Source organism: Pseudorca crassidens, chromosome 11 (genome assembly GCF_039906515.1).
Source record: "Pseudorca crassidens isolate mPseCra1 chromosome 11, mPseCra1.hap1, whole genome shotgun sequence".
Classification (NCBI taxonomy): Eukaryota; Metazoa; Chordata; class Mammalia; order Artiodactyla; family Delphinidae; genus Pseudorca; species Pseudorca crassidens.
Window position 1 is genome coordinate 47,865,031 of NC_090306.1, and position 57,680 is coordinate 47,922,710.

At 50.7% G+C, this 57,680-nt stretch overlaps 4 protein-coding genes across 18 annotated transcripts; 2 read left to right on the forward strand and 2 right to left on the reverse strand.

Moving 5' to 3' along the window:
• Nucleotides 1–2,573: 2,573 nt before the first annotated feature.
• RNF41 (ring finger protein 41) lies at nt 2,574–28,664 on the reverse strand. 3 transcript variants are annotated; one of them, XM_067696977.1, is made up of 8 exons: nt 28,384–28,664; nt 25,765–25,948; nt 12,622–12,669; nt 11,078–11,190; nt 7,069–7,340; nt 6,235–6,370; nt 5,709–5,812; nt 2,574–4,907 (listed from the first exon to the last, which is right to left on the reverse strand). In XM_067696977.1, exons 4-8 carry the CDS (start codon nt 11,165–11,167, stop codon nt 4,556–4,558), a joined length of 954 nt encoding a protein of 317 aa, XP_067553078.1. In that variant the 5' UTR covers nt 11,168–11,190; nt 12,622–12,669; nt 25,765–25,948; nt 28,384–28,664; the 3' UTR covers nt 2,574–4,555. The 3 variants fall into 3 exon arrangements, with proteins under 3 accessions (XP_067553078.1, XP_067553079.1, XP_067553077.1); XM_067696978.1 differs by lacking the exon at nt 12,622–12,669 and having other exon boundaries at nt 28,414–28,664; XM_067696976.1 differs by lacking the exon at nt 12,622–12,669.
• On the forward strand, nt 28,616–35,019 carry NABP2 (nucleic acid binding protein 2). Of its 10 annotated transcripts, none has more exons than XM_067696988.1 (7): nt 28,616–28,657; nt 30,695–30,796; nt 31,202–31,340; nt 31,448–31,519; nt 31,696–31,777; nt 31,872–31,935; nt 34,085–34,616. In XM_067696988.1, the coding sequence occupies exons 2-7, from the start codon at nt 30,718–30,720 to the stop codon at nt 34,282–34,284; spliced, it is 636 nt and encodes a 211-aa protein (XP_067553089.1). In that variant the 5' UTR covers nt 28,616–28,657; nt 30,695–30,717; the 3' UTR covers nt 34,285–34,616. The 10 variants fall into 10 exon arrangements, with proteins under 10 accessions (XP_067553089.1, XP_067553088.1, XP_067553081.1 ...); XM_067696987.1 differs by lacking the exon at nt 28,616–28,657 and adding an exon at nt 28,775–28,938; XM_067696981.1 differs by lacking the exons at nt 28,616–28,657; nt 34,085–34,616 and adding exons at nt 29,046–29,286; nt 34,815–35,019 and having other exon boundaries at nt 30,695–30,805; nt 31,212–31,340.
• SLC39A5 (solute carrier family 39 member 5) lies at nt 34,816–40,402 on the forward strand. 2 transcript variants are annotated; one of them, XM_067696972.1, is made up of 11 exons: nt 34,816–34,875; nt 35,940–36,294; nt 36,500–36,683; nt 37,711–37,873; nt 38,032–38,201; nt 38,430–38,570; nt 38,950–39,046; nt 39,134–39,304; nt 39,507–39,587; nt 39,725–39,915; nt 40,142–40,402. In XM_067696972.1, the coding sequence occupies exons 2-11, from the start codon at nt 36,011–36,013 to the stop codon at nt 40,283–40,285; spliced, it is 1,626 nt and encodes a 541-aa protein (XP_067553073.1). In that variant the 5' UTR covers nt 34,816–34,875; nt 35,940–36,010; the 3' UTR covers nt 40,286–40,402. The 2 variants fall into 2 exon arrangements, with proteins under 2 accessions (XP_067553073.1, XP_067553074.1); XM_067696973.1 differs by lacking the exon at nt 34,816–34,875 and adding an exon at nt 35,498–35,638.
• ANKRD52 (ankyrin repeat domain 52) lies at nt 40,363–57,476 on the reverse strand. Of its 3 annotated transcripts, XM_067696963.1 has the most exons (29): nt 57,328–57,476; nt 56,936–57,019; nt 56,396–56,474; nt 56,126–56,196; nt 54,892–55,092; nt 54,278–54,365; nt 54,021–54,163; nt 53,505–53,717; nt 53,163–53,241; nt 52,737–52,851; nt 52,528–52,610; nt 52,301–52,418; nt 52,011–52,079; nt 51,684–51,824; nt 51,524–51,604; nt 50,054–50,165; nt 49,774–49,845; nt 49,322–49,523; nt 48,977–49,064; nt 48,783–48,900; nt 48,013–48,232; nt 47,725–47,812; nt 47,534–47,617; nt 47,279–47,424; nt 46,980–47,062; nt 46,707–46,789; nt 46,422–46,513; nt 45,816–45,970; nt 40,363–40,520 (listed from the first exon to the last, which is right to left on the reverse strand). In XM_067696963.1, the coding sequence occupies exons 1-29, from the start codon at nt 57,352–57,354 to the stop codon at nt 40,410–40,412; spliced, it is 3,246 nt and encodes a 1,081-aa protein (XP_067553064.1). In that variant the 5' UTR covers nt 57,355–57,476; the 3' UTR covers nt 40,363–40,409. The 3 variants fall into 3 exon arrangements, 2 of the variants coding, with proteins under 2 accessions (XP_067553064.1, XP_067553065.1); XM_067696964.1 differs by lacking the exon at nt 49,774–49,845; XR_010932453.1 differs by lacking the exons at nt 40,363–40,520; nt 45,816–45,970 and having other exon boundaries at nt 47,352–47,424.
• Nucleotides 57,477–57,680: the final 204 nt, after the last annotated feature.

Consider the following 57,680-nt stretch of genomic DNA (forward strand, 5'->3'; position numbering starts at 1 on the left):
CCAATTTATTTTTCTCCTAGGACTCATGCTACCAAACATAACATGTTTTTCTTATTATCTTGTTTCTTGTCTGTCTCCTCAACCAGAGTTTTACAGCCAGGAGGGCAGGGGCTTTGGTTGTTTTGTCACAGCTGTATGTATCTCCAGCACACAGGACAGTGCCTGGAGCTCCATAAGTATGGGTTGAATAAACTGATGAGTAAGTAAAAAAAAAAAAAAAAAAAAAAAAAACTCTGGTGGATTCTATGTTTTTGTTTTGTTTTATTCTTTTTTTGGCCCACATTAAAAAAAATATATATTGAGCCAACATTTAAAAGTTGTGACATTTAGCATAAACATTAGGATGTCCAAAAGTTCTTGAAAAAATAATAGGGGCAATGTTGGGCCCCTGTTCTTGTATAGCAGTGACCAATCAGAGCTGCACTGCCTGCTGCCCATTCGCTCAGGGCACATATTTGTCGCCTAGCCAGTTTCAAAAATCTCTCTCAACAAATACAAGCGTACAGTGAAGAGATTAGGCTAATGGTGGGACAACTGGACCTATGTCCTGATGTTACACAACATAAAGAACATCTCTCCTGTGATGTCTTTTATCCCCAGAACTGGTTAATTTGAATCTCTCTGACTCTAGGGGATTCCCTGGTGGTCCAGTGTTTCGGACTCTGCGCTTTCACTGCTGAGGGCCCAGATTCAATCCCTGGTCCGGGAACTAAGATCCCACAAGCCACGCAGTGTGGCCAAAAAAAAAAAAATAATAATCATAATCTCTCTGACTCTAGATCTAATCCTGTTTAGGAAAAATAGGGGTTAGAGGAATAAGTTAAAGGACGCTGTGAAGAAGCAATCAGTCAAATCCGAGACCACTCTAAACAACTGGCCCAATTCTCTTCAACAAATAAGTGTTACCAAAAAAAGGTTGTTCCAGGAATCCAGACTGAGAGAGTTAAAACACATAACCTTCTGTAATGGCATGGTTCCTGGATTGGATCCAGGGTTGGACAAAAATCAGCTCTAAAAGTACTTTTCTTAGACCAACTGGGGAAGGGTGAACATAGATTTGTATTAGATTAAGGATACGTTGTTAACTTTAAGCATTTGTTATTTTGGCAACGTAGAAAGATGTTCTGAATTTTCAAATGTATATACGAAAGTAAAAAAACAACAAACCCTCTCTACTTCCCTGCCCACTGTCCTGACCTTAAAAGTCTAGAACAGGTTGGCACATTTTGTGTAAAGGACCAAATAGCACATTTTAGGCTTTGTGGTCCGTAGTTCTATGGCAACTACTCAGCTCTACTGCTGTAATCTAAAAGCAGCCATAGACAATACACATAACACAAATGGGCATGGCTGTGTTCCAGTAAAACTCTTCCCACAAAATCAGGCAGCAGCATGCAACCTGTAGTTTGCCAACCTCTGATCTAAAACAAATACACCTCTTGGAGAAGTCTTTCCTGGAACCTATCAGAATCAGTGGCTTTATCTTCCCTCTGCTCACATATTGCTTGTGGTAAGATCCACTTCCCACATTTATGATGTCTTCTTATACACTCATCTCAATTAGGGAGTAAGTTCTTTGAAGGTAGGTGCCATTTGGCTACATGAACCACCCCCCCCCCCAGCCCCACCCTAGTGAGTTCTTGGCGAATAGATATTCAATGAATACTGTTTCCAAAAAACCAAATCTACCTTAAAAGGAAGATTTGGCATCATTCATGACATTCAAAAGAATGAGCAGCAGGTTCTAAAAGTAATTTTGAAGCTTAAAAAAAAAAAAAAGCACTACCGGTCTCATTAGAGTACATATATTGCCACTTGTGCTCTATACTGTGATACGTTCATCAGTATCTTCTAATCAGACCTCGTATGTATGAAAGTGTAGTAAATTCAGTGGGCACAGGAATGTCCTTATGCTTTTCTTTTTGGCGCCACTAAAGTATCTAGAGTGCTATTAGATTTGTGTTAGGTGCACGATAAATGCTCAACAAATTTATAATATGGTACACTGTGGTAAAAGAGTTTTTTTCTCATGATAGGGAGGTGGCAGCAAATGCCTACAAAAGGGTTTATCAAGATTTGACAACCACAGCAGGTGCAGTCATTCCAGGTTCCTTTCCTCCTGTGTACTTTCTTGGTTAGGAGACACTGGGGGTGGAGGCTTCCCTGCCTTCAATGGAATCCCAGATTCCAAAGCAAAGGTGTTTGTGGGACAAGGGGGAAAGGTACTTGCATATCGTCTATAGAAAATGTCCGCAAATCCCAGAACACATAGGGAAGACATGGATTTGGAGCAAAGGTAAACCCTGAAAAGAGCACAATTCAGATGACAGATGAGAGTGCTTCAGCTGTGCAGAACAGGAGTCAGGAGAGAAGGATGTAGGAGGGTACACAAGGCAAAGAAGATATGAGGTGCACACTCCTCCCAGATAGAACTCCTCCTAAAACAGAGGTTAGTTCTAAGACAAGAGTAGGTTACAAAGCAAGGAAGAAGTCAGGGGAATTAAGGTGAGAGAAAGGCCAAAGCAGAGGAGAACCTTCATGAGGGGAGTGATGTGAATTAAGAATTGAGAGAGTTGAGTAAAAGATTTATTATTAGTGCAGTCAACACCATGGAACAGCACATATATAACACAACTAGCAACCTGCAGAGACACTAGTGCAAAGGGTAGGGAAGCCTTAACTGAGCTTCCTGGCTCCATCTTAGGGTGACAACAGGAGGGTATGGGCCTGGGTAAGGCAGGCAGGGGCAGAGGGGAGTGGAAGAAATGTAGTAACCAGACTAAGTATAGCAGCGTTTTCAAATTCCTGAGCACAATGTCCTGGAGCTGGAACATATGACTGTTCCTCACCCCCTTCAAGCTGTATTCCCTCCTCCCCACAGTTCCAGTGGAGCCATGACCCAGCTACCCAGACCTACCACAAGCTGGCCTGGAAAAAGCTCCAAAAAGAGAAGCTTTATGGCCTCTCTCTCCAGCCCCACTTCCACCTGCATATCACGATAATCATACCCACTATTCCTCCCCTTCTCTTACTCTGCTAGTCACCCCAGGGATTAAGGAATGCCCTGGGCATCCCGAAATGCAGCTGAAGTCCTAAGGGGATACGGGTGAGACAGCACAGCCTGTACTCAGACATAATTTCTATCCCATCTTGCCTGATGAAGCTTAGAACCCAGCTATATATATATCTCCAAGGAAACCGGGTTTTGGGGGGAGTGGCGGGCAGGATTTCTTCAAAATTAATACTCGAAGTCCAGAGTTTTACAGTGAGACCCTAGATGGGCTAGGAGCAAAGTTCTCCAGAGGGCACAGCCATTGATGCGGGACTGTCACATCCATCACTGGAATAGAGGAAGCTCCTCATCTCAGATGGGCTATGGAGGACTGGGGCAGACTTCAGTTCAGCCAAGGGCTCCCTTAGCCTTTCCTATATTAAAGCCAAAGGTTGTGCTGAAAAGGAAAAACATAAGACAGACCCCATCCCCGTCCCACCCTACCCAAAGATCCCCACAATAGGAACAGCAAAAGAAAAGTTTTAAGTTTTGTAAATTTTTTTTTCTTTTTCCTTTCTTAAAAAAAAAAAAGTAAATAAATTAAATTGCCAACAATGTGGCTGGGCTGGAAAAGTGGGGTAGCCATAATCAGGCCATTCTTAAAAAAGAAAAACTGTGAGGGAGGGAGTGAAATATAAACAAACAATGGCCAAAGAAAATTATCAAAATAACTAGTTACAATCACAGGGCTGAGAGAGAGGAGTCTATGGAACTATTATGGCCTGTGCCAGAGGCAGTGCCTACCCAATTTCAGCAAAAGCCAGAGAGCTGCTTCCTGCTGAGCATATTCACCCCAATGGACTAACCCCTCACCCCAACACTGTCATTCCCTAATCGTGAGAAAGTGTAGGAAAGAAGAGCTCATCTGGAAATTTTCGGCATCCCCACCTGCACACCTGCAGACCCGGCGGGAGCCCACACCTTTAAGGTGGGCTGAACAGGGTATTGCTTGGCACAGAGGTCCAGTCTTCCCCTAAGGGCCACCAGCGATGGCCTACTGGCCTCATTATTTCTAGGGTTTTGTTCCATCCTTACCATTTCTTTAGGATGTCTGCTCCCCAGAGCTGCCCCCTAAATGCTGTTTAGAGAGTCAAAGGCCTGCCTGCTCTGGATTCCCTGGTTTTGGAGGAGGGGAACAGTTAGAGATGCCTCACTCCATCCTGATCCTCTAGAGAAAATGAGTATCTTTGTGCTTTCTGAAAACATCTGGAACCAGGACCCTAGGCAGGAAAACAGAAATAGAGGTGGGGACTTTCCCAACCAGATGGAAAATATACAGACATTTTAGGGGAAGAAATTAGGCAAATGGAGGGAATCTGGGTTTCCCACCTGAAAGCCTGAGCAGAGTGCCCTGGGGCCCTCTTCAGTGGCAGAAGAGCAGGGAGATGTGTGGCTCTAGCGTTAGCCACGGAATTAAGGAAAGTGGGGAGGACTCAGGGCCCCGCTGCTGGAGTGACAGGATTTTCTGATTTTCATCTCTTCCAGATAGCCCGTCGAGATCTCCTATATCTCTTCCACGCCATGCGCAAATATCATGACAAGCCCTGGCTCCTGCACCATGTCATCACCCATGTGCTGGTTCTCACAGGCCATCACGACAACAGCCTGCTTGCCAGGGATGCGCTTGGCCACGTAGTTCTCATAGTAACGCCGGTTCATCTGTCTTGTCTCTAGTGTGGCCAGACCCTGGGGCCAGCTACGCTCATGGGCATTTTCGATCAGCTCGTTGACAATAGACGCAGGACAGCCACTCTCCACCAGGGAGCGCTTGATTACAGCCTGGAGTACAGCATCTGGGGTGGAGATCATCCCTCCCCAGCGGGTCACTCGTGCCGGCTGCAGGGAGTTCACCCACCTGTGTGGAGGGAGTTGGAGGTGGTCAGTCCAGCTCGTCCCCTTTCTCTGCATTGGCTTTTCTCCTAATAGGAACGACTGCCTGCTCTGCACTCAACCTAACTCGATTCCTCCTTCTTTCCTTCCATCATTAGTTCAGAAACTCCAGATCTTTCCCTAGTTGGTCCCATCCGAGTGTCACCACATGTTACTCACCAGATTAAACTCCACGAGAGTAGGGTTCCTGTTATTTTTCTTAAAAATCCCAATACTTAGCACATGGTGCCTGGCATGTAGTAAGTGCTCAACAAATGTGTACTGAATGAAGCAATTATTCCTCTATACTGTGTCCCTCGCAGCACTATTTGCACTATACAGACTGACTCACAGTTTAGTCTATGAACTATGCAGAACTCCAGAACTGAAAGGGATCTTAGACTTCGCTTGTTTACTTCACTTGTTTTCGCTGTATTTTAGATCACTTTCCTGGATTTGTACTCTCTTCTTCTCTGAACTGTAAGCTCCCTGAAGTCAGGGACAATATCTTCTCTTTTTGGTCTTCCTAGCACTCCCACAGCCTTTAATACAGGGCTTTGTACATGTGGGTACCCATCTAACTCTTAGGTAAGCTTTCCCTTCCAACCACCCAAAAGAATATGAGATCCTCTGCTAGGGTTGAAGGTTATCGCCTCCTCCTCTGGCCCTGTTCTTCATCCCAACACCTGAGAAGCAGTGGCCCCAGCCCAGGCCTCTTCTTACCCTCCCCCCAGGGCTCAGTGCCAGGACGTGGGATGAATGACTCCACGTCCTGAGTGACACTCACTCTAGGATCTCGTTGTACTCAATCGTCTCCTCCAGGCTCTGAAGGTTGGGGTTGACACTGCGAATTGCACGCATGTACGCCTTGAGAAGCTGGATGTCTCGTTTCTGTGGGCGGGGGGGGGAGGAGAACAAGGGATAATGGCTAAGACAGACAGTAGATGAGAGACAAAAGTTTGTCTGAGAATGAGGGAAATGGAGAGATCTGAGGAACAACCAGAGTGGAAGCTTCATGAAGACAGGGATACGACTGTATCATTCCCAGCTGTATCCCCAGTGCTTAGCATAGTGCCTTCAAGGGAAGGCATTTGATAAATGTTAAGTAAATGAATGCCACTGATGGGATGAAGGGAAGCAAGAAGAGCTCCAGCCTGATTCACTGCTATGCACAGGCAGAGTATCCACTGACCAGGCTCTCAAGCGCACGCACAGATCTGCCGCTCACGTCCACGCCTGCCACCCACAGGCCACGGGCGCGAGGTTATCTGCATGTGAAAGACGTGTGCTGCCCTGTGTTCTCTGCGCCCTACCTGCTCTGCCAGCTGGTGTTTGTGTTCTGCTGAGGTCTTTTCCAGCTCTGCAATTCGTGTCTGCTGCTGCTGTACCACTGAGCGCAGGTGCTTAATGCAGTTGTGGTTTGGCAGCTCATCTTTGGGCATCTCCAGGCTGCCACCCAGGGTGGGAAAAGAACAGGATAGGAGCATTAATGGGACATGTGAGCAAAGGCAGATAACTGCTGAGAGGGCTTTTTCCTACCTGAAATGACTAACATTCATTCATTTCCAACATTCAGGCGCCCTCTTGCTTATTGCCTTCATTTCCTTCTCCCCAGCTCTCCCTCGTCCCTTTGCTGTCTACTTCCTCTGGGCCTCTTTCCCTGTCTAAGACAGTGTTTCATCTCCCACGTGGCTCTCCTCTCCTCCTACAGATTCTGCCTGTGCACTCATTCCTTCTGAGAATCCCTAGATTCACAGCCCTAGCTATCAGTATTTAATCAAATATTTCACACCCCAAAGAAAGAAAAAATAGGACAACAAGGAATATGAGAAGCCTGGATATTAGAGCAGTCAATCTGACAAAGAGAAAAGTAGTACTGGATGAAAGGGAGGAATAAAGTATATCAGTCTTTAGTGGTATCACAGAGATTGCTGAATTGCTGTCTCCCTTCTTTCATTAAAGCAAGAGCAAAAAGATCGTAGCTCGGAAAGCAGCACGGGTGAGATCTTGGAGCAGGGAGCCAGGGGGGCCAGGAACACTCCTTGCCTGCAGGGGACCTCTTCAGCTAGCGAGCAGGGGATCCAGAGACAGGGGTATAAACGGGAAGGCCCTTATCTGTGTGGGCGGAAGAAGGGCAGGAATCTTACCCACAGCCCTGTTCACAGGTCACAGGCCGTTTTGGGTTGTGCTCACAGTCACTGAGGTGAGACATGAGGTTGTCAAGCCGGACAATAGCACTGCAGCCAAACACAGCGTTGTCGCAGGCGATCTGCAGCTTTGACAACATGTTCCGCATGATCCGAGGTACTGGGCGCAGGTGGGCGACCGTCACAACACTCCGGTCCACCGGACACGTCTGCTGCTGAGAGAACCACTGGGTGATGCAGGCGTTGCAGAAAGCATGCTCGCAGTGAGGCGCCTAGACGGGAGAGCAGCGCAAAAGGGGCACAAGAGAATTAGCAGGAGCTAAGAGCCTGGGTACGATTAACTCCGCAAAGCCAATCAAGCCTCTGCGCAGCTTCTAGGACCAGAGGTCCCTGGGGTCACAGCAAAATATAGATCTACTATGGGCAAGGCATTGTGGCGGACAGGCTTCAGATATGTTTCCTGTGCCCAATAGTCCAAATGGATTGTGACATAAGACAAACAAGTAAAAAGTTATATAACAGTAAGAGATATAAATAATATTCCAGGACAATGAGAGAGAGGACATAAGGTAGTCAATTTTTTTTTTTTTTTTTTTTTTTTTTTTTGCGGTACGCGGGCCTCTCACTGCCGTGGCCTCTCGCGTTGCGGAGCACAGGCTCCGGACACGCAGGCTCAGCAGCCATGGCTCACGGGCCCAGCCACTCCGCGACATGTGGGATCTTCCCAGACCGGGGCACGAACCCGTGTCCCCTGCATTGGCAGGCGGACTCTCAACCAGTGCGCCACCAGGGAGGCCCAGTAGTCAACATTAATTGCCAACTGGATTACATACTCAATAATTGCCAAAGAAATCCAGAGGAGGGTGAGATCTTTCCAGTCTAGGTCAATCAGGGCAGGTATTTATGGACAGGACAGAATCTGATATGGGTCTTGAGGGATAAGTAGAGAGGAGGCAGGGGCAGAGATTTACTGGCAAAAGTTCAAAAAAAATTTTTTTTTGGCCACACCAAGTGGCTTGCGGGATATCAGTTTCCCGACCAGGGATTGAACGTGAGCCACAGCAGTGAAAGTGCTGATTCCTTAACCACTAGACCACCAGGGAACTCCCCCAAGTTCTTATTTTATGAGGCCCAACCTGAGGCGTTGCCCTGAGTCCCAATGACCAGGGCTACCCTCCAAAACAGGACTAGATTTTTGTAGAATCACATTCTTTTCAGTTTCACAAAGATCATATTTCAGCCTACTTCCTCGATAATGCAAAGAGAGAGGACTCTCTGGCCTCTGTGGAGATACAATCTGGCCTCCAGCATGGGACAAACACAGTAGGCACTCACTAGATGTTGATGCATGGATGAATGACTCGAGCACTTATTATGTCCCAAACATTTTGCTACATGCTTAAGATAAAAAAAAACAGACAGTTTCTGCCTTCAAGATGCTCACAGACACCAAAGACTGTAACACAGAAAGGCTTCATAAGGAAAGAAGTCATTCTCAATATCATTAATCCAACTGTCAGTACATTTTTATTTTTCACTTAAAGACATATTTGATTCTTTTCAAAATCTTACAGGCCCTCTCTCCAAAAAAAAAATCCTGTTTGTCTACTTTTCCCCGTCTGTACTGCCGATAATCCAGTTCAAACGATCATCTCTCATCTATATTATTATGTCTTCTAACTGGTTTTCCTACTTCTACCTTGCCTCTTTATAATCCATCCTACATTCAGCAGCTGTGATTGTTTAAAAAGGCAAACTAGATCATGCTTAAAATTTTACAATGGTTTCCGATTACACTTAAAATAAATCCAAACTCCTGCTCAGGACTTATAAAATTGTTTGATCTGGCCCTGTGCCTCTGGCCTCTCCTCACCTCACATCATGCTCCCAGCACTGACTTCAGCCATTCTGGCTTTCTCTCTGTTCCCTGTCCACACCCTGCTCATTCCTGTCTCTTGCTTTTGCTGCTCCCCTTTGCCAGAATGGCCCCTTATCATTCAGATCTCAGCTCAACTGAACCTCTTTGGTGACCTTCCTATCTAAACCTGCCACCTCTGCAGAAGTATATAGAATGCAGTACCTTTTGTGTAAGAAAGGTAGGCAAATATACATATACATTCATACTTGCTTGTATCTGCCCACACACACACTGGAAGGATACCAAATAAACTAGTAAAAATGGTTATCTATGGGGGGATTAGGTGGACTGGGACAAAGATGGATGCAAGACTGTTCACCATATCTCTTTTTTTTTTTTCACCATATATCTTTTTATACTGTTTTGACTTCTGAACCATATGAATTTATTATCTATTCAAAAAATAAATAAATATGATGTAGGGAAATCAGCATCCCTAGCAGAGGCTTTCTACCCTTGGAAATGTGTCTGGAACCTGGCCTGCTCCTCAGAAGGTAAAGCCTGAGTCCGGGCGGGAGGGGGGAGGTTCTGCCTTAGTCACCAACTGCCACTGACTTCTCCACATGTGACTCACCTCAAATGATAGTGCTAGAAAACAGACAAGGCCCTGCCAGGGTGGGGAGGGAACTGACATACCCCATGACCTCTTGACACCACCAGGAGAGCTTGCTCCACACCCAGCCAATCTGCTTCTAATGGTCCAGGGCTAGCTGCCACTGGAATGCAGTCTGATTTTCATTCAGCTCAGGCATCTGTTCTCCTTTGGGTAGTTGAAAACTGGAGAGTAAGAATAAACTCCAAGAATCAAGGGGAGCCCCAGGGAGTGGTATTAGCAGTGAGTGGGGGAAGGGTCATGCGACCTCACTAACTGGTGTCCTGGTTTGGAAAATGGGATTATCTCCAGCTAGCCAGGAGCGGCAGAGGATTAATTGGTATTTACAGAGTATAGGCAATAAGGACCGTGCAGAATGGTGTCCCATGAATACAACGGTTAAGAATTCATCTCACTCATTATACTTGCCTGGTAATCATGAGCTTCTCCTCATACCTGCCCCAGGAAGATACAATTATCTCTGGTCTGGCAAAGCCGGTAGAGAAATGACCTAGTGAAGGTGGCAGCTTTCATATCAAAATGCAGAGTACATGGCTGCATCAAAAATTTTTTTTTTTTCAGTAAATCCCAGGAAGAAACTAGGTCAGTTCACACAGTTCCCCACCTGCGATTTGTTAAACAGTACGCAGGCCCGCAGGAAGACCGGCTGATTACCTGAAACACTGTATCATGAAAATGGAGAGAGAACTTATTAGAAGAGTCCAGGAGTTCAGTCATGGGTAGGAAGATGGAACCTAGTCAGAGCCCCTGAAGAGAAAAAGAAGCTACCAAACTACTGTCAAGAGGACAGAAACAGTTGACCATTTTACAGCACACAAGTCTCACAGTGACCTCTGAAGAAAATCTGAACCACTGTACTTCTATGGTGTCCACCTCTCGACAGACTCTGGAAGGCCCTATTCCTCTCGTAGCGGCCACTGCTCCTTTGCACCAAACCTCTATTCTGTGTGTGTCAGGAGTGCGGGGAGTGGGGGAAGGGGGACCTGAACACAGTGGCCCCATTTCCTATGAATATATATTTTTTAAATTTCCAAATGTTCCAATTATGTTTTTCTTTTCATATATATAAATTCATTTATTTATCTATTTTTGGCTGCGTTGGGTCTTCGTTGCTGTGCACAGGCTTTCTCTAGTTGCAGAGAGCAGGGGCTACTCTTGGTTGTGTGCATGGGCTTCTCATTGCGGTGGCTTCTCTTGTTGTGGAGCACAGGCTCTAGGCACGTGGGCTTCAGTAGTTGCAGCATGTGGGCTCAGTAGTTGTGGCTTGCGGGCTGTAGAACGCAGGCTCAGTAGTTGTGGCGCACAGGCTTAGATGCTCTGCAGCATGTGGGATCTTGCCAGACCAGGGATCAAACCCGTGTCCCCTGCATTGGCAGGCGGATTCTTAACCACTGCACCACCAGGGAAGTCCCTGAATATTTTGTACTAGCTCCACTGCCATCTACTGCCCCACCAAACCTGCCATCAGACCGACTCACCTGGACTGGCTCCTCCAAGACTCCACTGCAAATAGGACAGATAAGGTCTTCGTCAACGTCCCCCTGGAAACGGGTTACATCATACCCCATGTCTCATCACTGAAACCCAGGTCCTGGAATGAACAACAGAGGAAAAAAGAGGCCAGTTCAGAAGATTACAGGTATGTGCCAACTTGATCTCATTGCCAAGATTCGTTCATTTGTCGGATAAATATTTGCTGAGAGCTTACTATGTGACAGTCATTTGGGTGGGGGGGGAGCTGACTCAAGAAATTTAATTCTAATGAGAAAACATTTTATATAAATATACACTTAAAATATGAAGTGATAGGCTTCCCTGGTGGCGCAGTGGTTGAGAGTCTGCCTGCCGATGCAGGTGACGCGGGTTCGTGCCCCGGTCCGGGAGGATCCCACATGCCGCGGAGGGGCTGGGCCTGTGGACCATGGCCGCTGGGCCTGTGCGTCCGGAGCCTGTGCTCCGCAACGGGAGAGGCCACGGCAGTGAGAGGCCCGCGTACCGGAAAAAAAAAAAAAAAAAAAAAGAAGTGATAAATGCTTTTAGGGTGAGCACAGGGCACTATGAGGCCAAGAGATGTGGATACCTGACCCAGGCCGAAAGGAGAGGGAGGCTGAGAAGTTTTCCAGGACACCAGTGGGACGAGCAAGAAGTTAGCTAGGTTGTGTGTGGGGGGCGGGGGGAGCCAGGGCAGGGTGGGGCATTAGGGTTTTAGGCACATGAAAGAGCATATTAAGAGCCCAGAAGGGAACTTCCCTGGTGGTCCAGTGCTTAGGAATCCGCCTTTCAATGCAGGGAACGCAGGTTCGATCCCTGGTCCGGGAACTAAGATCCCATGTGCCCTGGGGCAACTAACCCCGTGCCGCAACTACTGAGCCCACGTGCCACAACTAGAGAGCCCACATGCTCTGAAGCCCACGCGCCACAACTAGAGAGAAGCCTGCATGCCGCAAGGAGGGGCCTGCGTGCCACAACTAAAGAGTCCATGTGCTGCAACTAAGACTCGACGTAGCCAAAAATAAATAAATTAATTAAAATAAATATTTTTAAAAAAAAGGTAAGAGGGGATATGATGAGTTCAGGCAACTGTAAGTGGTTCAGAAAAAGTTCGATCTGAGGGGTGCAAGAGAGGGAGTGTCAAAATACAAGGCTGGAAAGGCAAGTAAGGGCCAGGCCATGAGAAGTCTTATGTAAGGAGTTTGGACTTTACCCTGAAGGCTATGGGGAGCCACTGAAACACTTAAAAGGAATGATGTGATAAAAGTTCTTTTTTAGAATCACTCTGTAAACAGGGGTGAGATTAGAGACAGGAAGAACATCTAGGCAGGAGAGAAGTAGTGAGAGTCTGAATTTAGGTGGTGGTGATGGGAGGGAAGTTCAGGAGAACAAAGACTCAAAGAGCAGCGAGGCTGCCATGCCCCTTCTTTGGGCTCCTAAGGGTCAAACCCAAACAAGACATCACTGAACAGTAAGTGAAATTCCCCTGTGGACATCCAGCCAGTGGGCTAATTGGAGCAAGGATGGGTACCTGATATAAGGGCAGACAATCTGCAGACCAGCCATCAGCTGTGATGTCCTGAAAAAAATGAGCTGAGTCAATCATGTAGTTCTCAGGAATTCAGAATCAGGCTGTTCAATTTAAAAGGGTGGGGAGTGAGGGATTTCCCTGGTGGTCCAGTGCCACGGCCCAGGTTTGATCCTTGGTCAGGGAACCAAGATCCCACAAGCTTCGTGGCATGCCAAAAATTAAAAATAAATAAATAAAATTTAAAAATAAATAAATAAATAAAAGGGTGGGGAATGGGATGGATGCAGAGAGGCCTTGATAGGTCAAGTGCAAGCTAAAGTACAGCACTGGACTGAGTCAAGACTGACTGGATTTAGATGCCCGGTTCTACTACTCATTAGCTGTGTGACCTTGGGCAGGCTTACGTATACTTCCTAAGCCTGCATGGCTTTTTTCTTTTTTTTTGCAGTACGTGGGCCTCTCACTGTTGTGGCCTCTCCTGTTGTGGAGCACAGGCTCCAGACGTGCAGGCTCAGCGGCCATGGCTCACGGGCCCAGCCGCTCCGCAGCATGTGGGATCCTCCTGGACCGGGGCACGAACCCGTGTCCCCTGCATTGGCAGGCGGACTCTCAACCACTGCGCCACCAGGGAAGCCCTGCACGGCTTTTTAAACAGATAACATTGGTATAAGTAACAACAGAAGTGACTCTCACAGAGTTGCCCTCAAAGAAACAATACATATACAACATTTAGCACAATGCCTGCTGGCACATACTAGGCACTCAATACACAAGAGTAACCATTATTTAGGTATACATTTTTTTTTTTTTTTTTTTGTCCAAGCCACACGGCATCTTTGTTCCCCAGCCAGGAATCCAACCCGTGCCACCTGCAGTGGAAGTGCGGAGTCCTAACCACTGGACTGCCAGGGAATTCCCTATTTATGTACATATCTAATTTCTACTACTTGATTAAAAATTCCTTAAGAGTAGGAACTCAAGTGCTACATCCAATTTAGCACCAAGCACAGTTCTTTACAAAACAGTAAAATGTTTGGTGTGATTAAATGTTGCTTTAACTGGAAGTTTCCCAGCAGAGTACAGTGGACATGTATTTTGCCTACCTAACATCCCATTTTCTGTAAACAGCATCACAATTTTCCTTCAGGAATCAGAACCTGTTTCCTAGTGGACATGTGACCCAACCTAGGACAGTGAGAGAGATGCCTGGGACTTCTACTGGAACTCTCATGGTGTTTGCATAGCGGTAGGATGTACAATTCAGAGTGGTCAGTGGCCATCTCTGCCATTAATGAGGACAGCCTACTTACAGAATGACGCCATAATTGGGAATTCCCTGGTGGTCCAGTGGTTAGGGCTCTGCACTTCCACTGCAGGGGGCATGGGTTCAATCTCTGGTCGGGGAACTAAAATCCCACATGTCACACAGCATGGCCAAAAAAAAAAAAAATGATGCCATAATGAAGAAAGCAGAGCTGAGAAATCAAATTCAGGTGAAATCATTTGAGGGCCTGGATTCAGCCATGCCTGACGCCACAATCATTTTCTGAACATAAGTTACATGAGTCAGTAAATTCCCTATTATGTTTAGGCTGGTTTGAGCTGGGTTTTTATCTCTTTAAACTGACAAAAATCCTGATTAATGTAGGCTAATGGAGACAAGAAATCACAAGGCTCACTTTGGAACCACTTATTTTTCTTTACCCATTTTGTATAGGAACAACGATACCCAATGACACTGCTACAATTACACTGACCTCTATCACCACCACTTCTCTGTATTCTTGTTCCTCCATCTCTAGGGCCTAAGTTCAGGGCCTTGGGCTTACTAACAATCCCCCTGAAACTGTCACTCTAAACCACCTTGGTCTGGCTATCTTCCTCTAAAATAGGGATATCCATCTATTTGTCTCTCCTCAGACCTTTGACCTTCTGTTCCTATGCCAACATTCCCTTGAATAATCCATCAACAGTAATGGATTAGAGTGAGTACATGAAGGGTAATATTAAAGACATCATAAAGTGAAATGTGAAACCCAGAACTAAGGCCCCTTGTGATTCTCCTTGTTGCAACTCACTGAACTGAACAATGAGGACAGTGGTAAGACAGCCAAGAGCAGTCCAGTGTCACTGTCCTGTGGACCTCCACTATTGAGAGCTGTAGTGCAGACCATGGCGTTGTTCACTTTAGGAATTCTACTCCCTTTCTCTTTCATCCACATGGCTCCAGGAGAAGCTGCCTCACTAGTACTGTGAGACTTTAACCTAGGCAGCAGCTGACTGGGACAAGGGTGAGCATGCAACCCAAGCAGGGCCAATGGATCCTATCTTTGAGAATTTGAGCTTGATACCAAGAAAGATGAGTTGGTCTTTCTTTGCCTGTCATGTGGACTGAGGAAGACAAATCTACAGAAGGAAAGAAAAGACTGAAACAGACACAGTGAGAAAGGCCTGGATGAGAGCTGGAAAGTCCTGAGGCTTCAGAGTGACTGGTTTGTTCCCAAGACCCAGTTGCCTTCCTATCTTTGGCTTCTGCAAGACACCTCTTTTTTTTGTTTGTTTTTTCTCGGTACGCGGGCCTCTCATTGTTGTGGCCTCTCCCATTGCGGAGCAGGCTCCGGACGCGCACGCTCAGTGGCCATGGCTCACGGGGCCAGCCGCACCGCGGCATGTGGGATCTTCGCGGACTGGGGCACGAACCTGTGTCCCCTGCATTGGCAGGCGGACTCTCATCCACTGCGCCACCAGGGAAGCCCTGTGTATCCTCTTTTTGCTTAAGCTTTGAGTTGGGCTTCTGTACCTTTTAAAATTTTATTTATTTATTTATTTGGCTGCACCGGGTCTTAGTTGTGGCAAGCGGGATCTTCGTTGCCGTGTGCAGTATCTTTAGTTGCGGCATGCAGGATCTTTTAGTTGCAGCGTGTGGACTCTTAGTTGCGGCATGCGGGATCTAGTTCCTTGACCGGGGATCGAACCCAGGCCCCCTGTATTGGGAGCACGGAGCCTTAACCACTGGACCAGGGGGGAAGTCCCTGCACTTCTGTATCTTACAGCCAAAAGAATCCTGGCTCAAACAACAACAAAGAGACAGCATACAGCATTAGAAGTTTGGAGAGGGATAGTTTAAATTAGGACTAATGAAGGCGCTAGGACACTAGGATTAGAATTAATCTGAAAGCTATGGGAGCACCTGAAGGATTTTTGTTGACATAAATTTACAGGGTTTAATTTTTTATCTTGACAATTTCAGACTTACAAAGATCCCATATATCCTTCATACAGACTCCCTAAATGTTAACATTTAACCACATTTATTTTATCATTGCTATATATATACACTGATAGATGGATAAAAATTTTCTGAACTGCTTAAGAGTAAACTGTAGACTTGATGCTTTTAACCCTAAATAACTTTACTGTGTACTGTATTTCCTAAAAAGAATATTATTTTATATATTGATAGTAAGATTATGAAAATCAGGAAATTAACATTGATGTAATACTATATTTACAAACCTTTTTTCCAATTTTTCCAACTGTCCCAATAATCTCCTTTAGCAAAAGAACATTCAAGATTATGCTGAATTATGTTATGCACTGAATTGTCAAGCTTCTTTAATCGTTTAACTGAAAAAGTTACTAAATCTTTTTTGTCTTTCATAAATTTGACATTTTTAAGAATACACACCAGGTATATGAGAATGTCTCTCAATTTGGATTTGTCTGATGTTTCCTCATGATTAAATTCAGGTTTCATTTTGGACAAAAATAGCAAGGAAGTGGCATCGTGTTCTCAATGCATCATATCAGGAGCACATAATGTTGATTTGTACTGTTCCTGGTGATACTAACTCTGACCCTTTGGTTAAGTGCTGTCTGTCAGGTTTCTCTACTCTAAGAGTTATTATTTTTTCCTTTGTAATTAGTATAAATGTTGTAGGGGAGATTCTTTAAGTGTGTGTACACCTGAAGGATTTTTAAGAAATTGACATGATCAGCTTTCTGTTTTAGGCTGGCAGATTCTGGTAACTGTACAGAAAATATAGGGGGTAGGGAAGATTAGAGAAAGTGAGACCTTTGTAGGAGTTTATTTAAAATTCAGATTAAGAAAAAGTATAAAGGCTCAAACCAAGACATTTCAGAGAAGGAATCAGGAATCAAGCAGTCCAGTGGTTGGGACTCTGCGCTTCTACTGCGGGGGGGCCCGGGTTCGATCCCTGGTTGGGGAACTAGGATCCCACAAGCTGGGTAGCGTGGCCAAAAAAAAATAACATAAACAAATAAAAATTTAAAAAGAAGGAATCTGAATCTATATTAGTTCAGGAAGTAATAAAAAGATGACTCTTTTGTTTCTGCCTTGGCTAAGTAGTGGTGAATTCTTATTTACCAATATAAGAATTAAAAAAAAAAAAAGATCTGGATGGGGTAAAAAAACAATGATCCTAGTTTTAGACATGTACAGTTTGAGATTCCAAGTAGAAATCATGAAGGTAGTAGCTGATGGGTTTTCAGAGGCCACACAGGGAAAGTATACAGAATGAAAACAGAAAATAAGGGTTGGTCTGAAGACTATAGAACCCTGGGGAGCACTGACTCTTTGCTTATTTTTTTAGTTTTTCTTTTTTCACAAGTATATATGACTATATTTTCATTTTAAAAAAATACAGCCTCTCGGGACTTCCCTGGTGGCGCAGTGGTTAAGAATCCGCCTGCCAATGCAGGGAACACGCGTTCGAGCCCTGGTCTAGGAAGATACCACATGCTGCGGAGCAACTAAGCCCGTGCGCCACAACTACTAAGCCTGGGCTCTAGAGCCCGCGAGTCACAACTGCTGAAGCCCGCACACCTAGAGCCCGTGCTCTGCAACAAGAGAAGCCACCGCAATGAGAAGCCCGCACACCACAACCAAGAGTAGCCCCCGCTCACCACAACTAGAGAAAGCCCACGAGCAGCAACGAAAACCCAAGGCAGCCAAAAATAAATAAATAAATCTATATTTAAAAAAAAAAAAGAATATAGCCTCTCTTCCCACCTTCCTCTCCCCATCCATTGACTGGTGAACATTCATTCTTTCAACTGCCCTTCTTTGCTATACAGATTCTTCTTTCGGCTGTGCTGCACTACATGGGGGATCTTAGTTCCCCAGGGATCGAACCCACGCCCCCTGCAGTGGAAGCACGGAGTCTTAACCACTGGACCTCCAGGGAAGTTGCACAGATTCACGTATGAGTAAGACAGATAAGGTTCTTTCTCTCATGTAGTTTATATTCTAGTGGTAAGAATTTCCAATCCACCAGTCTAAGCCTTGATTACAACGTATTCTGCCATTATCCTCTCATGACTGAAGTTTGCCTGACTGCCAAGTGTTCCCCTGAAACAAATCACGTTGCAGTTAACACCCCTTGTAACAAGATTTTTTGGAGCACAAGAACAAATCTCTCTCCTAGGACAGATTCCACTGAGAGGTGGAACTGCGGCACTGAATGGTGTGCCTGCTATTTGCTTTCCTAGACACTTCCATAGGATACTCTGGAAAGGCCTTTTCAATTTACACCACCAACAACAGTGCATGAAAATACTTTATCAGTGACATTTTAAAAGGGGGACAAAAAGGAGCCTGCAAAAGAAGACTGAGAAAGATTGGCCAGAGATAAGAGAAAATCCTGGAGAGAAGATGGTCACAAAAGTTAAGGGAGTTGGGGGTGTAGGGAGCGGGGAGGGAAAGGGGAATGCTTGTTTCATGAGTAGAGTTTCAGCTTTGCAAGATGAAAAAGTTCCAGAGATCTGTTTCACAACAATGTGAATATACTTAACGTTACTGAACTATATACTCTCAAAAATGGTTAAGGTGGTAAATTTTATGTTATGTGTTTCCCCCCCCCACACACACACAAAAGCTAAGGAAGTAGAATGCTTAGAGGGAAAAGAAGTGTCAAAAACTGCAAACACAAGTCAAATTAAAAAAAGCAAAAACTGCCAGGATGTGGGACTGTGGACACCACAGCAGAAGGCGGTTCCATGGAGTTGGGTGGCACTGTGGCGAGCAGTTTCAGTGAGGCACTGGGAGTGGAAGACAGACTGCAGTGGCTCACAGTGAACAGGTGAGACAGAGAGATGGGGACTGAAGACAACCCTGTCGAAAGCTTGATTTCCAAGGAAGGAAAAGAGAGAGAACCAGCTAGAGGAGCACTGGAGGCTGAGGAAGTGGGTTGTGTAGGGGTGTTTTTCCTTATGATGAGAAAGGCTTGAGGATGTTTATGAACTGAGAGGAAAGCACTAGTGAAGAAGGAAAAGTAAAGATGGGAGAGAATCTGGTCACTGGGGAAAAGGTAGGAAGGAGTTCTGGAATTATGTTAAACAGGAAGAGGGACACACTTAAAGCAGGAAAAAAGAAAAGATGGTACCAAAAGAGGCCCAGATAGTTTTTCAAAAATCACACCCGTAAACTTTTAAAATTCAGATAATCACTTATTCATTTAAGTGAACAGTGAAGGTATAGTTATGCTTAATTATGGTGATGTAAGCCCATCTGATGGAATAGCATATCTATTTTTATTTATTTATTTATTTATTTATTTTTGCGGTACGCGGGCCTCTCACTGCTGCGGCCTCTCCCGTTGCGGAGCACAGGCTCCGGACGCGCAGGCTCAGCGGCCATGGCTCACGCGCCCAGCCGCTCCGCGGCATGTGGGATCCTCCTGGACCGGGGCACGAACCCGTCTCCCCTGCATCGGCAGGCGGACTCTCAACCACTGCGCCACCAGGGAAGCCCAGCATATCTATTTTTAAATGATGCTTATGAGGAATATACAGTAACATGATACAATAATAGATGAAAAAAGTAGTACACAAATTTGAATACAGATCTGTTTAAAAACGTATATATTGGGCTTCCCTGGTGGCGCAGTGGTTGAGAGTCCGCCTGCCGATGCAGGGGAGACGGGTTCGTGCCCCGGTCCGGGAAGATCCCACATGCCGCGGAGCGGCTGGGCGCGTGAGCCATGGCCGCTGAGCCTGCGCGTCCGGAGCCTGTGCTCCGCAGCGGGAGAGGCCGCAGCAGTGAGAGGCCCATGTACCGCAAAAACAAAACAAAACAAAAACGTATATATTTATAAATAATCCATGTACAAAGAGACCAGAAAGAATTATCAAAATAACAATTGTTTTATTTAGGTGTAGGACTAAGAATAATGTTTTTCTTCTATTTTTAACTATCAAACATTTTATTGAGCATACATTTTTTTGTCATAATTCAGCTTTAAACAGTCTTCCACAAATATGGAAAAAAATTTTTTTCAATTTAGAAATTACTTAAGAGTAAAAAGTATAGGAATGTTTTTACTTTTGAAGTTCAGGAATAAAAGGTGACAGAATTTGATCTCACCCAGAAGTTTTCCCTATTGACTTAATTCAGACAGTCTTATTTTTGCATTGAGAGTTAGAATGGACCATAAGAGACCATCTAGTTTAACATCCCAGGGCTGGAATCCTCTCCACAGTACCCAACAGTCACTCACCCTGTGCTTTGACAGTCCAGGGAAAGGCCAAGATAGGGTGCAGCAGGAGCACAGATGAGAAATATCTAGCCTAAACTCAAATCTCCCATAGCATTCTAGAATGCCTATGTCCCTCTAAAACAGGGTACCCGGAGCTTCACCTGTGGACTGACCAATATGAACACAATGGGACTATTAGCACCTTTCCTCTCTACTTCAATTAATGCAAACTGACACTGGTTAGTGCTGTTCTGGATGATAGCTACCGCCATTCTCATAGTCAAGACAAACACACAGAGTTGGGATGAAAGGAAGGCACAAGAGAAAGAGTCAAGAATAGGTGCTACCTGAGACAGCCTCTACATGATAGCAAAAATATCACCAAATATCCATAATTCACCTGTTGAACTGCTAACTTTATAATATCTACCTCAAAAAAACAAATTGTAATCTGGTTTCTCTACAATAGCTATTAAATCAATCAGAGGAAAAAAATTATTGCTGCCTTAAAATGAACCAGGTATGAAGTCTTCCAAGATACACTAAGAGAAAAAAACTACAGTATATAATAGTACATGTAAATGTGCCACCATGATGTGCCACATAAATGTGCCAAAAATAATATGTATGTGACTATGCTTTCATATGCATGGAACTCTCCACAAGGATACATAAGAAACTGCCAACAGTGGTTGCTGCTGAGGAAGGGTCATTAAGGGACAGGAACAGGGGGAAAATTTTAATTTCCTCAGTTATCCCTTTGTACCTTTGAAAAAGATTTTCTCTGTGTGTTCACTCAATATTCAAATAAAGAAATAAATTTATAATTATCCTAAATTGTGAAAGTATCAATATTAAGATTAAATCAAAAAATATGTCCAAAATACTCAAGGTCACATATACTATGTATGTCATTTATGTCATATAACATATACAACATATACATATAACATGTAATATACTATAGCAAGGTCTGGAAAAAATGTACTCTTGCAAGAAAAAGTTAATCAAGGTGAATCATAACAAAAAACCAATGTCCTAAAAAAGCATATATATACACATATATATATATATATATATATATATATATATATATATATCGGGCCCTGCCGCTCCGTGGCATGTGGGATCTTTCCGGACTGGGGCACGAACCCGTGTCCCCTGCATCGGCAGGCGGACTCTCAACCATTGCACCACCAGGGAAGCCCCTAAAAAAAGTATATTTTTTTACCTTTTACCTAGCAATCCTAATTCCAGTAACTTAGCCTAGGGAAATAATTACACAAGTGTACAAAACAATATACTAAGTTGTTTATCTAAACATTGTTTATAATAGCAAAAAAAAAATCAGAAATGACACAAATATCCAGTATAATTCCTTACATCCATAAAATGGGATGCAATGTAGCATTAATATAACTTAGATATATTTGTTTTTATTAATATTTATTTATTTAGATTTTTTCAATTTATTCATTACTTATATATAAGTAAAATAACACATACATATTATATATACTATAGTGCCATGTTTGTTAAAAAATTTTATGTGTGTACACACTTATATTGGAGAGCATCTAGAAGGATATATATTAGAGAAGCTGTCTCTAAGTGTAGAATTTTAGTACTTTTATTTTATTTATTTTTTGCGGTACGCGGGCTTCTCACTGTTGTGGCCTCTCCCGTTGCGGAGCACAGGCTCTGGACGCGCAGGTTCAGCGGCCAAGGCTCACGGGCCTAGCCGCTCCGTGGCATGTGGGATCTTCCCGGACCAGGGCACAAACCCACATCCCCTGCATCGGCAGGCGGACTCTCAACCACTGCGCCACCAGGGAAGCCCTATCAGTACTTTTAATTTCACTCACAGTTTGTTTTTTGTTCTTTTTAATTTTATTTATTTATCTTTGACTGCGTTGGGTCTTCATTGCTGTGCGCAGGCTTTCTCTAGGTGTGGCGAGCGGGGGCTATTCTTTGTTGCAGAGCACCGGCACGGGCTCTAGGCACTCAGGCTTCAGTAGCTGTGGCGCACGGGCTTAGCTGCTCTGCTGCATGTGGGATCTTCCCGCACCGGGGCTTGAACCCGTGTCCACTGCACTGGCAGGCAGGTTTTTAACCACTTTGCCACCAGAGAAATCCCTCACAGTTTTGCTCTTAGTTTTTCCTCCTCTTTTATTTTTTTTTAAACAGTGATCATGTTTTACTTATATAATTAAATAATAATTAAATCAATATTTATTATTTCTATATGCTAGCCACAATCCTAAGCATTTCTCGTGTATTAACTCAACTAATTATTAAAATAACTCTATGAGTTACTCTGTGTGAGGTCGGCATTACCATGATCCACATTTTACAGATGAAAAACAGATGCAGAAAGGTTAGAAAGCTTCTTCAAAATCATATAGCTAACAGGTGGTGGAGACAGATTCCAACCCAGGCAGACTGGCCCCAGAGCTCAAGCCTTTAACTGCAGTGCTAAACTGCCTCTCAAACTGAAAAATGCAAGTTGCAAAAATAGTATGGTCCCATTTTGTACAGTATGGTCCCATTTTTATAAAAACTGTTTTTTTAAAGTGGTATATGTAGCGTATACATTTTAAAAATCTAGATGCTGAGATTATACTTTTGATCTATGTTATATATTTCTGCAAGATTTAATTATTTTTAAAAATCAGCAAGGGGCAAAAATTAAAACAGTACCCTTTTCTCCCTTGTTGCTATGGGGCAATGCAGAAAGCAGGCTGAGAGCCTGTATTGTATAGCTTCACTGTGCTTTCATTTTAAAACAGTGTTAACAATGTTATCTTAAGGGGGAATACAAATTCTGAAAAGTTATCATAATGGGGTCTCAGGGGATCCTACATCACCAAAAGAAACAGCAGAGAACTTCCCCAAAGAAACAGCCTCAGTTGGTGCAGAGATGGCCAGAGGGTGTGGGAAGCCACCAGCCAGGCTTAGGAGTTGCAAAGTTCCTACTATAAAGTCAAGGTTTACAAAACTCTGCAAAGATGCTGGGCATTGTTCTTTCTAAATAGAAACCTCCACTTTATCTGCTTGGAGATGCTCCTGTTTTATCTACCCTCCTATAACTATATCCTTTCAGAGGTGTGGCCTCGAGAATTAAGGGGAAATTTAGATTTCGATTCTGATTAGGGCATTTCCTATTTGTCATCTATGGGAAACAAATGTTGAAGTGGTTATACACAATCTTGGAATCTAGCTCCTTGCCTCGTCTTGCCCTGCCCCTAAGTAGACAGTCAAGCTGACAGGCTAGGCTCCTTGACTATTCCTTCTACCCTCGGGGACTCTCAACACTGCTGTAGGGCTGTCACTGGGGTGGGTTATCATTTCAAGGGGGATGCAGTACAAGAACTCAACCACTCACTGCCCTAGGGACAGAAGCCTTAATAAAACCGAAACCACGGGGACCTCAAGAGTCACAGCCAGTGACCACATCCACTGGAAGCACAGTTTCCTAGATCTCCTCCTTGAGTTACGGAATAGGAAAAGGCCTTGGAAGGTTTTACTCAAGTTGGGGAGCTGAACTAAAGTAGCACTGAGGTGTCCCTTTAGACTTATAGGAGTTCTGCCAAATTCCCTGATTTGAACATCCTGAACCCAAACCCAAAACTGCATTCCCAACAGGCCAGAACCAAACCAGGTAATTATGTTGCTATACTTCCTCACTGTTACACTGGGATGTCTCTCTATATTCCTGGTCAGCATTATTATAAAAATGTGAGAACTTTATTAGACCCCTTCCTATACCCTTTTAACTTACTGTTGCAGTTGTTTTCACTGTTCTACCCCTAGAGAGAGCTAGGAATTCAAAACAGATTGTTTCTGGGCTTCCCTGGTGGTACAGTGGTTAAGAATACACCTGCCAATGCAGGGGACACAGGTTCCAGCCCTAGTCCGGGAAGATCCCACATGCCACAGAGCAACTAAGCCCGTGAGCCACAACTACTAAGCCTGCGCTCTAAAGCCCACAAGCCACAACTATTGAGCCCACATGGCACAACTACTGAAGCCCGTGTGCCTAGAGCCCGCGCTCCGCAACAAGAGAAGCCACTGCAATGAGAAGCCCGTGCACTGCAAAGAAGAGTAGCCCCCACTCGCTGCAGCTAGAGAAAGCCCACGTGCAGCAACAAAGACCCAATGCAGCGAAAAATAAATAAATTTAAAAAAACAGATTGTTTCTAACAGAGCCTGAACATTTATCCTCCCTTATTCAGGGTTTCTTGAACCCACGTACAGGTGTACAAACCATGCACATTCACACACACACACACACACATACATAGGCGCACACACACGAAACGTTACAGCAACCACTCCAACCCATTTAGAGTAACTGGGCATGCTGTCACCAATTCGTGGCAAAAGCATACAGGTAAAAGCCAAGTATATGTGCTGTAGTCTCCTTCTAATTCTCTCTCCTCCATGCCCTAAATACAGCAAAGGTGCAGAGGGCTGAGGATTCAGCCCAATTACTACAAATCACCAGACACATAGGAAAAGGGCCCCATAACCTGCCCCAGTGTAATGAAACAGGTGACTCCTAGGAATTTCACCCTAGTGAAGAAAGTAGGTGGTGGAGGGTGTCTCACAGGTGTCCCTAAAACATTTCATCTTATCTCTCTGTCTCCCAATAAAGAAATAGATCTGGAAAAAAAGAAAACTGAGTTGAGAATCTAGAAACCTGAGTCCTAGTTCTAGCTATATTACCGACCAATGTGTAGCCTTGGGCAAGTTACTTAACCTCTCTGGGCCTCAGTTCCCTTTACTCCACATGAAATGAAACATCTGAAACTACATAAATTCTACATAAGTACAAGAATAGGCTAAATTAGGGGATAATTATATGATAAAAGGTGCCCTGGCTTTATGAGAGCAAAGTCTGGCCTTGCTCTCTTTTGGCAACTCTCTTCACTTTCTAAGTGAAAAAAGTGGTCTTTTTCATTTAAGCAGTAGAATCCTTATAGTGAAGTTACTCCCCCTCTTAGAGAACTGAGCTCTTAGGAACTCAGGTTCCTCATTGCCTCTAAAGTCCCATTTAATTCCAGAATGCTGTGATCCAGACTAGATTTAGCACAGGAGATTTTTAAAGTTAGGCTTCTTCAGCACGTTTTAATTGGTTCAATTTAAAAAAGAATCCAGAGGGCACACAATTCTTCCAGAACTCCCAACTAACAACTCTAACACCTAAAGTGAGGCTTACCAGGCCTCAAAGACCAGCAAGGACCTCCCACTGGATCACCAGCACCAAGCACTATTTGTGTGGTTACCCCAAACCTCATCTTCATCCTATATACACAGCCCCCTTGCCAGTATAGACATGTAAAAGAAACGGAAAACACAATCCTTGTCCTCAAACTAAGTGCAGGCTTCAGCCCAATGGCTGAGTACACAGGATATAAAACACATAAAAAGAGTAAAATTTACTAAGCAATTTACCAACAAATAAAAGTTAATAGTTCACGTAAGACATAAGTATGCAAAGAAGAACAGATTGATGTGGGTTAATCACAGAAAGTTTTATGCAAAAAAGAGTTTTGAGAATCAGGTTTTCAAGAGCAGAAGGAACCCGGATTGGCAGAGAAGAGGGTTCTAGCCAGGAATGGGATTCTGAATCAAGGCTCTTTACCTTCCAAGTGTTGGGGGCAGGTTCCCTGTTCACAAGGCTCCAACCCCCTGATGCTTCCACTCAGTGCCACTCAGGAGACGTTCCCAGTAACCCATCTTGTTGGCTATTCTCCGACTGAGTCTTCCTTCCTAGGGACAAGCTCCATTGCCAAGGGGATGGATGTGATGTCACAATCAGGAGCACTCTATTAATAGGAACAAGGAAGAAAAAGGTGAGTCAGGAGAACTACCTGCACTTGGCAGTGAAACTAGACAGACTGGGATCTGGTGGTTGGTTGAGGAGGACGAGACAACTCCACTAAGAACTATAGGTTTCAAGGCTAGGCATCCAGGCTACCCTCTAAGGAGTGAGATCATCAGCTAAGGAATCACACGCACAGACCAGGTGATTCAAACATAGCTGAGAGGGGGAGAGAAAGGGACAAGAAGAAAGGTAGGGAAGAGGAGCTGTTTGAGATAGAAAAAGGTTCTTTTATTCAGTGCATACAACTAAAAGTAATGTCAATGAGTCTAAATCTGTGGCTATACAATGCAGAGAGCAATGAAAGCTTACATGCACAGTATGATGCTTTAATGTTTCCAGAGTGCTTTCACATAAATTATTTCATATAAAAAGAATTCTGTCCTACTCTCCACTTGAAAAATACTGTTTCATAAGAAGATGCTCAAGAATGTTGGTACAGGTGCAATTCTACTTCCAAGTCCAGAAATATTCCTGAGGGGATCAGGCTTTAAAAGAAAAAAATGAAGAGGCAGTGAATCAGGAAATTATTCTAGGATAGGAAACTGGAAAGACTACAGGTAGCAGTATGATTAAGCTGACCAGACTCTCATTACTAAAAGGATGAAACTAAGTAGAAGGAGACAAGGCTTCAGACGCAGAATAGAAACTATTCAAATTCCTTTCCTTACCTTCACATCTATCAATGTTAACGGCTATCTTAGAAAGGATCACGATTTTTAGTCATAAAACAGAGACCATTTCATCCTGAGTCTGGTATACGTGCTCATTAGTTTACTATGTTCATCAGCCATAACACATTAGTGTGGTATTTTAAAACTAATCAGAGGATAAAAGTGCACGGCCAGATCCACTTTCTCTTCCCTGTAGTTGGAGGTGGGGGGAAGTTGATCTGTCTCTCCCATCCATAATACAGAGGAGGGTATAATGCTTCTTCCATTTGACCACAGCAACAGCCTGGCACAAGCACCTGCACGTCAAGAAATGCTTCCAGGAGCCAGTGCTGTTGGCTATGTTCAGTCTTCCAGTGACAAGTTTCAGACTCAGAAAGCAAACAGTTATCTAGCCTGGGAAAACCAATCGTCCTTCACTGCTCCCTTGACCAGAACAAAACAGGATTTTTCAACTGAGAGGAGGACCAGGAGTCAGGAGACTTGGGTTCTGGTCCCAGCTCTACCCACTGTATGGCTTTTAACAAGCCATGTATCCCTTCTGTAATTTTCAATTTCTTCACCTGTCAAGTAGGGAAAATGATAACTGCCTTATCGACCTTACATATTGTCCAGGAAAAGCAAATGACATAATAAATGTGAAAGCATACTGAATACCGCTATTCATAGGTAAGGTATTTGTAGTAACAGACTGCAAAATAAATTTAGAGTACTGAGGGCCCATGAGGAAATGCTTGAAAGAAGCCTGTTCTTTCTTTCCCATTACTGGGAACCAGACACAGCCACAAAGCCAGCTGGACACACAGGGCAGTAACATTATTGCATCACTCAGATTCCCTACCATTCCTATCTGGGGATAACTATCAGCCTGCAACATTATCAGCTTCTTGCTCTATTGTCAGACTAAAACCACCTGTACAGGAAGGGATTAGACTATCACTACCACAGCCCAGTCCCCAAGAACAGTGATTCAGTGGTCTCTAACAGCCACATTTGCTACTAGGTAGAATGAAGTCAGTTTCTGAATGGAGATGTCTGTCAGTCCCTCAGGCAAAACACCCTCACCCCTCTCAGCTTTCTGCTCCTTCTCCGGCCCCCTCCTTCCCAATCCTCAATTTCCTCTGCGTTCTGGTTTGGAGAAGGCTTTCCGGTGTGTGAAGTGTGTGAAGAGGGACTGGCAATCCAGGGCAGGGATGTAAGGAATGTGAGATTCCTTCATGGAGGGGTGGGAGGGAGAGGGGGGAAGGAATGGAGGAGGAAGACAAGGCTGTCAAAGACAAGGCATGGGAGAGGAGCCAAGCTATGGCGCTTCGAGGGCGGGGGTTCAGGTTCCGACGCCCCTGCCCACACTGACCCCCAGTATGTTCCCTGCCTCCCCTTCCGGCCCGTCAATCATTGCCCATTTAAACACCACGTGGTTCCCCCAATTCGCCCCCCTCCCTGTCCTCCAGCCAGCCCAGGCCCCCTCCCGCACTTCCTAAGGCTCCCCCACTCCAATGGACCTCCCCAACAACCCACCCATCAGCGCCCCTTTATCACCTCTAGACTCCTCCCTATTACTGCTCCCTTCCTCCATTTTTCATCTTTACTCCCATCCCTCCTCCTGACCTCCAATAGCTCGAACCCCCGTCCCAACCCCGCTGGGACCTTGCCCCCTCCCCTCCCACACCCTCTTTTAGGTGGGAGCTCGCGCAGGCGCCGTACGCACCGCCCTGGAAGCGGTCTGGACTCTCCGTACCCAGGCCTGGCTGGAGCTGAGGCCGCAGCGGCCAAGGGACAGCCAGGGTGCCGGGTCCCAGCTTTTCCTGGGAGGGGAAGGGGAAGGGGAAGAAGACGAGAGATGGTTCCGACCACTCTTCGCGGTGTGGGACAGATCCCTTGCCCCGCCCACCGCTGCTACGCAACCTAGCGGAAGCTCGTCACCAAACTCCGCCTCTTTGTTTAACTCAGCCCCGAACTAGAAGCCACAAGCGGCCAACGAGGTGAGTGGAAGGCTAGCCAGGCCTCCGCTCTAGAACGGAAGTCTTTATGGTCCCAGCGAGAACTAGATAGCCATTTGGGAGGGAGAGCTCTATGTTCTTCCCAGCGTGAGCGTCAGCGGCAGAGCTGGAGGCCGACTCTCCCGGAGCGCGAGACTTCGCTTTGGAGGGGTGCACGTGTTCGTGCCCTAAAGCTGATGCGGCTTGCTGCGAGATCGTCTCTAGGAGGCTGGCCTGCAGTGACCTGCCGTCTCCTCGGTCCCTCTCCCGTTTCCAGAGCTGTGGTCAGCATCCCGGAGCCTCCCGATCTTATGACTCATGGTCATGGGAGTGGATATGTAGTCAACAAGGCGACCACGGGGTGGGGAATGGGGGAGTGTCTGACCGGACAACTTTGATCTAGGGTTGCCCGCCTCTCTCCCAGTCGCACTCCTGACGTCTTTACGTCGGCCATCCAAACACTTGTACAGTTCCCTGAAACACCTAACGGGAGAGGAGGGAGATAAAATGTCCCTCTTCCCGGGTTGTGGTTTGATTTCCTTAGGGTACAGCACCATGGCTGGGGGTGTGGGCGGGAGAGAACTTGAGCTCCGAGGAAAGTCAAGGTGGACCCTAAAGCCCTCTAGGAGAAGGTAAGGGATTGATTAAGCAAACCAAGGCATTACAATTACATGGCCTCTTAGGCTAATCTGATAGTAAGCAGTATTTGATATGGATATTCGCCAAGCAAATGGTAATGCACATGTACGTATATTGTTTATATATAATTGGTCTATAGACAACATTACAGAGCTAGCTGCCTTTTGTTGACTATGTAACAAGTCTCAAAGGGAACTAAAGTTTCGGGCCTCTTTTCAGTCTCTGAGGGGACCCTGAGATCTAGTGAGATAAGTGCATTAGGAACAGGTGCCTTTCAAACTGTGAGAGTCTAATGCAAATGTTGCTTTCGGTGCCCCAGATTCCATTACTTCCAAAGGGGGAGGGGGTGAGTCTGCCTGTTGTCTGTCTCTGCTGTGAATGCTGCTTTTTCCAGAGATCTTGACCAAGCTGGATAGTGCATTAAAGTTGAGGACCCCAAATCAGGAATAAAGATGAGAGTTAAAGCAGTTGGAGAAGAGGAGGAAACTTCCTGCTGTGTGCTAGACACAGCTTCTTATATAACTTCTTTTTCTCGTCTGCAAAATGAAATCACATATTGAAGAACTGTCGAGAAAAGAAGTGATGAGCCGGGTTTCATACTTTTGTCCGCCGGATTCCAAAAACCTTTGGTTCTTTTTCCACTGGGTCACGTCTAGGAGAAACAAATCTTAGTGCATTCTCCTAGTCAAGTGGAGGAAAATTGGTACCTGAGACGCCCCCTGGTGGTCCACGTGTTTTCTTGCGCAGCCAACCCTCTCCCGGGCTCCTTTAATACCTAAAATCCCACCCGCTTCGCGGCGCGTGAATCTCGGATCGCGATTGGCCGGGTGGGGACTGGAGGCGGGACGCGGGGGGGGCGGTGCTGATTGGCTGGAGGAGGCCCGCCGGGGGAAACTTCCGGGAATGTTCGCACTCCAGCGTTCCATTGGTCCGCATCCGGCGGCGGCGGGGCCTTTGGCTCCCCCTGCGGGCGGCTCAGTGGGGTGCAGTGTACGGCGGGCAGGCTGGGTGGGTAGTGGGCTGCGGGTCGGGGAGAGGATGCACCGAGTCCCCGGTTGTCCAGATGAGGGTTCGGGAGGGTTTGGCGAGTGAGATTCCATTCCTTGGCTCCGCACCAGGTTTCCTGCCCCCGTGTGCGTCGGCTTCTCTACTTCGGGGCTTGATACTGAAAGAGCATCCCGGGAGGGGGCTTCCAGCCCAGAAGCAGTCTATCCAGAGACACCCCCGAATTCTGATCTTGAAGTTGGAAGCCCCTGGGGAAGTTCGTTTCTACCCTTTTAGAAGAGTTAGAGGGTTTGAGGCTGCCTGACCCCAGCCTAGTGTGATAGGTAGGCCTTGCGAAGTGGACATGGGGGCGAAGGCTCCAAGCGTTGAACCTTCGTCCCCTTTTCCCCCTTCTAGTGGGGTGCTGAGGCTCGGGCAGCATGACGACGGAGACCTTCGTGAAGGATATCAAGCCCGGGCTCAAGAACCTGAACCTCATCTTCATTGTGCTGGAGACAGGTGGTTCTGCTGGCGCGGTGGGCCCCCTGCGCGCATTCTTGGGGTTGGGGGCCAGGAGGGGGGGAACATCACCTCTGTTCTTAACTTGCACCCGGCACAGCAGGGCGCACCACAGGACTGCTCACGCCCAGTCTCCTCGCCCCCACCCGGAGAGTTGCAGTGTAGGGTAGATGGATGGAACGCTTGTCAGATCCAAGCCTCCAGTGCCTCTTGGGCCTCTTCCCACACGTGTGGGCCCTCTCCATGGTGCTGGCCCCTCCCTCACCTGCCCCAGGGATTTGACTTTGCCCTGTTTGTACACCTTTTTCCTCACTCCACCAATATCTAGACCTCATCCCTCTGATCACCACCACCCCCATTTATTTGACCATCCACCCCCTAACCCCATTGTTCTGTTCCCTCCAGGCCGAGTGACCAAGACAAAGGACGGGCACGAGGTTCGGACCTGCAAAGTGGCAGACAAAACTGGCAGCATCAATATCTCCGTCTGGGACGACGTGGGCAACCTGATCCAGCCTGGGGATATTATCCGGCTCACCAAAGGGTAAGCCATCAGGTGACTTCTGGCTATTCAAGGGCAGTAACGGGGTGGGGGGGGCGGGGGGATTAACAGTCCCTGTAACTCGAATCCTGCTTTTTGTGACCCCACAGGTACGCTTCAGTGTTCAAAGGTTGTCTGACATTGTACACTGGCCGTGGGGGTGATCTTCAAAAGATTGGAGAGTAAGTGCTGTCTTGGAGCTGGGGATGTAGAAGCACCAGGCCAAGGAGAGAAGTTTGAGGTTTGCAAGGAGACAGCATAAGGGTGTGCATTCCCTGTCCTGTACCTGGACCTTTCTGAGGTTTCCAGAGTAGCCCAGAGGTTGGGCCTGAGGCTTTGCCACTTTCTCCCCTTGCAGATTCTGTATGGTTTATTCTGAGGTTCCTAACTTCAGTGAGCCAAATCCAGAATACAGTGCCCAGCAGGCACCCAACAAGACGGTGAGTCCCATGGCTGTGATGTGTGGAAGGAGGGCAGGTCAGGCCAAGAAGCATGGTAGGGAGTAAGGTCTGAATGTGTCATTTGTGCCTTCAGGTGCAGAACGATAGCAGCCCTACGGCTCCCCAGCCTACCACCGGACCCCCCGCCACTTCTCCAGGTAAACCTGTTCCTTCCATCCACTGGCCCTCCTAGTTCTAATCTCCCCAGCCTGGAAAGATGCATTGCCCTCATCCCTTTTCCAGATCTCTCTTCTCTCAATATATCCTCTTGCACCCAATTCTCCCAGTTCTTTTGCAAGTCCCTGGGGTGAAAAGATTTGGGGCCATGTTTCTATCACTGATAGAGCTCCCTTTTGCCACTGCCACTCAAAGGCAAAAATGAGAGCAGTTTCTCCACAAAGACTGCCCTCTTTCATTCTAGCTTGTTCCTCTCTGCTTCTTCTCTGGCAGAACCTTGCCTTTGTTCCCCTTGCCTATTTTGATTCATTATCAGTTCTGATACACTGTTACTTACAGGACTCAGCATGGAGTCCACACTGCACAACTTTAAGCACTAAATAGTTCCCCTTTAGGGTTGCCACTTTCTTGAAAACTAAAGGCCCTGCTTCTAGGCCTTGGCCCTCAGGATTATGGTTCTTCCAACTCAGAAGCCCCTGCTTTTGGTCTCTTGAGGAATTTGGCTTACTGCAGATCATCAGCTTTTGATTAGAATCACTCACCAACATCATTTCCTTCGTCTCCTGGCTTCTCCTTAGGAACCTGGTTTTTATTGCTCTTTTCTCCTTCTGGGTCATCTCGCAGCTGACCCTACCACTCCTGGGTGTTTGTCTCTCTCTTGCCTCTGATCCATGCCTTATGTTTCTCCCTGTGACACTAGGCTTCAGGCTTCCTCTACCCTTCCTCAGTCTGTGTCTGCATCCCCAGTTACCATGGTTTCCAAAATTTTCTGTGCCAGAACCACTCAGGGTCACGGTGTTTTTTAGGAACACCGTGAAATAACAACATTTAATTCCACCACAAAAGAGTAGCATCCATGTTTTCAACTGAAAATATGACTATTATGTATTCTCAGGTCTCCATAACTCCATAATTTATAAAATTATTTTAAATAAGGTACACTTAAGCTTGTTTGTCCCTAATATTCATTTGCCAGATGTTTATTCACTTTGTCATCTGCTAACAGGTACAGAAGGTTTTAAAAAAACATGTGTGGCATAAAAATGATGACTTCCTACATACTCCTCACTTCTTCTGTGAATTAAGGAAGGGGCTTTATTCTTCCATTTTTGGCTGCAGATATCTTAGTCTGATGGAGCAGAAGGATTCAGCAGGGATATGGGTAGGGTTCATGACGCCCTATGTATGTGAGAGGCAGGCCTCTGCCTTCATTTAACAAGCATTTATAGATGAGGAATGCCAAGGAAAAAACATAGCACTTGCCTTGAGGAGCTTGCAGTCCATGAAAGGAATAGTCCCACAGACAACAGTTGTAACACACTGTGGTAAGTGTGGTGATAATGATTTGCACAGCTAAGGTAGTTCAAGGAAACCATCGAACACTGAAAATATACACAAAAATGTTGTCTGTTATTTTGGGGGTGTGAGAGTATGTATAATAGTTTTTTTGCTTACTCTGTGAGAGTATGTATAATAGTTTTTGTACTTATTCTTATTTCTGTTTTCCCAAGTGAACATGTATCATTGTGATACACACCACCACACTTTTTTCTTTCTTTCTTTTTTTTAAGATCCTTCTTACATTTTAAGATAGAAACCTCAGGCCCTTCCTTTCCCAACGCTTCTCCAGTCTTACAGTCACTTTTGGTCAAGGGTTCTTTTGTCGGTGGTCCTTGAGCCTAGAACTAAACAGCTATTTCTAGATCTGACTCCTAATGATACAGAGATGGATAAAAGAGAAAAAAAAAATATCGGGAATTCCCCACAGTCCAGTGGTCAGGACTCCGCGCTTTCGCGGCTGAGGGCCCAGGTTCAATCTCTGGTTTGGGGAACTAAGATCCCACAAGCTGCATGGCGCAGCCAAAAAAAAAAAAACACAATTAAAAACAAAAAAGGAAGAAAAAATATCATACGACAGTTCATGCAGCAACTGCCAAAATGATGATTGCATCTTTTGGGGCCCCATTCCTACAACTCACATCCTTTGCACTTGGTCCCACAGCATCAGTGTGCAGCTGTGCTCGGTGGAGACTGTGCTGCCTGCTGGGGCTGGAGGCAGGCCTTGGGGATGGATGCCTGCCTACCTTAGTTCTCTAATTCCGGTTTTTCTTCCCCTTCTCCCACAACTAGCCTCTGAGAGCCAGAACGGGAATGGACTGAGCACCCCACCAGGTCCTGGTGGTGGCCCACACCCCCCTCACACTCCCCCCCACCCCCCCACCCCCCGAATTACCCGAAGCCAGCCCAACCACACGCCTGCCGGCCCTCCTGGCCCCTCCAGCAGCCCTGTCAGTAATGGCAAAGAAACCCGGAGGAGCAGCAAGAGATAGCAAGACATTATTCCTCCCTGCCACCAGCCACAACCCAGGTGTCTGCTAGAGAACACAGCTTTCTACTGGGCTGCTGGCTTTTGGGGGCAGGGGGTGTGTAGGAGTATTTTAGCCACTAAACTTCACTGGAGGGGTGGTGAGCAGTGGCCTTATCCGCCCTCAGCCCATAGTCCCCTCCTTGTCAGCTGAAGCGGCCTGTCCCCTGGGAGTCCGGGCCCTCTGCCTCCCCGCCTTCCTCTTTAGAAATGACGGTTACAGTCTGATCCTTGGGTCTGTGATGTGGAAGTTTAATTGAATCCCTCCTTCCTAATAAATGTTACCACTCTGTACTGGACTCCTTTGCTCTTTGTGGGAAAATGAAGAGGTCGGCAGCTGGGCATTTGGGAGAGTGGGGTGTCCCTAGGAGGTGGAGGGGAGATAGGTTACAGGCAAGGCCCGGGCAAAGGAGGCCTGCCCCTTTAAGGTAGTGCCCCTCCCCTGCCCCCTCCCTGCCGGTGACCCTTGTCCGCCTGCCTGCCTACCCCCCACAGCTGGAACCAAGAAGACTGTGTCCCCCTTCCTCTGGGCGTCCTTCCTGTTTCCTGCTGTCAGGTAATGCCGACCTCGACCCCCTGGGCCGGTCACCCCAGTCAGACTGTGCTCCCCAACCTTAAGCCAGGTCAGACATCTGAGGAGGCACAGATACTCCTTTCCTCTTCCCACCAGAGCGTCCCCTCTCGTGGTCATAGATTCCCAGAGGTCTGGCTCTTACTCTTCTGGGATGAGGAAGTGCTAAAAACAATTTCTTCCCCACGCATCTGGGGTTGCCACTTATCTGCCTCTTTACCCTCCTCTCCAGCTTAGGGACACCTGGGTCCAACCTTCCCAGGGAATGTGGGGATGGGGGTTGGAGATGAATGAAACCCGATGCCATATGTAAGGTAGGTGAGGTGGGAGTGTAGGCAGGGAGAGGCTAAGACGGTACCACCTGGGTTGGGGTGTAAATTATTTAGAAGAAAAGCCCAGGCCCTGGTTCTCCTTGGCCATGTGGCTTTTTCAGGGGCAGAGGGTGGCCCCTCCCTACTCAGGGGCCCAGCCAAGACTGACCTTTGACCCCCACCCCAGAGACCAGTGAACCATTAACTCTTCTCTGATGTAAGCCTTCCCACACTGGCACCTCCCTGGCCCCGCCCCCAGGCAGGTGGGCTAGGAGTGGGGGCTTGTCCATCCCAGCCCTCTATCTGACATGGCCTCCGATCTACCTGGGCAGCTGGAGGCTGAGCCTGGCTCCCCTCCACAACCCAGGAACCTCTAAGTGTCCACAGCGAGGCCTCCTGGGGACCTGAGGTGACGGCTCTCACACTGCCAGTTGGGGGTGAGGCCCTGGGGATTGAGGGGGGATAGAGAGGTGGGGTGAGGTTGAGGGGTGGGGTCTGGGGATAGGGGAGGGACAGGGACAGGTCAGCTCTGGATCAGGTGAGGGGAGTGTTCTGGTTCAGGGAAGGTGTTCTAGGAACTGGGAAGCAAGAGGCTGCTCAGAAGGAGGCAAGGGGGAGGAAGGAAGGAGGCTGCCGCTGCAGCGTTCGAGGAGGGGGCGGTGTGAGGAGTGCAGGCTCCCCGGGCCCTGGGCTGGACAGCAGGGCAGGAGCCCCAGCCCCTCCTCCTTGTTCTTCCAGGGCACGGTCCTCAGAATGTTCCTGGAGGAGTAGAAGCCGGAACCAGAGCTTCTAACCCTGTCCCCCCGATAATGGGGCCCCCAGTGAGTCATCTGCTGGCTGGCCTGTGTGTGTGGGTGGCCTTGGGCTGGGTAGGGGGCTCAGCCCCCTACCTGGGCCCTGCTGAGCAGGAGCAGAACCATTACCTGGCCCAGCTGTTTGGCCTGTATGGGGAGAATGGGACGCTGACTGCAGGGGGCCTAGCGAGGCTTCTCCACAGCCTGGGGCTAGGCCGAGTTCAGGCCCTCCACCTGGGACACCACGGGCCTCCAGCTGGTCAGGCTACACCCCCAGCTGGAGACAATTCCACGCACAGGTACTAACCCCTCTCCCCACCCCAAAATGTCACACCCCAGCTCTTCTCAGTACTTGGATCAGTCTCCTCCGGTTGCCTAGCTCTGGCTTCCTAAAATCAGATTCCTGGAATGACAGATTTTTCAGAACCTGATTCGTTACATCCTTTCACAGCCCCTTTCTGAGAGAACATGAGTAAGTCTGACTTTGTTATCCATCCACTCTAGGCCCCAGGACCCCGAGCTGAGTGTGGACATCTGGGCAGGGCTGCCCCTGCACCCCCCTGGATGGGGTGACCTGGAGGAGACCGAGGCCCCAGCACCACCCCATGGGCCAGCCCCATCGGGCCTGGGCCTCTTTCACAGGCTTCTGCTGCTGGACCATTCACTGGCTGACCATCTGAATGAGGATGTGAGTCTGATGATCTGTAGCGAGGGAAAAGGAGCCATGGCATTTAGATGGCCTGAAATGTTTAAAACGTCAGTCATTTGGGGATTCCCTGGTGGCACAGTGGTTGAGAGTCCGCCTGCTGATGCAGGGGATGCGGGTTCGTGACCTGTTCCGGGAAGATCCCACATGCCGCGGAGCGGCTGGGCCCATGAGCCATGGCCGCTGGGCCTGCGCGTCCGGAGCCTGTGCTCCACAACGGGAGAGGCCACGACAGTGAAAGGCCCGCGTACCACACCAAAAAAAGTCATTTTAAATGGTTACTTAAAAAAAAATCCAGGTGTGATCTTAGGGTATGTTATTCCAGTAGTGAAATATGTCTCCTCTGGGCTCAGAGTAGATAAACCCATACCCCAAGCTCCAAGACTTGGTTTAGGGGCCACACTTGGCAAAGCAGAGAATTCAGAGAAGCAGCCCAGCGTAGCCTCTGGGGCTGGTTATCTGGAGAACGCGGCCTGCAGGCGGCAGATGGCTGTCTTCATCCAGAAAGTCGGTGAACTTGTTCCATGTACACCAGAGGGCAGCCAAAGCCAACCTGAAACAGGCCTGGTGAGGTGAGCACCCCATCCCAGGAAGCATTCCAGCCAAGGCTGGTTGAACGAGTGACAGGGCTGCTGAGAGGACGGCAGCATGGCATTTTAGGTTCTTTTCCCTTCTAAGATTCTGCAATGGAGGGCTCTAGTTGTCCAATCAATTCCATCACCAAATTCATGAGACATCAGGGGCTTGGGAGGGAGGGAGATGATGGCGATGTTCACTAGCACCCAATCTGTACCGAACTGAATGTTTGCGTTGGTTTGAATATTCACTAATAATTAACACACACTGATTATACCTAACTGTCCCGAGTCCCTGATGCACCTGCCAGTGTGAGCAAAGGGGACCCTGGGAGAGACCCAGGAGCCCATGCAATGGAAGGGCAGACATTAAAGATCTGAGTCACAGTTCTCAGCAATTCCCCAATGTGTGACCTCCAACTCCACTTCCCTAGTGTCTGAATGGCTCCCAGCTGCTGGTCAATTTTGGCTTGAGCCCTGCTGCTCCTCTGACCCCTCGTCAGTTTGCTCTGCTGTGTCCAGCCCTGCTTTATCAGATTGACAGCCGTGTCTGCATCCGGGCCCCAGCTCCAACACCCCCAGGGGATCTGCTATCTGGTCAGTAGGGGAGAGCAAGTGGTGGGGCACCTGAATCCTGTCGGGAGTGGGGCTCAAGCCAAGAAAGGGGGTTCGTTGGGGTCCCGCCTCCCCTTGCAGCATTCCCTTTAAGGCCTCCCTTTCAGCCGTGCCTAACTTCAGCCCCTGATTCTCCCCAGCCCTGGTTCATAGTGCCCTGGCGGTCCTGCTGCTCAGCCTGCCTGCTCCCCTCTCCTTGCTGCTGCTGCGGCTCCTGGGACCTCATCTGTTGCAGCCCCTGCTGGGCTTCCTGGGGGCCCTGGCCGTGGGCACTCTTTGTGGGGACGCCCTGCTACACCTGCTGCCACATGTACGTGAAGCCCCTTTCCTGTCCCCCTGCCCTAGGGGTGGACAGCCTCCATGGAGCCAGTGTGTTCCCAGTCATAGGACATCCTCTCTCCCACCCCAGCTTCAGCCCACAGCTGCCTTCTAGTAGAGCGTATGAGTGAAGGCTCACCACCTCTCTCCACCGTCTCAGGAGGGGGATGCTGTCGGGTGCAGGTGCTTCCAGAGTCTGCCCTGACCGCCTCTCTGTCAGGCGCAAGGAGGGCAGCATGCTGGACCTGGCGGGCAGCCAGAGGAGGACCTGGGACCAGGACTGTCGGTGCTTGGTGGTCTCTTTCTTCTCTTCGTCCTGGAGAACATGCTAGGGCTTTTGCGGCGACGAGGGCTCAAGCCAGTGAGTGACACCCTTTTGTCTTCTTCCTGCCGAGACCAGAGTCCTAGCCAAGAACTGGCCACTCAAGCCAGGAGGTGAGGGGCCAAGTGCGCTCCTGGCTCTGACGTTTGCTTGACTGTGCAGGACCTGACAGCTAACAGGGAGTGGGTTGGGGCTCCTCAGCATAGGCCCGGGACTTCCGGCCAAACGGCCTCCTCTCCTGAGTTCAAGTCAACAAGAAACAGAGAGGTGCCAGCCTGGGAAGAGAGCAGAGGCCAGAGAACATCCCCAAGTGGCAGAGGTGGGACCAGGTGTTCACCTTCCCTGCTGGCAGCCTGACCGCTCCTTAGCCCCCAGCTCTGCTGCCTCCTCCCTCAGGAGGGACACCCTCCCATTTCAGAGGTGCTGCCAGCGAAAAAGAAAGGATCTCAGAACTCCAAACCTGGACCCAGAGGATGGCAGTGGGATGGTGCTTCGGCCCCTGCAGGCAGTTCCAGGTGACCGGCGGAGGACATGAAGAGCGGGCCCTGGCTCCCAGCTCTCACTCGCAGCCACCAACACGGCTCTTTTCCTCCTTCCCACAGAGCCAGGGGCTCAGGGCCAGAGGGAGCAGGACAGCCAGCCCCCAGCAGTCCTGGCCCCTCCTGGGCGCCAAGGCCACAGTCATGGATGTCAGGGTAGCGGTGGCACCAATATCACGTGGATGGTCCTCCTGGGGGATGGTCTGCACAACTTCACTGATGGGCTGGCCATAGGTGTGAGGCGGGGGAGGGAGGGAGGGGAAGGACGGGGGAGGGAGGGAGAGGGTAGGCCTCCTAGTTACTGGATGGGGCAGGGAGAGAGCTACCATGTGGGGGGCGGGCGGGGAATGGGAGGACCACAGAGGGAATGCAGGCCCCAGCCTCCTCCGGGGAGAGCTTCCTTCCAGACTGACCACCTCCCATCCTGCCCACCCAGGCGCGGCCTTCTCTGATGGCTTCTCCAGTGGCCTCAGCACCACCATAGCAGTCTTCTGCCACGAGCTGCCCCATGAACTGGGTAGGAATGGCAGGAGCGGAGTGGGGTCGACTCCAGAAAGGAGAGACTTCCAAGGGGTGGAACTTGGAGGCTGGCGGTGACGTGGGTGAGGGGCAGCCCTGGCGTACTCCCTCCTACCCTGTTCTCTCTCCCCACAGGTGACTTCGCGATGCTGCTCCAGGCAGGGCTGCCCTTCCGGCGGCTGCTGCTGCTGAGCCTGGTGTCTGGAGTCCTGGGACTGGGGGGTGCAGCCCTGGGGGTGGGGCTCAGTTTGGGCCCTGTCCCCCTCACGCCCTGGGTGTTTGGGGTCACTGCCGGGGTCTTCCTCTACGTGGCCCTTGTGGACATGGTGAGGTGTGGGGTAGTGCGGAGAAACCAAGGGAAGCGGGGTGGGTGTAGAGGAGAGGGAAGTATCAGTCCCACTGCTTCCCCCTTGGCCCCCCAGAAGGGTGGCTGGACTACATGAGAAACAGGGGTGTGGAAGAACTTGGGTGGGGGAGAGCTGCTGACATCTCCCTCTCCTGTTTTAGGAGCAGAGACAAGGCCAGGATCCTGATGTTGTTATTTTCTTTCAGCTACCAGCCCTGCTTCGTCCACCTGGGCCCCTCCCTACGCTCCATGTGCTACTGCAGGGGCTGGGGCTGCTGCTGGGGGGTGGCCTCATGCTCACCATAGCCCTGCTGGAGGAGCAGCTGTGGCCTCTGGTCTCTGATGGCTGATGGGGGCCAGTGGAAAGGCGTCCAGGTTGCCCTTCCTTCCCCCCAACCACAGGAATGGAGGCGGGACACAGGGCCAGTAGGAGCAACAGGATTTTAATAAACAGAACCCATCCCAAAGCCATGACTACGACAGTTGTACTTGCACCAAAACAGCATAGAAAACCAGGATGTGGCAGGAGGAGGGCTCAAAGCAGGTATGGGGAGGAGGGGCCTGGAGGGTGCAGGATGCATCCATCTGCGGGGAGAGCATTGTGCTTTAGCCCAGAGAGGAAGGGGAGGGGTGAGGCAAATGCACCAAGGTCCCCACTTTTTCCTGCTGCCCTCAGCACCCTGGGGATACAGGCATCTGGGCAGGTCTGCCCTTTATTGCTGCCCACCAGCATGAAACACACCCCGACCCCAACGCTAGCACCACAGGTGAGTCCAGGGCAGGGAGAAGGGCAGGAAGGGGAACATTGCTTAGAGAAAGATTCAACTAGAATCCAGTGAATTGTGCTCAGTTCTCTTTACTTCCTACAACCGAGTACATGGGTCACAGGATGGAGGGAGCAACAGGACAGGGGACATGCCCCTCAGTGCCCCCAACGCACCCTTGCACACAGGAATGGTGGTGTCTGCAGCATCACAGGTCATGCAGGGCACGGGGAAGGGGAGGTTCACACACACGTAGACGCCCACAGCGGGTACCAGACAGAGAACACCCCTGAATATACACAGCTGTACACAGGGAACCCCCAGGTCCCCAACCCAACCCTCTCCCCTGTCTTGCCGTCCCCCAGGCAGGAGGAACTGTATTGCTTTGAGAGAGCCACCCTGGGGGTTGCTCTGCCAGGCACCCTCCCCTCCCACCCACCCCCGTTTTGGCACATCTGCAAGACACACGGCAGCGAGAGTAGGCACCCTCCCTCCCAGGCTTCTGTGGCTTGGAGTGGAGGAAGGGGGTAGGAGACTTTCATCCGCCATCTTTCCCCCAGCCCTTCCCAAACCCCTACCAAACCCACTCCAGCCAGAACCCACCCCCACCCCCCAAACACACACACACAAAGCTGAGCTATCCAGGAATACAGGGGAACAAGGAGATTGTCCGGGATGGGAGCAGAGGCAGTGGGGAGAAAGGACTGGAAGCAGAGACCCCACCCTGGCGTGGGGTAAGACTGGCACACAGCTACTTTAGTGCAATTGGAGAGGGTGCCCAGAGTGAGGGATGGAGGCAGGAGGGCCAGGCTAGGCTCCCCAGGGAAAGGGCCTAGCAGGAGTGAGCGAGGGCCAAAGGTGGACCCTCTCGTCACCGCCACCCTCTGCCCTCCCAAACGCAGTGACAGTGTCCCCCTCACACCTAAGTGGGCAACAGCAGCCTCGGAGTCAGTACCTTCAAGTAATTCATGGAGCAGACCCTCCCCACCCCAGCTTCCTCCCATCTCTGGGATTTGGTCGCTTCTCTAGGGGTTGGGTCGGGAGGAGGGGGTCCCCAAGTCAGACCCTTCCCTCTCTACCTCCCTCTTCCCAGACCACTGGGCTTGGTCCTCAAAGATTCCGCACCTCGGCCCAATCTGGGTCAAGGCCGAGGAGGGCTGGAGCCGCCACGGTCAGAGGGGAAGGGGCTGCTTTGCTCCTCATCCCTCCCTCTTAAAAGGTGGGGTTCAGACTAGGTGGGCTGGGGCCCCATACTGGAGTGCCCCAGGAGGAGGGGTTCTGGGCTAGGGTCTGTAAGGCTATTTTCCTTTGCGGCAGGAAGGGGAGGTGGGGGATGAACGCTTGGTGTGGGGAGAGGTGAGAAATGGCGGAGGGAAGGAGGAAGGGGCCTCCCCCTGGGGCAGTCAGGGCATCACTCGGACGAAGTCACACTCACGTGCACAAGGTCCCGAGCACGCCTGCTCCCAGCCCCTCCTGCCTGGCCCCCACGCCCCCTCCCAGGACGCCCTCCAAGACCCCAGAGGAGGTTTTGGGGGCACACAGCTGCAGAACCGTTCGCTCTGGCCCCACGACCCCCGGCCCAGCCCCGCCTCCTCTCCCCTTCTAGGTCCAGGGAGTCGGAAGGTGCTCGGGTGGGCAGACAGGTGGAAACAGTATTGAGTTTTCCTTTGGTTACATATTGAAGGCAAAGGTGAGCTGGACTTACAGTCAAAACAGATAGGGATGAGGAAGGAAGAGGGGCCACGGCTGGGAATGGAGAGGGAGGTAGGCCCTCCTCAGCCCCTCCACCCCAAGGAACACATGTCTAGGTGGGTGGCAGTCCCTCAGTCTCACCTCTCCCACCCCCACAGCACCAAACAAAAGGAGAAGCCCCCTCCCCCAGGGGCTGCTCCCTACCCCAACCTGGGCTGTACATTCAGTGGTTCTCAGCAGTCCTATGGCTCAGGGGGCCGCGGGGTGGGGAGGTGGCCCGTCAGTCTCCGCTGGACAGTGGCAGTGACCCGGGCCTGTTGGTCCGTGCTGGGACCCACAGTTTGTGCCATTTGTCTTTCTGAAGGATAGTACACAACCCTACCAAAGCCACCGGCCAACCAGAAACATCTCCCCCAAAATCAGAAACTAAAAACTGGCTCTTTTTCATCTCACCCTCTGATTCACACATCTGTTTCCCTGTCTCCTATGTAGCCCTCGCTCTGTCTCCTTTGCTGGGACCTGGGGCTGCTCCCAGGGTCCTCACTTAAAATAGGCCTTTTCTCAAAAGTGCTTATTACTTGAAGCAAGTGCTTTAGAGCTGCAGTGGGGAGAGGGGGAGGGGGAGAGGGAGGGCGAAGGGAAGGAGATGATTCCTCCCCACCCTACCCCCTTAAGATTGGGGGGCATTCTGCCTGCTTTACTTCTCCACACCCGTTTAAGTCAAAGAGGTCTTTTTAAAAACAACAACAACAACAACTTAACATTAAAATAAATATGCAGTGGCCGTGAGAATGGTCAAAATGCTTCAAAAAAAACACTAGGGGCTGGGGAGCCCAGGGTGGGGTGTGGGATTTCCTTTGGCATAAGGAGAGGAGGCTGCTCGTCCTGCTGGCCTCCTCACAGCCACATGAGGAGGGACAGAGGACTCCCCGCGACCTGCCCCAGCACTGCTGACGGTGTGCTGAAGGCGCAGCAGGGAATGGGCAGCCACCAGAAATCTCATCTAGCAAAACGATGGGGCTCCTGACAAATAACTCAGATTCTTCCTGTCATCACCGAACATTGATAAAGGAGAACACGACTGAAACCCCAGGAGTTTTCTCTGGAGGACACGTCTCTCTGCTCCCCCTGCCCCCCGCCACCTAATTCCCAGCACCAAAATGAGAGGGAGGGGGTGGAACAGGAAGATTTTATGAGAGAGAACTGAAGTTAAGGGCAAGCTTTGCAGAACCAGCAGGACTGGAGGTGGGGGGCTGCAGCCCTTAAGAGAGGTCACATTGATTGTCGTACAGGGGAGGGCAGGGTGCGAAGGGAGGTGGGCGAGAGGGGCGTTGCAAGGCCCTTTGGCTTTGAAAACAAAAATAAAAACTAAAAGCTGCACAATCCTTCTCATCAATAATGGTCATCTGGAAGCTTTGAAATGGTTTAGGAACTGAGCGTTGGGAGGAGCAAGACACAGAGAGAGAGGGGATAAAAAAGGGACCATGACAAAAAGAATGAGGACTTGGACAAACACCCCAGGCTTCATGAAACCAGCATGAGGTATGGTTAAGGGTATCTGTTAGGGAGGGAGGAGTCCCTGGGATGCCCCTCTCCCCTCAGCCCACCCTTGGCAAGGGTGGCAAGACGTGCAGCGGACACAACTGAAAAGGGGGTAAGATCATGAATAAAGCAAGCACGGGTGGGGGAAGGAGACCGAGGGACCCCCAAGGGGGAGGCCCTGTACTGTGTAAACGAAGCCTGTCCAGTTCTCAGGGGACAATACTGATGGCAGCCAAACTGGGCGAGGATGCACTGGGGGGTGGGGGGGTAGAGGGAGCATGACCTCTATTCAAGTTCTGTGTCTTGGCCCCTGGCTGAGGTATTGAGTGTGAGGAAGGGAACACTGGGCTGAGGGAGCGGGTCCAACTGTCCAGGAGGCTTAGCTAGGAGATGGATGGACAGGGCGTCTGAAGGGACCAGGGCCAAATTCAATGCTACATTTAGAGAGAAAACTGCCCCCTCCTCACTCCAGCCCAGTTTGGCTTTTGGGGTACGACTTCCGGGAATCTTCTCAGTGCAGCCCTTAGCTCAATCCCTTCTCTCCCCGCTGCTGGGAAGGCAGGAACCAAGCCTCAGTATCTACTTGTCGCTCCCTAGATCAGAACTTCATCCTCACACCGGAGGGGAAGCCTGGGTCCCCGAGTAGCCATGGTCCCTAGTCGCCCTGCCCCTCCCTCTTTGGCTTCAGATCAGGAGTGACTGGGGGCAGTGGGTACTCTTGGACATAACAGAAGGTGGCAGCAGACGGGGGGCACAGAGGAACTGTGGGATTGGGGGGCACAGGAGGAAGAACACAGTCCCTCCCTCCACACACATGCAAACACATGCCTGAAACACAGAAGACATACTAGGGCTGTGGTTTTGAAATGGGCAGGAAATTAATTTGTTTCTTCCCCTAAAGGATAAAATGCTTACTTAAAAATTCATGACAAGCCTCAAAGTTAAGGGAGAGGAGAGCCAGAGAGGGAATGGCCACAGGCTCTGCCCTCCGGAAAGAAGTTAAAAGAAAGAAGCAAGGTTAAAGTGCGTGGTCAGGGGGCCAGGCCAGGAGGGGGAGGGAAGCAGGGCGGGGCAGGCTGTGGGGGCAGGACCAGCCCTTGATTTGCATATGAGGAGCCAGGGAGCGTGCAGGACTGGGGCCCAGGTACAGTAGTTGCTGCTTCAAGTGTTTTGCATTTGAACTTTGGGGGTGATGGGATACAGAAGTAGGGGAAAAGCTCCAGGCCCCAGTGCTAAATACCCTCCCCCCTCGTCCGCTAGCTGCCCCTGAAGGGGGAGGGGGACACCCCCAGAGTGCTCACACAGTACCAGAAATTAAGGCTTCTCACTGCTGCGGGGATGGAGGGGGGATGGAGGGGCCGGCCAAGCAGGGAGGCAGTGATGGGTATGGAAGAAGAGGTGGGGATCTGCCTGGCAGGAGCATGGAGAAGGGGACAGAGAGGAGAGTCAACGGGAAGAGTGGGGGCAGCTGGCAGCAGAAAGGGAGACCGGGGAGAGGGGATAAAAGAGAGGGGGAGCCAGGCATCGAGCGATCATTTTGGGACACTTGGCAGAAGGGGTTGCCCTGGGGGTACCAAGGGCCTGGGGTGCTCCCTGTTGGTCCCAGACCCCTGCCAGGCCAGGATAGTGTGGCAAAGGGGTGAGCAGCTGCTCCCCAGTGCTTTTTCCCCCCTCCGCCCCCAACCCAGTCGTGTTCTCCTTTAAAGTGCCCTAAATGTATAGACTTTTTCTAAATAAATAGAATAAGATATCAAGCCACCGGCAGGGGGAGGGGCACGGGAGGGGGCTACTCGGAGTAGCAGCCATCTAACCCAATGGCGCCATGCCGCTCCTGGCTGTAGGGGCAGGAGGCCCCGTGGGGCAGGGCACCGCAGCCACCCACCGTCTTGGCTGCTGCGATGCCACAGTTCTTGAGCAGGCTGAAGCTGAAAGGACTGACGGCGTCCTTGGGTGGGAAAGGCTTCATGGTGGAAAGGATCAAGGCCAGGCAGTCTGCCACATCTTTGTTGGGGGCGCAGGCCAATGCCGGGGTGTGACCTGCAGAGCAAAGGGGAGAACTGAGCCCCAGGGTCCTGTACCCCTGGCTCCCCATCCACCCGCCCCTGGGCCCTGAGCTCTCTTATCTGTGGAGGGGAGCCAAGTCAGGCAAGCACCCAGCATGGTCAGAACTCAAGGGCTATAAGGGCCCAGGGAGGCTGACAGGCAGACTGTCCCAGCGTGGGGTAAAGAACAGAGCCAGCCTGGGGGACAGGAGGCTGGGAGGCTGAGGTGTGCGGGAGGTCTTCCTGAGGAACCTGCTGGCTCCACCTAGTTCCGTCAGACTCCCCTCAGAGACTCTAGCGTATCGGTGTTGGGTCCCTGCTCTGAAGAGTTCCCTTGGGAAGAAAATCCAGTTTATTAACCAGCAAGCTTAAGAAGTCACCTCCTGAAGAACGAATGTCCCTGACCCCAAAGCCCGGAGGGGCAGGGAGCTCCAGACCCCACCCACCTTCTTCATCCACAGCCAGCACTGTGGCCCCACGACTCAGCAGGGCCTGCACCACAGAAGCTAGACCGTTCCGGGCGGCAATGTGTAGGGGCCTTGGAAGAAAGGAAGAAGGAGCATGAAGTCGGGGCAATGGCAAGCTGCCCTTCCGCCCTCAGCCAGAGTCGCAACGCTGCTGAGCGAGCACTGTGAGTTCCAGGGGGCCCCTGGAACATGGGCCGCAACTTCCTCACCCACCTCTCCTGCCCCCCGCCCCCGAGCCAAGAGCCCCCTCCCCAGGGCACTCACATCTGCAGCGCACTGTTGGTAGCATTGATAAGGCCAAGGTCTTGGGTTTCTGCCAGGATCATGAGGGCACATTTCTCGTGGCCCTGAGGGAGAGGGACAGAGAGCGAAGACTTGTGAAGTGGAAGGATGACAATAGGAGCTGAGGGGGCAGCAAGAGGACAGAAAACTATCCCACCAGTCAGACAGTCTGGACAATCCTGCCTTCCGCCGGGCCCTCTCTCCAGTCACCAGGCCCAGCCCCTTACACAGCCCCACCTGCACTGCCGGTGGTACCTTGCTACAGGCCAAGTGGAGGGCAGTGTTCTTGTTCTCATCCAGCACAGTAAGGTCTGCCTTCCCTCGATACAGCAGAAATTCTACAAGAGAAAGGAGGCAGAGGGGGCTGACGCTCCCTTCCAGAGCCGTGCCGGCCTGGCTCTGCACCCTCCTGTCTGCATACCCTTTGCACCCCATCTGCAGAGGGTGAAACATCCAAAGACATGCCTCCTGCCTCCTAAACCCCACAGGCAGGGCTGACCCGTCTGGCGAAAACCCAGGGGCGCACCTCCCTTCCACACGCGGCCCCTACACACCCACAGCAGCGGTCTGCCCATTCTCAGCCGCCGTCATGAGCGCGGTGCGGCCAGTGTGGTCAGTGGCGTTCACCTCGGCTTGATGCTGCAGCAGCATCCGGAGCCCAGAGACGTTGTCCGCGAAGGCAGCGGCGTGAAGAGGGGTCCTGTGGGGAGGGGGTCAGGGCAGAGTGAAACAGGGAAGACCCTCTCTCCTGAGCAGCAAGAGGAAGCCAGAGGCAACGGAGGTTTCTCCCCAAGCCTCCCACCACTCACCGTCCTTTGGCATCTCGGCTGTTCACAATCTTGGCACCCAGAGCTCCCAGCAGCATCTCTGTGGTGCTGTCCTGGTTATTAATTCTGGGGGAAGAGGAAGGGTCAGCAAGAGGGGCAGGGGAAATGGACCGCCTGTCCTAAGCCCAGGTCACAGACCCCTGAGTGGGGCTGCGGTATAGGAAGGGACTTACACTGCACAGTGCAAAGGAGTGAAGGGGTTTCCTTCCAGGTATGAAAACGGGCTGTGTTCAAGTAACAACTCCAGACAATCTTCATGTCCTGGGTATGAGGAAGGAAGAGTGGTGATGGAGAGAAATGACAACGAGGTCCCCTCCATCTGTCCTGTGCCATCTCTCAACACTCCATTCTCCTTCCAGATCCAGAGCAACCCAGGTCCCTCCCTCAACCCACTAGTCCCTGTCTGCCCTCCCCTACACCCCACACACACAGCTGTGCCTACAAAGGCCCCAGAGCCACACCAGTGTAGGAGGCCCAGTGCATGGGCGAGTATCCGCTGTAATCCACCCCGGTATCCAGGGGGTCTGTGGAAAGGGCAGCCTGCAGCAGGGTCCGCAGTACTGCAGTGTGGCCACAGGCTGAGGCCAGATGAATGGGCGTGCGGCCCTTGAAGTCTCGGCACAGCACGAATGCATCGTGGTCCAGCAGGGCGGCCAGGCAGTCCTCACAGCCAGTCACTGCCTGTGGGGGACATGGGGGTGTGGCTGGAACTCCCTTTCCAACGGCCAGTCACTGGGGCTGGCCCAGGAGCAGGAACCAACTCCAGGGCTCCAATCCTCGTCTTTGCAGCAATGATTCTAAGTGTTAGGGATGAGCATCTCCTTCCCTGACTCTATGCCAACTGACAATCAGGGTGGTGAGAGTTAATCCTGGCCTTCTGTAGTGGGAGACTGAGTCAGAGAATCCCGTGGGATGAGGAGGAGGCAGCTTTAGGACAGGCGATGGTGGAGAAGGACCAGGCCGTGGCATCATTATCCAACAGGACAGGGCCAGCTGGGTACCCTGGGGCAGAGTCTGGGTGGTGAGCAGGTGGCTGTATGTGATTACAGAGCAAGGTAATCAGGGAGATCAGCTGCCGATGTCAGCTACTCATCCTGGAGCAAATACAGTAAGGCCCACTGAGAGCCCGGGCACAAGATCCTGGCCCACGTGCTAGACAATCTAATGTCCTACTGTCGTGCTCCCGCGTCCAGGCCCTTCTGTGAGGGACCCTACCCAGGAGCTCACTCACCCCACGGTGGAGGGCAGTGCGGCCCCGGAGGTCAGCAGCATCAGCTGTGGATCCTTTCTCTAGCAGCAGATGTACACAGTCCACGTGGCCATTCATGATGGCCAGCATCAGTGGGGTTCTACAGAGGGGGCAAGAAAAGGGTGAGGGCCTGGCAGGGATGGGAACCCTGCACCCCACCCCTGGCCGACACTCACTGTCCATAGGCATCCATGACATCTGTGATGTCAGCTCTTTCCCCACTGTCGATCAGCAAGTGCAGGGAATCAGTGTGGCCAGAGGCAGCTAGGAGAAGAGGGGGTCTGTGTCAGGGCATGGTCGAGGCAAGAAGGCCAGGTGAAGGGTGGAGGTTATGGGAAGACCTGGGGCAGGGAGAAATCTTGGGGGATAGGAGGCTACGAATCAGAACTTGCAGTTTCCATCTTCCTCGCCCTACTCCATCCCAACCCCAGTCCCCTCAGGGTTCAGGAGGGATCTGGGGACCAGTCTTGGAGGAGGCCTGGAGTGACAAGGGGAGGGAGCAGCCCAAAGGGCGCACTCACCAGCAGCGTGCAGGGGTGTCCACTTGCGCTTGCGCTCCTTGATGAGGGCAGAGGCGCCATGGGCCGTTAGCACCTCCACGCACTCAGTGGAGCCTCGCTCAGTGGCCAGGAAGAGCGCGGTCCGGCCCTTGTGGTCCCTTACATCCAGATTCACCAGCGTCTCGGCCAGTGTCTTCAGGGCTTCACAGTGACCGTTGTAGGCCTGGAGGGGTGCAGGCAACCAATGGATACAGCTCGGGACACTGTCCCCACTCTGCTCTTGGGGCCCACAGGGAGACTCCAGGCAACAGGCCTCCCCGTGAGCTCCCTGGGCCCCTCTCCAGACCACTGCCTGCTTGCGACATCCCCACAAGAAGGCAGAAGCAAGGACAGATTCACACGTGCTTATACCTGTGTGCCAGCCTGGGGCAGGTAGGGACAAGGAAGGCAAGAGGAAAAGACCTGGGACTCACAGCTAAGTGCAAAGGGCTGACTGGAATGGTGCTCTCTACATCCTCCAGGCAGTTAAAGGACATTTCTAAGAGCTGCAATGGACAGAATAGTAGGTGCTGAGGTTCTGGTATTCCCAAGATATTACCCCTTGACCCCACCCACAGCAACCCCCAAAGCCCCTGGATCTAGAGACCACATTTGATTCAACCACCCTGTGGTTTGAGAATCCACAGATACCAAAGTAGACTGTGTGCTGTGCCCTGCCCTGCTCCTCTCCCCCAGGCCAGGTCCCACACGTACCAGTTCGAGGTTCTGTCTATTGCCATAGGCGGCTGCATAGTGCACGGCTGTGTAGCCCTGCCTGTCCCGCAGGGAGGGGTCTGCACCGTTATCCAGTAAGAATTCCAAACAGCTGGGGGACAGGAGTAGACTGTGAGGAGGGGACAGGCCCAGCCAGGGAGGGCACAGTTTGAGAGGAGCAGAGGAGAGGGCAAGGGAGCCCCTCCAGGCCTAGCTGGCCAACACCCATCCCCCACTCTTGGTAGGCTAACTCCTGCCCATTCAAGCCCAGACCCAGACCTACCACCTCCAGGTCTGCCCTGAACCACTCTTGCTTCAATGCCCTCCTCTATCCTTTGAATGCTCTCCTAGAGAACCTGGAGCACAGTTATCAGTCACCAACCTGTGATCGACACACTCTCCCCCCACCTCCAGGCATACTGACCCCTGCCTTCTCCTCCCAGCCCGCCTGAAAAGGCCTACTCATCTCATACTCGCTCCCAGAATCCTCTTCTCTGGGAGGCCTTCCCCAAACTTCCCAGTTAGGTGCCTCCTCCCCTCTATTCCCCGGCACCACTCTTATAGCTCAGTAGTAGTTGTACTAGTAGAAATATTGATACAGCATTTAACACTTACAATGTGTCAAACACTGTTCTAAGCACTTCACGTGTATTAAATCACTTAATCTTCATACTGATCCTTTGAGATAGCTATCATTCTTATCTCTACTATGGTTGAGGAAACTGAGGCACAGAGAGGTTAAGTTACTTGCCAAAGATCACATAGTTGAGCCTCTTGGATTTTAAATATCTTTTAAAAAAAATAAATAAACCCTTGGGCTTCCCTGGTGGCGCAGTGGTTGAGAGCCCGCCTGCCGATGCAGGGGACACGGGTTCGTGCCCCGGTCCGGGAAGATCCTACATGCCGCGGAGCGGCTGGGCCCGTGAGCCATGGCCGCTGAGCCTGCGCGTCCGGAGCCTGTGCTCCGCAAGGGGAGAGGCCACAGCAGTGAGAGGCCCGCGTACCACAAAAAAATAAATAATAAATTAAAAAAATAAATAAACCCTTTATTTATAACAGTCTTAGACTTACAGAAAAATTGTGAGGATAATACAGTTTCCATAAATTCCTCACCCAGTTTCCCCTATTATTAACATCTTACACTAGAATGTATACAGTACAGAAATTTGGGGTAATTCATCTTCTATCCTTACCACCCAGCACATTACTTGGTACCTATTAAGTAAATACTCAAGTAATGCTCGTGGAATAAGCAAATGAATTTGTGTTTAGCTTTTCTGATTCCCTCAAGAAGACTATCCATTCCTTGAAGGAAGGAACTATGTCTCCTACTTCTGTCTGTACCCACAGTGCTTGGTCCAGGACTAAACTCAGGGTGCAAAGCAGCAGCAGGGTGGTGGTGGGAGAATAACAGGGCCAGAGTCGACACTGCTGGGAAAGCACACCCTGGGGGTCTCCTCGGCTACTCACAAGAAGGCCTCCTTCCTGCGGGACTCCTTCAGTGGCTCGTCCTCTTCAGCATCGTGGCTGGAAGATGGGTGGGGCTCCGCCCTGGGGGAGGAGAGTGAAGAAGTCTGGGGGGCGCTCAGGGAGGAGAGTGGGGCTGAGAAGAGCAAAGCGGGCGCCTCACCTCCTGTAGGTGTCGGAGGCGGCAGCGTAATGGAGCGGAGAGCAACCTTTACAGTCAGCCTCATTGACGCCTGCCCCGGCGGTCACCAGTGTGACGGCGCACTGGTAGCTGCCATTGGCGGCTGCATAGTGCAGTGGGGTCCTGGGGAGAAGTGAAGGAGGGTGGGTAAAAGAATCGGGGGCAGATCCAAATGCAACCAGATGTGCAGCCCAAAGCTGCTTCGTAATATTCTCCTCACTTAGTCTCCAACTCCCCACCCTGCCCTCCATCACTTGTCTCTCTGATCGGATGTTCCTTATGTATATATACTCCTGCACGTTAACACACCTTCCAAATTTGTCTCTCCTCCTCAAGTCAGCTCCACTGCTCAACAGCAAATTAAGACATTCAACATTCCTAAAAGGAAGGAGGATGCAGGTTAAGGGGAGAAAGAGGGCTCAAGGAGAAGCCACAGGATTCTCCCCAGGGAGGGGCTGAAGGAGGATGGAACTGGACAGCCCTTTCTGCTGCCACTGCTCTCACTGTGATGGGGGGAGCTCTGGGCAGGAAAGAAGAAGGGGCCCAGACCCCTGCCCAGCCTCCTTCTCAAGGCCTGAGACAGAGGGAAGAAAACTCACCCTCCAGAAGCAGCAGCATGAAGACAGGTACGGCCAAGGTTGTCAGGTGTATTGATGTCAAACCCAGCTGAAAGAACATGCTCATTGCTGAGTGAGGATACAATGCTGTACAGCTGACCTGAAGGGGCAGAACAGCCACAGATCCCATCTGAGGGCTCTGAGCAGAGCCGGGAAGGGCCTCTGCTCTCCTGCCCACCTGCCCAACCCCCGAACCAGTTAGCTCATACCTGAGGAAAGAAGCTTACGACAACAGTCAGAGAATCCAAAGAGAACAGCTAAGTGCAAGGGGAACATGTCGTGGATGCCACGCCTGGGGAGAAGGGGAGGGACTCAGTCCTTGGGTCAAGGAGGGACCAGATGCAGACCTCTTTTCTGTGGCCTACCACCAGCCTAGATCTGAGGCAGCCTGGAAGTGGGGTCAGTGGTCCGGACTCACCGGGCGGTATCCGCGCCGTTGGTCATGAGGGTGCTGATGAGCAGCTCGTGTCCATAGCGAGCGGCCACGTGCAGTGGCGTGTTCCCAAATTTGTCGGCACAATCAATCTCACTGCCTGAAAGGGGGGACGCACACCCACACACTCAGACCTTTGGCTTCAGACCACTCACACTAGTTAGCTACTGTCTGAGTGCTTGTTACGTGCCAGAGGCCAGGCTAAGCCTTCTACACATGTTATCTCGTTTGTCAGCCTGAGGGGGCTGGGCAGGCAGAGCAGGGCCATTTCCACAGGTGTCTTGCTCAGAGCTTCAGGTGCCCATCCTGACTGGAAGATGGGGTGGGGGGTGGAATGAGGAAGAAAAGGTGTTTCTAGGGATGAGTTCTCTGAGGGGGGAAAAGAGATCACAAAGTCTTCCAGGTCCATACCATTCTGGATGAGGATCTGGGAGCGGGTGAAACGGCCATGGATGGCTGCCATGTGCAGAGGACTTTTCCCTTCTTTGCTCTGTGGAAACATGGCATTTTTTTTTTTTCCTAGTGCAAAGCATGGAGAGTGCCCTGTTCCCCCTTCCAAAGGACACGTCTCTGAGGACGGGGTGATCATATGGACATCTCAGCCCACATTTTCCTGGGCCCCTGGGAAGGACTGATCAACCCAGGACGCAAGCGGACCATTCCCCATAGAGTTATCCAGAACAAAAGATATGGTCAGCACCCCCAGAGCCAGGCCCCTCTCCCCACTGGTCTCAGACTCATCCCTTCAGGCACCTGGTAGTTGACATCAGCCCCGTTATTGACCAACAGCTCCAAGCAGAGCGCGCCATTGGTGGAGACCGCAGCCACATGCAGTGGTGTAAAGCCCTTGTCATTTGGCTGGTTGACATTGGCTCCTGCGTTCACCAGCTCGATAGCCACAGCATCCTGGCCCAGGTAGCAGGCGATGTGCAAAGCTGTGTTTCCAAAAGCGTTGGGCTCATCAATCTGGATTTCCAGGGGTGAGGGTAAGGGGATAAGGGAGATATCAGTTTAAACAAAGTGGAAGCCAGCACAGATAGCCTAGAGAATCCCAGAAATCCAACGACTGCCTCAGACCCCTCAGGTTCCAGACCCTAAGACTGGGGGCACTACTGCTTAAGACAAGCATTGCTCAGATCCTCTCACCACATCTTCCCGACCTCCCCAAACCACACCAGCAATCCCAGCGCCTTCCTATCTCCCTAACAGACTCCGACCTCCAGCTCCCTGCCCTTACCCCCAGCCCCACTCCGTGCTCAGCACCCTGACCTCAGCCCCCATCCGTAGCAAGTACTTCACCACTTCAATCTGGCCACTGGCAGCAGCTGTATGGAGCAGCCCATAGCCCTTGCGGTCCTTGCAGCCAAGGTCTGCTCCCCGTGCCACCAGCAGTTTCAGGACCTCCAAATGCCCTGGGAAAAGACAGTACGCTCTCAAGGAGGTGGAAGGTGAACTCTAGGGCCCTGAGCACTCCATCCCTGCCCTAGGAATCCCAAATCCTGCTCTCCCCGTGATTCTCTTCTCACCTAGAAAAGCCGCCCAGTGCAGAGGCTGCCGCTCCTTTTTGTCACAGACATTCAGGCTGGCTCCCTTACTGAGGAGCAGGTTCACCGTCTGTTTCAGGACATGAAAGACACCTGTTTAGAGCCAGGTTCATGCCTTCAACATACCTAATTAGGGGCAGAGCCCTTAGCACCTGAAAAGGCTGAGGCAGCCTAATGTCTCTGTTTTTGGGCAGAACAATCTGGAGAACTAGAGGGAACAGAGAAAGCAGGCACTAAGGAGATCCCAGGTAGATTTGGAAGTCTGAGGTAAACTTAAGGGAGTCTCTTCAGGTAATTCGGTGGTTTTTAAACTCTTTTGAAGTCTTCTAAATGTGCTGAAAGACACGGACTCTCACTTCAGAAAAAACCACGTATGCAAACATTCTCCATGCAACTTCAGAGACTTTACCACCCTCCTGAGGTCCAAGTCAAGAATTTCCATCCAACCCAACCATTCATTTGGTGCTTGAGCCCAAGTGTTTATATAATCATCTGGGCTGCTGCTCCCCAGGCCTAATGGCCCGGAGGCAGGGGAAGGTGAGCCGGAAGGGAAGGAAGAAGGCACGAGGCTGGGCGTGGACGGGAGCGGTCCTCACCTCCAGATGCCCACTATGCACTGCGTGGTGCAGGGCACTGCGCCCGCTCCTGTCAGCCACGTTGAGGCTGCTCAATAATGGTGCCAGAGCCTCCGCACACTTGGTGGCCCGGTTGGCAGCGGCCACATGCAATGGTGTCTGCCACAGCTTGTCCCGGGCGTTCACATCTGCTGAATGTGCCAGCAGCAATCCCAGCACCTTCTGTTGAGGGGCAGGCGATAGGAGAGAAGATAGAGGGGGAGCAGGAGGTGAACCAACAGGAGGAGGGGCGAACAGGTCAGCACAGCACATGTGACCCCATCTCCCCACTCCCCCGGCAGAGAGTCTCTCCTCATTTTTTCCAACATACCTAGCCTTTCAATACCTATTTTCCATCTTCTGGAACTTCTTAGAGCTTAAAATCTTCCCCCCCTTGCTGAGGAAAACGTGGATCTCCTCCTCAAGCCACCTGATATTGTTCATAACCCAAACCCTGAAAATCTTCACCCATATATACAGCCACTACCAAGCAAATCCACACATGTAGAGGATCCCAATCCCCTACCACTTTTAGGAAAGATAAATGTTCCCGCTACATTAATCCCCAGATACCCCCCTTCAGCCCTTCCATATGCATCAGAATCATTTCCATTACCTAGGTAAGCAAACAGATACTAGCTCCTCTCCAAAACCCAGGCTAAAATACCCCTCCTATTCACCACCCACCCCATTCCCATTGGCCTCAGTCCCTCCCCCTGGTGGCTGGAGCCAGGGAAGTGACTACCAAGCCAAGAAGGTCATCTCTTCCCACTCTTCAGGGTTGAGGGACCCAACTGATGGGGCATGTTTGAGCCTCGTGGTGTCAACTTTCATGCTGCTTGAGGGGCAGGGATGCAACAAATCACCACCCCCATCCCTCCATCACAAGGAAAGAAATCTCAGTGCCCAGAGGGGGATCAGACTCCATGGTGGCCCCCCAGGGAGGGATGAGTCACTAAGGCCTGGCAGCAGGGCCCCCTGCAGTCTGCCAGCCCAGTGTTAAGCTCTCCCCTGACGTCACATCAGCTAGCAACACTCAGCCCCCCCTTACCAGCCAGTTCTAGGGGTAGGAGGGAGGGGCCAAGGTCTGGTCTCCTCTGGACCTGGGGATAGACCAACTTGTAGGGCAGAGGACTAAGGCTCTCCAACCCTTATCTTCCAACCTTTAACCAAGTCATCCTCTTTGGAAGGGAGAAAAGAGGTGGGAGGCCAGTACCTCATTTCGGGAGGCAGCAGCACGATGAAGAGGGGTCAGCCACAGTGTGTCCTTAGCATTGACGTTAGCACCTGTGGGGATATAATATGCTCTTTTGGTGGGAGGTGGAGAGCAGGTGGGGAAGAAAGCCAGTAATCAGGCCAGAGAATCTGGATGGAGACGGAAGCTTGCCTGGACCAAGCACCAGAGGACAATCCTTGGATACGACAAAAAGGCTCCTCCCTCAGGTCCCCTCCCTAGCTGCCACACCTTCTAGCTCCCTACTTTCACCTGACATCAGTAGCAACTGGAGGATGGGGACATCGCCTACGTAGGCAGCAGCATGAAGTGGGGTTCGCCTCTCTTGGTCCTAGGAAGGCAGAGAAGAGGAGCAGCTGTAGGGGTGAACGATCCAGGACCCAAGCCCAATTCTTCATGCTCCAGGCCTTTCCCCACAACCTCTTCCCACAGGTTCTGCAGCCTCCTAAACCCCAGTCCTAGGTCAAAGCAAGCACCGAGGGAGGGTGGAGTCAGGGGGTGGGCGCCACGGCCCGCGAAGCAGTCTCCTTCTGCCAGGAGGGGTGGAGGCGCTGCAGACACGGATGGTTCAGAAGAGAACACCGTTTCTGGGCATCCTCAGCCCTACTGGTCTCTGCTCTAAGCCTGACCTGCTCTCCATCCCCAAATGTAGAGCAGTTGCCCATCCCAGGGTGGAAAGAGCTGCGGCCTCACCCGAGCCGAGGAAACACGGAGCCGCCCCATTGGTGGGGAGGGGTCCTGCACACCAGGGCCCAGATTACCGGCTCGCCATCCTCCCTGATCTCAACTCACCAGCACATTGATGTTCTCCTTCTGCGAGAGGAGGGAACGCACTTCCTCCACATCTCGGCTAAAGATGGCCTGGACCAGGGGCGGCTGCAGGGAGAACCGGTTTTCAGGGAGCGGGCCGGAGCGGAACCGGGGAGTGGGGTGGGGGACACCGGGTTTGGGCGGGGGGCGACGCTGGAGGGACTCTGCTCTGGGGTCCTGGCCGCAGGAGGCTTCCGCGGTGTCCCCGCCGGTCACCAGGCCCCCAAGGACACCGGCTTGGTTGAGGGGAGCGCGGCGTGGGGCGGGGCGGGAGCCCCGGGCTCGGGCCCAGCCTAGGCCGCACATCCCTGGGCTCGCGTGGCGGCGGCGTCGGGCCCTGGAAGGAGGAAGCGAGCAAGGGCAGGAGGGCTGACCTGGTCCGTGATGCTGAGGATCCCCATGGCCCGGCCCGGGCTCCGTCCGCATCGAGCTCCCGGCGGCGGCGGCAGCGGCTCCACCGGGGACACGGGGCGGCCCAGGCGGCGGCTGCGGCGGCGGCTGCGGGGAGAGCGCAGCCCCGCCTACCAGGGGGCGGGAGCGGGAGCCCGCAGCGCTCCCTGGCGGCCCTTCTGGGCCCGGCCGCAGGGCGCTTGCCGCGCAGGCTGCCCCAGGCCGCGGCGCCCTCCGCCCCGCCCTGGCGGTCCCATAGGCTCGGGTGACCCCAACCTCGGCCGCTGGTTACCCGGCTCCCCAGGCCAGCGGCGCCGTGCTCTCCGCTCCAGTCTGG

Excerpts from the sequence above, each read along its gene's own strand:
- NABP2 (XM_067696980.1), top strand. The coding sequence starts at position 29,162 with ATGTCCCTCTTCCCGGGTTGTGGTTTGATTTCCTTAGGGTACAGCACC. Across the intron at positions 30,806-31,211 it reads GCTGGAGACAGGTGGTTCTG|CAAGACAAAGGACGGGCACG; the intron begins CTGGCGCGGTGG and ends AGGCCGAGTGAC. Across the intron at positions 31,936-34,084 it reads ACCCCCCGCCACTTCTCCAG|CCTCTGAGAGCCAGAACGGG; the intron begins GTAAACCTGTTC and ends TCCCACAACTAG.
- RNF41 (XM_067696978.1), bottom strand. The coding sequence starts at position 11,167 with ATGGGGTATGATGTAACCCGTTTCCAGGGGGACGTTGACGAAGACCTT. Across the intron at positions 7,341-11,077 it reads TCTTGGAGGAGCCAGTCCAG|GCGCCTCACTGCGAGCATGC; the intron begins GTGAGTCGGTCT and ends TCTCCCGTCTAG. Across the intron at positions 4,908-5,708 it reads GAGTACAACGAGATCCTAGA|GTGGGTGAACTCCCTGCAGC; the intron begins GTGAGTGTCACT and ends CCCTCCACACAG.
- ANKRD52 (XM_067696963.1), bottom strand. The coding sequence starts at position 57,354 with ATGGGGATCCTCAGCATCACGGACCAG. Across the intron at positions 53,718-54,020 it reads TGCTACGGATGGGGGCTGAG|ATTGATGAGCCCAACGCTTT; the intron begins GTCAGGGTGCTG and ends CTGGAAATCCAG. Across the intron at positions 47,813-48,012 it reads GCACTGGGCCTCCTACACTG|GACATGAAGATTGTCTGGAG; the intron begins GTGTGGCTCTGG and ends CCTCATACCCAG.
- SLC39A5 (XM_067696972.1), top strand. The coding sequence starts at position 36,011 with ATGGGGCCCCCAGTGAGTCATCTGCTGGCTGGCCTGTGTGTGTGGGTG. Across the intron at positions 36,295-36,499 it reads GGAGACAATTCCACGCACAG|GCCCCAGGACCCCGAGCTGA; the intron begins GTACTAACCCCT and ends CATCCACTCTAG. Across the intron at positions 38,202-38,429 it reads TGCTACACCTGCTGCCACAT|GCGCAAGGAGGGCAGCATGC; the intron begins GTACGTGAAGCC and ends CCTCTCTGTCAG.